Source organism: Crassostrea angulata, chromosome 6, assembly GCF_025612915.1.
Source record: "Crassostrea angulata isolate pt1a10 chromosome 6, ASM2561291v2, whole genome shotgun sequence".
Taxonomy (NCBI): domain Eukaryota; kingdom Metazoa; phylum Mollusca; class Bivalvia; order Ostreida; family Ostreidae; genus Magallana; species Magallana angulata.
In genome coordinates this window covers 960,844-1,032,164 of record NC_069116.1, presented here as the reverse complement: position 1 = coordinate 1,032,164, position 71,321 = coordinate 960,844, and the positions used below count along the sequence as shown (strand labels likewise).

The window sequence follows — 71,321 nt, the reverse complement described above, 5'->3', positions numbered from 1 at the left end:
TGAAAACATTTTGAAATGTGATCAGGTTAATGTTTGTTGGTAACTAAAAGTTATCTGTGGGTTGAGATATTGATTTTGTTTGTACTGTAATCGGAATAATTTTGATAATGTATTTAACAAATGCTTATATGTACGTTCTTGAGGATGTAGGATGTAAAAATATGGACAAGGCTTACCTACGAGAGCCAAGAACTTTGGTCCCCTACCAACAATGGTACTCCACACTATCGAAACCATGACATCATGACATTCAAATCAAATTTATCCATTCTTAAAAAAATATGATTTGTCAACGGCTTGACCGTGTAACAACTTTGTCGCAATGTCTTTGTTTCTTAAATTATTGATTAAACATAGCAAAGTTTGATTTTTAGGAACTGTAATTAGATTAACTGGAACACTGATATGAGATATATTCACTCTGGTCAAAATTTTAAGAAGACATCGAGGCAGAGCATTTTTTTCATTATATGGACCTTTCTGGAATAGTTGGTGTGAGTAATAAACCAAACATCATTTCATAACTAAAATAATTTAATTGTCTAATATTTCATCTTTGAAAATGACGTTGATCTTTTCAATAATCAAAAATTCACATTTCTCATTCAAACAGACCATTGCAGGCACTGCTGATATACCAAGGACAATTAAGATAAAATATGCGGGTCATTAGAGTGGAACATTAATAAAAAAAAAATTTAATATTATCTTATTATCTCCTTGGAAACACAATGAATATATTTTCACAATTTTTAACCCTTACGATCCTTGCGAATCATCGTTTAGGAGGGATATGACAAGTATAAATTCTATATATAATTATATTACTTATTTCAATTGGTTTCAAATAAACTCGGTGAAAAACGTGTAGAGCGCATAGTGTAATTTTCTGACAAACATCGTGATAAAGGTTTGAAGTCGGTAGACGATATCTGATTATGAATTGTTGCGAATGTGGGGAGAGATCGATGTTTTTGGATGAGAATGTCTGATTTCAATTCTTTGATGTCACTTGTTTGTAAGAATGCATAACCTTCATCCTCTAGAAGGTTTTTTTTCTTTGGAATGCAAGTGCTCTGATTTTGCTTCAGCAGCAATCGACTGTAATCCTCGTTGTCGTCATCATAATTATCAGAAATAACTGAGAGTAAATATTGACTCTTTGAGGAATAACCAGGCGATGATGCACCAACTTCTGCACAGATGTTACTATTCCCGAGGAGTTGTGAGTAACGAATTTCATCGTAACTGGAATCACGATCGGTAGCTGACGTTCTAGTTGTTGGCTGTGTCCGTCCTAACATAATGATAAAGTTAAAATAAAATAACGATGATACTCTGTATCTATTTACATGACTGTGGAAATAAAATAATTTTTATTCTTTCACAATCTTTGCAATGAAACGTAAGATGTCATCAAAAGAAGGGTTTTTTAATTATCTGTGAACAAATGACGTCACAGAAAAATAAGACATTCTAAACAAATGATCTTTTATACCTTCATATCTGTTAATGAAAATCTCCATGAATCTGAAATGAACGAAATTAAGGTTTACATTTTTTTTAGCTATTTACAATATATGAAATATTTAACATTAATAATAGTATAAGATTAATCAGTGATAAAAAAAAAACCCCTGAATTCAACCTCTTTCGAAAACAAATAAATGCTCCACCAATGAAAACTGTTGTAATCGAACCAATGGGTTTGACATTGAATTCTGTAGTCGTCTTTCTGAACTGTTATCGCTAGATACTGACGTTCCACTAATATTCCTCTTCTGATCAAAAGTTTCTGTAAAATTAAAATCTGAGAATTTTCACCATAAAAAAATTTATTTTCAAAAAAAAAAGTAATGGTGCATTTAACGTTTAAAGACATTGTTTAAATTTAATTGGACTTCATACTTTTGGTTATCACCAATAGGTAAATAAAATTTAAGGGTTTTAATATGTTTAAAGTAGCAGATTTTCTTATTTATTGTTTTGTAAACTTTATCAATTTTTTTTATCTAAAAGTAACCTATTATCAACAATCATTGTTACAAACTTGTTAGAAAATTTTTACCAATATAAACATTCTCGATTGTATTTTCTTGAACACTGTTTCCTGAAAAAGTGGGCTGCTTTCGAGCTTGAGTGGTTGCTAAAATCAGTTTTAAACATTTTTGAATTAATAAGAAGAAGATTTATAAAGTTTTATATGGCCAATATCCGCCAATTACTTTTAAGAATAATTTTTTCAGTTATCTCGTAAAGTTAATACTTTCAAAGAAAGGAAAACATAGATACATTTGCATGCATTATTACGAGAGAATATTTTCTTTTTTGTTTTACATTTTTAATGTATTTCTTTATCTCTTTTTATATCTTAGCGACATAACGTATATGATAGTGAAGAAAGGAGTATGAAGCAAATATTAATGTTGCAATACGAAATAAATCACAATATTTAAAGAAGAATCCAGTTTTTGTTAGTTGTGTATCTTGTATAATAAAAAGTAGCCTCTTGTAGCTACTTGGTTTTAAGGGGCAGCAAATAAATGATAAAACTTATGAATGTAGTCATAATACTGATATTGTTACTACATGTACATTGAGACTGAATGGTAGATATTTGTTTTCATATTAAATTTGATAATTTTTTTGTGTTGATTCATTTATTTAAGATTATTATTTAAATCTTTTTTTTTTCAAATTAAAGGTCTAAAGTTAAAATAAAATTTGAATGAATTAAAACGTCTTTCGAGTTGTATATTTTCATAGGATAAATCTTACTCTATTTAGTCAACTAAAACGTGGCTGAAAGGTTACTAATACGTGATTTAATGACACAGCTATATCATTCAGTTACCTTTCCAGACCCTCCAGTCACATTTCAATGCTCTAAATAGAGTAAAATTTATCCCGTATTTGTTGTATGTTAGTCACATATTTTAAATAATAGATATTAACCAGTGTACTCTTCCTGACTTGCAGTTCCTTCAAAGACAATTGTTGACAAAGTAGTCAGGGTGTGATTGTTGGTTCGGGTTGTTGCTAAAAAGGATATTTTTATAAGCTCAAATATTTTATAATGAACTTTGTTTATATTTAAAAACGTCTTTTGTTCTTTAATTTGTTTAACATGTTGACATCTGAAATAAAAATTACGTAAGTTTATATTTGATTGGTGTAAAACCTACATGTATCATTCTGTGGTAAGAGACACCCAGTCTGTTTATCACACAGGTGAGCTCCACACTCACATGACGTTAAACAGAGATAGCCATAGAATCCCGACTTACAGAGTGTTTCACAATTCCATCCAATGCTTCCGTTCCTACAAACTTCAAATATAAAGTAACTAGAATTTGACCCTTGCGTGGACGGGTTGACACTGCATATGATATCGGACATTTATGAAATAGATACATTAACACACCGTTTTGTTTACATTTACATAACAAAGCTTTAAGCATACAATAATGCTATTAATTTCACTACACTCTGCTTAGTTAGAATAATCAAACTGTGTCTCGGGACAGGCCATCGACGCATTTAAAATGCCTCCCATATACCCGTAATGTAGCAAAAAAATTGCAGAATCGCTCCGAAACGATTTTCAGAAAATTAATGACGCTGCATTGAAAATAACAGTAAAATTAAAACAAACCATTTGAGACTGTAAATATCTTTCATCAAAATTTAATTCATATCAATGAAGAATTCAACACTTTTTCACCAACGTTTTTTACTTGCTTTGAATTAAATTTACACACCATGTTGACATTCGTATTTCATATTAATACACTGAGTTAGCGTTATCTCCCGTATTTCCTTTGTAATGAAAATTTACATGTATTTGTAATATCGTTTCTGAGATTATCCATGCAAATGGGATATTGCTGAAACATAAACTAAAGAGCCTCCCGTGATTTAGGGTGAATGTAATGCGCATGCGTTGATTATTAATTTGCGAAGCTTGATTGAGAAAAAATAAAAACAAATTGGTAATCTTCAAGTACCAATGATGTTTAAAATGTATAAAACAAAAGACAGTACTCTTACGATTTCTCGGTATTAAAGCCCAAAAATTCGAGTCTATTATTTTAATATAGTAGTATAGATATCATAAACATGTATCTTCTTGCCATTTAACCGGAATTGGAATGTGCAACAAAAGCAATAATAACACCTTGAAAAATATTGTTACTAGCGGTTTTAATTTGTTTACCATGTTATAAATTTGTAATCATAATTTACTCTAGCTAGCATTAAAAAGTTCTGTTTAATACTCTAATTCGCATATGTCAACAATGTTTGCTCTATTTTGAAGCACTTTGATGAATAAAGATCCAATACACACATACACAATAGGATTTACAGATACAAGGAGAAAATACAATTTTTTTAGTGTGAAGTAAAACTAGCTACTCTTTATTTTAATAGATGGATAGATAGATAGATAGATAGATAGATAGATAGATAGATAGATAGATAGATAGATAGATAGATAGATAGATAGATAGATAGATAGATAGATAGATAGATAGATAGATAGATAGATAAATAGATAAGAAAAAATCTACGTACCGACACATTCTTTAGTGTTGTTATCAAACTGTTCATTGTAGCAGCATATGCTATTTTTCCTTAAAAAGACATTTTCAATTTAATTGCATTCTTCATTATTTTGTCATCGAATTGGTGTCTACGCTTCCGCTTTAACAGTGTAAAATAAACATACCTGTTACATTTTTTGGCAAAGACCTTTAAAAGAAATAGAAGTATGAAACACCTCGACAGCCTCATGACGCCCTGAAACCAAAAATCGTGAGAAATTGTTAATTTTTAGGAAGTAAATGCAGATATAACAGGTAGACAAGGAAGTTAGAAACAATAATAAACGGACGGAAATATCCTTATCAAATCAGAACAATGAATTACAACTACAATGATTTTAATCTGATCATCTGTACAATGTACAGTGTAACTTTAAATATTCAAACTATTGTTTTTATACGACTCTCTTAAGCATTTAGTTGAAAACATTAAGGAAAAACACCAACAAACTGACTACACTTTTTGTTTGTTTAATTTCGATTTACCCATTAGTCTATGCATAAGAACTAGACTCTTCTTATTTGTAGAGATCCTAGAATTTTCCGTTTAGGGTTAATAGCGAGAAATAACGCTTCAATTGTCTTCGTGTTTATTACACTAGACACATGGATGGCATTGTAGTACATATATTGTACAGCATATACATGTGTACTCTCAACATTGAAAAATGAACCTCAAATTCAACAATACCAGCTTCTGTTTTGAGTGCATCCTACTACCTAATCAGTGGTAAATACCACGCTAATATATTTATGATTTAATTAAAAATCTTGTTCTTGTTAAATACTGATAACTATACATTTCATCTATACTACTATATTAAAATAATAGACTCGAATTTTTGGGCTTTATTACCGAGAAATCGGAATAGTAATGTCTTTTGTTTTCCATACTTTAAACACAATTGGTACCTGAAGATAACCAGTTTGGGGTTTTATTCTCAGTCAAACTTCGCTTATTAATAATCAGCGAAAGTTCCTTTTAAAAAATCCGGAAATCATCTGGATTTTTTGGATTTTAAAATCTTGTGCATGTGCATTACATTCACGCTAAATCACGGGAGGTTCTTAGGTTATGCTTTGACAATATCACATTTGCATGTATAAACTCAGAAACGGTATTACAAATACATGTAAATTTTGATTGTAAAGTCACAAATTCTGTTCATATAAGGAAATGCGGGAGATTAATAGAATCATTCATTATTACGAGGGTGGGATAGTGAAATTCCACCGAGGGGACAAGATTCACGGTCTAGGACGAGGCTTTGCCGAGTCCTAGACCGTGAATCTTGGCCCCAAGGTGGAATTTCACTATCCCACACGAGTATATAATGAATGATTATTTTTCTCGCATTATATTACCTTAAAAAAATGATGTTTGACAACTTTCTGTTATGACGTTCATAAGATTACTTTCAGTTTATCCCCCCGCGTGCTTCAAACAGTGCAAGTCAAAATGAGAGCATACGATAGTTTTTAAATTAAAAATATTATAAATTGTAATTAATTAAGCAAACAATTACTTAATTGACAATCTCAATCCACAAGTTTGCCTTTCCCTACAGCAGACAACGTTTATTTACGTTTTAAAACGGCGTAGTAATACACAGTGTAAGACAGAAAAATCTCACACTGCTGTCTCACACCGGACAAACCGATCTCACACCGGTGATAATGCGAGAAAACTCTTTCTCATTGCATTTAATATGAAAAATCCCGAAAGTTCCGAATGTCAACATGGTGTGTAAATTCGAAGCGAGTAGAAAGTGTTTGTGAAAAGTGTTGAATTCTTCATTAATATGAATTAAATTTTTAGATGAAAGGTATTTACAGCATCAAATAGTTTGTTATGAGTAATGTAAACGTTATTTTTAATGCAGCTTCATTAATTTTCTCCAAAATCGTTTCGGAGCGATTCTGCAAGTTTGAACTGTGATGAAGGTCTGTTCCGAGACACAGATTATTGGGAGTTGATTTTAATCAACTCTCCTGTGCCGTTACTCTGGCAAACCGAAAGTGAAACAGTGTTTGGACTGTAATGATTATGCCTAATTATAATAAACGTTTTGATGAATTAGATTTGGGTGGGGAAATGGACTAACCTGACTACCCTTGGAGTGGACTACTCCAAGGTTATATAAACAGCTGTGCTGTAGAGTCTGGGAGAGTCGTCTGGAAACAGCAGAGAAGTAACTTGCGATAGAAGGAAAAAAAATGAAAGAAGAAAGATAGAAGAGTTAAGAGGTAGGGTTAAACAGAGACTAGTGGCAAGAAACCCAGGGAATTGAGGTGAGGTGCTTGGTGTAGTAAATCTCAAGAAGATTGAGACACCAAGTACCTCTCTCTCAATAGGAACCGGGTAAAGACACACAGTACAGAAAACCCACCTCACACATTATCCCCATTTATGATTGATACTGATTTAAACGTTACCTAATTAGAGAAAAATCATTGTACTAATCATTATATAATTATTAACTCAGGTAGAGTTAGAGGAAAATTTATTTCATATATTATCCCTGAGAACCCAGGACAAGACACGTTACAGGACCTAAGCACAAATCCTTGCCGCTGACAATACTTAGTTCTTAAAAATTCGATGTAACGTATGCTGAAGCATTGTTTTTGAAAGAAACTTATCTATAAACATTTTGAAAATAGTCAGATTTTATATAATACGAACGATTTAGATATTTTTGTAGTCTCATGTGTTACTACGCCAGAGTGTAATAAAGTCTCGTTCAACCAGACGCTTGGCTGTCTCCGTAAATCACCGACAAGCAGATAGGTTCTCTTGCTTGTCGGAGATTAACGGAGACAGCTAATTGTTTCGATTACTAATACATAATTTGAAATCTATCTTTAAATATTACACAACATGATTCATATTGGGTTTCTCGAAATTCTTGTCGGAAAAGTCTAAAAATTAATATACATGTAATAAAAAAGTGCGTAATTCAAAAACAGACTAGAAACTAATTGCCTTGCAAGTTGATTTTAAAATAAATGATAATCGATAAAGTCAACTCCCCACAGTACTTCAGTACTTTGATTCTAACTATTGTAGACGTAAAGCTTAGTTGTGTAAATGTAAACAATACGGTCTGTCGATGTATCTATTTCATAAATGTCCGATATCATATGCAATGTCAACCCGTGCATGCACGAGTCAAAGTCTAGTTTTATATAACTTATCGATGATTTAAATTTGATATGTTTCATTTTTTTTTGGCGTGAAGTTGAGTGATGCGTCACAGATTACATGCATTTTATTTAGTTTTGGTTTTAAATGAATCCATTTTAATATCAAGGGATAATGATTCAGTTTCAGTATGGTTTTGATGCTGTTAAAGTCAAGACAATTGTTATCGGAGTGGGACTCAATCACGGAATATCGCAGATTAAGATTGTGTTTCAACATACACCTCTATACCCAATCCTTTAATTTTTTTCTTATTTTTGAATATGAGTATATAGCCAAACAATGATACAAAAATTTCTGACACATTCTAAGTATTTCATTTACATATTTATAATAGAAGCCCATGTCATTTCCTTTTGGTTATGAAACACCTGTGTCACATTTTTACTACAATTGCAGGGAAATATTTACATGTATTGATTGACAATGATATATCTCAGATGATTGAAAGCTTAGTATTTTATTTACTTATGTCAAAAATTACTAGAAGGAAAGTTTACTCATATTGGATACATGTGAAGATTCAACGAAACATGACATTAAGTGATGGTATTATTCTGATTCGAACGTCTTAGTAAATCTAGGTCATGTTAAAAAAGATTGCTTATGAATTTTGCAACTGTCTACGCAAATAAGTCGATTGTAAAAAGCTCACAGAAGACAAAGCAGTTCTTCAAATGTGTTTTGTTTTATCGGGGACAAAAACTTTAAGAATTCAAACAAACAAGAAATATGCGTAGGTAAATTCAATGACAAATTTTCATTGCTCGTAAAGATTTGTCTTAATATTTCATTAATCGAACGCTTCAGCATGCGCTCTTCATCCGCTGTCTATGCAAATATTCCGTCTGGAGAAAAATACTGTTGTAAATTTAAACGTTATTACTTCATATTCAAATGGGGATTACTCTAGATACGCTACTGGCTCTACAAAATACTGAAAATGCCATTTTTGCTGATAATTTCTTATATCAGCTTATATTGTACTGTTATTGCTGACAACTGCTGATAACTACTGATAATTTTACTGTTGTAATCTGTTAGTTGCTACTTATTTGATATTTACTAATATTCACTGATGTTTTTGCTGAGAGTTCTGATAATTACTGATATTTAGTAAAAAAAAATGGCACTTTCAGTACTTTGTAGAGCCAGTAGTGTCGATGTCAAATAACTTAGAAAATGTTTTGTACAATAGACCGTTTGGGTCAATATTCAGTCAAAAAAAGACGTTACGTCGGCTTTGTTCATGTTACCGTCTAACTTTTTACGCTGCCTTCCAAATGCTTAAGACGGCTTTTTCGTGACGCGTCCTTACCAATGACATAACGTCAATCTAGAACAAAGCACAACATATGGTATTTTTACATAAAAATATACTATCACAAAATTATATAAGCTAATACTACAAATTGATAAATATTTACCTGTTTGAATTTTCTTTTGTTTTTTTTTCATTAATTTATGAGAAGGTTACTTTATTGTGCTGGTGGTGATGGATCCTGCCGGCAAATGTATACATGTACACCAACGTTTTATCAACAGATAGAAAGTATCATAAAATATAATGAAAACTCACTGCTGATTTTCTTTAATTAAACCAAAGCCTGGCGGCATCAACAATTTACTATCGAAAGCGTTGAATTGTTTTGACTATGTTTCCTTGTCGTGAACCTTTTTTACCAGGAAATTATATCTTAAAATTGATATATTCCACGATTAATTTTATTTCGTAGTATAACTCTAATTATGTTAAAAGCCACTAATTCGATAAGTAGATTTTAATTTAGCATTTTAATTGGATAATCAATATGTTACAAAGAGTTACAGAAATAAAAAAAATAATGAAATACAATTATCTATATAATAAAGGCTAAACAAAATCACATTCTCTTCGTTCAATTACCTTACTGTTTTTGGTGTTCTTATCACAGGTAATAGTGTTTATACATCAAAATCATGGTCTAACGACTAATCTCTTATAGATTTTGAATTTAACATCTTCTTATCCATTAACATGCTTTCAGACACGTCAGCGCATGTCAACATTATTCATCCAATATTAATTCTATAGTATTTGAAAAAATATATATATCCTATATGCATTTGAATTCAATATGAGTTCAACGATAGGTTATTATGATAAAAAAGTGAATACAGAGTGAATGTATGAAAACCAGGCATAAAAACATGATACGCTTAAGTAATTCGAAATTATAATAGCCCAAACAATAATGAAAACGAGTGAAAAATATGTTGAGGCTATTCGTATTAAATATTTCTAAACGTTTTCTTAACCGTCGACTAAGCTTGAAATCTTTGGTCATTTTCTTTGGATATATTTTTTTTATGATAAATAAAAGTCGTATTGTTTTTGATGCACCTAATTCAATGTGAAGTTTTTCAATTAAAGCTTTTTACAACATATTCATATTTGTTCCAGTTACAGAATTGATAATTATAAAAATTTCTCTCCTTCGATATGTTTTACTTTTTATGTTTTTTTACTGTTTAGTATCCTATTCGTTTGCGATACAGGAATGATTTTTTAACTTTCCTTCTGATTTCTCCCTCAACAAGGATGATCGGTAGATTTGCAAGATTCTCGTTCATCCATACTTATATCTGATTTTGACAAGCAATGAGCCAAACTGTACGGGCGGTTGTTTCTCCGACCGCCAATCATACCATTCTTTTTTACAGAATTTTGATTTACTTCTTCTGTAAAACGATCCAGTTCAGCATCTAACTTGATATCTGCTAATTGCATACTGTAATTGGGCAATACATGCTTCTGTTTACAACTTCTTCCCGTTTTGTGTCCTAATGTTGTGTTTTGAGGAAAACTCAGACTTTCATTTTCTATCTCATTCTTTTTTTGTTCTTCCTTTTTGAGTGACTGCTTGCTCCAAAGAGACACAAATTCCTCATTTCTTGAATCAGGATTTTTATCAGAAACCGTTTGTGAATAATTAATTTTTAATCTAATGTGATCGTATACATTTTGATCCATATGCGTTTGGTAGAGGTTATGTTTATCTGAATAATCGCACTCTCGCATCGGGCAAAAATTCGTGTTCCTACATGCTCCACGAGAACTGATTTCTTCTATACCCTGAGAATATCTTATTTCAGAGTACGGGTCTTCGTATTCTGTCACCTGTTCACACAAAGATGTTCTATTTACAGTAGAAAGTTCAGTGTCTTCTTGGATCACTTTTGTAACACCTTCTATAGAAATATAAACATTCAGTTAATTAACAAACATGAACCAAAAATATTAAGTATCGGCGCTTTGTAAAGTACTATTTACAATGAATGTTTTGAAAATATAACGAGTTTTATAAACACAAATCAAGCCAATGGTGTAATTTATTGTACCATATATTGAACAGTTCTACATGCAATGTTGACGCAAAAGACACATTATAAATAAAATTAGTTTTTTTATTTACGTATTCTTGTTTTTGAGTAAAAATAGAGATATTTTATTTCGTACCTTGATCTATACAGGGGCATATCAATTGTCTGATACATACACCAAGAAAACAACAGTTGAAATTCATATTCGCTCTTCTAAAGAAAAAAAACCTTGATTTTAACCGGTCAAGTTCAAATGTGTTACTTTGATTTTATTTCTCAAAATTGTTATTGTAATATTCCAGTTTCAACTTACCGCAAGTAGAATAGGAGAAAGCAACCAATGACAAAGAATGTGGGAAGTGTACCGAACAGAAAAATTCCAAACATTGTCATTTTTTTACTGTTGGCGCCATTGAAATTAATGCTTCCCCCTAGTTTATAGCAAATAACGGTCATTATATGATATTCAAAAAAAAAAAAGATGTGCGTTTCTTCAGAGCTGTTTTAAAAGTTTGGTTCAACAAGAATCTTTTTTGTTTTTACCAAATTCAGATTTGCTCAGAAAAAAATGTGTGATTTAACTTGATCAATTATTAAAATGTAATTAAACGAACAATAAAATGATTCAAATAAATGTTACAATAAATGTTATAAAAATTGAAAAATACAAACATAATTTAATTAAAAATAAAATGTCTTGCGTTTGAAATTTAGTAAATAATGTTGTCGATTTTGGGATTTATCTTTAAATTTGTATCTAACAAACAAAAGTGCCATATTTGATTAATTTGGTTTGATTTATTTTAAACAAAAACATCTCAAAAAACCTTGCAATACTTTTTCATGATGATATTTATACCTCTGTTTGTTGATATCTTTGTTGTGACGACTTTTGATACATTCTGTAAACTTGATTCTGGACGCTTCGTTGTATTTAACATGATAGTTGACTGAGAATCTAGATGTTAAAGAAATTAGCATATTCTATTTGATGATTATTAAAAACATTTTATAATCTGTTATTTAATGCATTTTGTAATGGAATATCGAAAATGAACTTTAAATAAATAGTCAATGAATAAATTGATAATTTAAAGTTGTGAAATAAATTCAATATCTGTAAATCAATAGTCTATCTTTAAGATAATCATTTATTTGAATGTTTTAATGTACAAAAAAGATTCAGATAAAATAAAATAAATCAAGCAATTTTCAGAAAATATTTTTATTTTGATATTTAATTTTATTCACATAAAAATAAAAATCACCAATAAACAGTTATGTAGGATTTGTGTGATGGTGTAGTAAAAACAACATTAAATATTGAAAATCAGTTAAAGAATCATTGCTTTGGTGAAAAAGCTGATATGAAATATATACATGTATTTGGAATTCTCAGTTATTTAAAGATCAATATTTTATAGTTTAGGCATTTTATGTTTTAAAAATGGTATGATAGAAGGTAATACTACATTAAAATCAAAAACATATACAATTTGTCGGGATGCAGCCAGTTACAGTGTGACATTCCGATGTATTACATTGGCAAGGAACTCGACACAATCTTCCAAAGTATCCAGGAGAACAGCTTAATTTACAATTCCAGCCATAACTTCCGATCGGACATTCTTTAAAATAAAACAGAAATATTGTTTTTAAAATCTGTCAAACCGTAGATTAAACGTTTTAACACGTTTTGTATTCAATAGAAGATCAAATACAATTTATACGATAAGAGCCATTATGCATACTTTTTCTGTAAAATTCGATTAAGTTACGTTATGTCAATTATTATTTTATTGTGATTGATTTTGAAATTTGACTGTTATATATTTTTTGGAAAACAAATGTAATATTATAAAATAACAGATTGCTTAACGATATTGAAACTTCGTTACCAGTCATAATCTTACGCGCCACTTATAGATATATATCAATTGTCACAAAACTTACCTGTACAACTGTTGGTGTCATTATTCAAGTATTCATTGTAGCAGCAAGGATTATGAGGTTGTCTTCATTTTTGCAAAACAATGAATTGATATATTTCTAAGCAGCTATTTAAAAGCAAAACAAAATTTCTGTACTTTACAAATGAAATTATTGATACCGAATTTATTCAATGTTAGCAGCAAAAAGTAAAATATAAAGTTGTTTTATAACAAATTCCTGGGCACCTGTTACAAACAAATCCTTCGGGCTGATTGTGGTTTGGTATTTCTTTAGTTTGATTGTAGTTGTCGTTTGTCATAGAGTATTCCAGTAGAGCTTTTGTACAACGCAGTATCCAACAAAACGTTAAATGTAAAAGAATGTTTTTCATCCTAAAAAAAACTTCATTTAACAATTATCATAGCAAATATAAGGATTTAAAACGGTTATAACACGGCTATTGTTTTTGAAAACAATATAAAGGAAAAATACCTTTATTACACAGCGTAGATCCACACAACTATTTTATAAGTCGATGAAATGGTACGTGATTACGTATATAATTGGTTGATACAAACAAGCCTAATTTCTAGGCGGAAGGATACCCACCCAAAATTATTTCCCTAATATGATGTCATAAACATAAGGATAATCACATGCTGGACAAAATAAAATGGGCACTGTACAAATCTATATATTTGTAAAATATATGGAATTTGATTGAACATTTGATTTAAAAAATTCATAATGTTAATAAAATGAAAAATACGCCCTTAAGCGCTTTATATGGTTAAAAAAACAGTCTTTATTTTCAGAAAATGTCTTTGTGGTTTATTGACATTCATTCCTCAGCAATTTTTGATAACTGAACATATGGAAAAATGAATTATTTTTAAAAAAGTCGAAACTGCCCTGTTTTAATTTGTAATTAGAGTATAATCTAGGAAGAAAGTATATAATTTCCTTCCATTTGAATTCTTTAATAATAATTTTGAAAAACAAGGCTTGTTCTTTTTAAAAAATGTTAATATGTATAAAGTCAAGCGGAATTTATACGTTTTTCATGCCCATCGTATTGTGACATATGCGGGTAAAACCATCTGTCAGTTTTTTAGCTGATGAAAAAAAGGCGTTAGAATCCGATTTGATTTTTTTTTTCAATTATCCTACATTTGTGCGAGCTAATGTTTCAAAATGTGTTGTTAGTTAATTTCATCACACATTGATACAATTCCTGTCTTTGACTCAGTTGTATCGAATAGGACACATATTCCAGTTGTGATGTAACCTAATAAAAGTTGTACCCAGATTTACACATTAGTATCTTGTATTAAATGTCTGCTGACAAAACATTTAACCTAGTAAATTGCATTATTCAAAAAGAAAAAAATGTTGCTTTTTACTCTATATTATGTACAAAACAATACATCAAGCTAAGTAATGAATAACCTTGTTAAAAGAATAACACAACGGTGACTTATTTTTAAATGCGGCATGATTAATCTAATATATGCAAAAAATGGGAAAGAATTCTATCTTAACCATAGACACAATAAATAAAAATTCCAAACTGTCAATGTGGCATTAAATTAATCAACATTAAAAACATTCTCCGCAATAACAAATTTGTATGATAGCGTTAATTATAATAGGATAATAACGTTCTGATACTTTGTTACATCCTTGATATTTATGTAATAAGGACGTTGTTATATATTTAAAAGCAATATACTTAACTTTCCCATATTATTAAATAAATTGAGTTTCAGTACTTGTTTAAAGTGATGATTTCAACATCGATAAAATCGAGGAAGTTGTTTTATAGCTTAAAATGAAGGGTTTTATTTATAAAGTATTTTAAATCTGATTTTTTCATGCAATTCAAATCAATTTCTGGAATGCAACTGTTTTCGTGTTATGTTAAAGGATTTAACAATTATTTTTAGAGACATTTCTAACAACAAATATTTTTTGGAGACATTTCCTCAAAAAAGCTTTAGTCGATTTCACTTGTCGTCACCGGAAAAAAACAAAAACGGGAATTTTTCAACTTTTTTGTTTTTTAAACATCTTTCTGTTATTTTTGATAAAGACGCTTTCTTTAATGAATGCATAATATGTAATCTTTTTTGAACCGATCCAAGGATTTCGAGATTTTGGTCTCCAAAGTCCTAATGTGAAAGTTTCCGTCGCGTAGTGTTGTTGACTTGTGCCCAAGAGACCGGGGTTGTGTCCCTGAGCCGAGTGCCGAAAGTTCTGTTTTTCTTAATTGTGTTTCAATTTAAAGTTTTATCTTTAAAATGATTGATTTTTCCAATTTCCGTTTAAATTTTATCAAAATCACAATACTACTGGGTTTTTTTTCAGTACAAACATATGGCGATATAAACCCTAAGAGAAGGTAAAATAGAATTTAAGTAGTGTTAAGCATGAAAGAAAGAAAAAATAATAATTAAGAAATGTTAACTCATCTCAATAATCCATAAAACTTAATACAAATTCAAACAAAGCATCAGGGACCTCTAAAAAGATAAAGGTAGGATCTGGTGCCTATCCCGATAGAAGATCTTTCAAACGGAAGACCTCTCGTTACTCGCAAGGAGATCGAGGGAATTTTGTTTTTAGATTTTGATATTGTTTATTTTGAGAGAGAAAAAAATGCTATAACAATAAATTGGAAATCAAGGCTGAATAATGTTTATATCGTTTTACTTTGACCTTGCATCTTAACATCATAAGCATCAAAAGCAAATGTATGTTATTATTTATCTCAATCAAAAACTGTTATTTTTTATAAAGCATTTTCAGGAGAATTTAAATTAACTTTTTTTTCATTATTTTCCAAAAAGCAAGATCTTGATCTAGCATAATATTTCTTGAATGAATGTGTGTAACATTGGAGTTGATGAATTATCCTTTCTTTGTTCTCTAGAACTTGTCTTAAACATTTTTGTATCTTTTTCTGTATCGTTTGTATCTTTTGTTCTAGTGTGAATTCTCCAAATATTGAATTGTTATAAGCATTTTGCTTGAAGTACCTGCGTTTCCATCATCACTTATTTGATAAAATTTATTTCCCGTTTTTTGCTTTCATATTTTGATATTCACATTTGTAAATATGCGTCCTTTTACGAACCTATGGAATAGCGAAAACGTTAACTTCTGCTAAAACTTTTGTTATGATGTCACTCTGATTATGCGCTTTCGTTTGATAGTTGCATTACTGTAAACATACTAACACGGCAATGTTAATAATTCTGAACTATTTGCCTTTTTCAAACGTAAACTACAGTAAAAAAATAAATGTCAAAAAGGTCACCGGGATATGACCTTGGTTAGTATTTGATAAAACCTTCTGACCTTCTGACAAATCCCTTGGGCTTCACGGGATTTGAATACCTGATCAGTCAAGTTTATAAAATGTTCTATAATTAATACATATATGCAAATTGAAAATGTCAGATTTTTTTTATTTCTCACAAAAGTATTAACAAATGTTCCGTAAAAAGACTTGTGGAAAAATTGAATTGAATCAGATTGATATTTGCTATTTACATTTGATTTCTCGTCAAAAATAAACATTGATATCCTTTAAAATCCGATATAGATCAAATTAAGAACATTGCTTATTATGCTACCTGTTTTGACCAAAAGTTATGTCCGTTTTATTTAAATAGTATGTGCATATAGAGCCAGAAAATGACCTAACCTAACCTTGCCAAATGTTTACATAATGAGTATGTGACTTGTGATATTTAGCTCAGAAAATGAAAATAAAACAAACAGTCTGACTGAATGATTTAGTAATTTATATCAAACAGTGTTTAGTAGTCCCCTACCGGTTTTCACCGAAGGGACTATAGCTTTCATCTGCGTCCGTCAGTCCGTCTGTCCGTCCGTCTGTCTGTCCCACTTCAGTTTTCCACACTTTTTTTCTTTGCGCGTTTGAGGAATAATGTGAAATTTGCTGAACAGCTTCAAAATGTCAAACTACAGATCAAGTTCACACTTTTGTAGCGTCTGGTTGACATATTTTCGAGAAAATTAATTTTTTATATTCCAATTTTTTTATGTTTGGGCTAAGTGTGTATCAAATAAACGAGGAAAGTATGTTGTCAGTAATAATATCGTGCATTTCTTGGTCCATTCCTTTTTTTGTTTCTAACAAACAAATAAGTTCTGTAAAATGGTGTCAAGCATTGTGTTGTAGATTTTATCGATAGGGTTTTATGTATTATTACAATCGGGTTCGTTATTGGGTTGGTCTGTTGAGACGGTAAGAAATGATATTCTGCATAACAGTGCATTGTTTTAACAAATTTCTACAAACCGGTAGGGGACGTGTATTGCTTATGCAATACTCTCAGAATGCTTGTTTAATTATTCAAGTGAATGAATTTGCAAGTTTTCAAAAAAAGAACTGTACTGGTTGAAACGCATTTTCATTGTAGTAAAGTTTTCATAAGAGGAAAGTTTAGTTTAGTTTAGGCCACTTGAGTCACGTAGTCGTAGGTTACCTTTTGCCTTTTTTTTTTGTCCTTCGTCGTGCGTTTTTGTCGCCTGTTAACATTTTTTTGTATTTCACTTCTACTTTATAACTAATTGGTCAATTGTTACCACATTGTAAATCTAAATTGCAAGAAATATGACATTTATTTACCATCTTAGAGCCGTTTTGTCAGAGCCAAATATGCAATATAAAACCATTCATTTCAAATGCCCCAAAAAACGGCTCCAGGCCTCATATTGGGGGATGAGGTACAATGGCAAAAATGGCATTTGTCGTCTGTTAACAATCTGGCGATTTTAAGTTATTCTTCTCACTTTGTCATATTTAATTTAAAATGTGTATTGATATAGGAAATTTATTTTGATTTTTGTATGAATGGAGCATGGTCTCTTTAACCAAACGTATATAATGTTTTGCCTCTTAAGCTAGAGTATAGATGATCCGAATTCGCTCTGATTCTTGCCCCTTCTTCTAAAGTATTGATATTTGCAAACATAAGACAATAAAAGCGGAATTAACAGTTACTGGAATTTTGGATAAAGGTTAAGACAAACGCCAAAATGAAGCTTTGAATACAAACCTGAGACTTCCTGACGGGCCCATCTCTTTGTTATGACACACAGATGACAGTAAAGGCAAGCTGGGTTCTTTTTATGAATATAATGACATTTTGCTTTTGTTTTTGCAAATTTAATGACTTAACAAATAGGTATTTGGAAAACATAAAAAGTTAACATCTATAACTATACTAGAATATAGAATATAGGTAACAATATTTTTAAATGTAAAGCAAATCATCTTGAATCATTTTTCATTTAATTTTTTTTTTAATGATTTGTAATATTACAGTACCGATCAGACCCCACCTAACAGAAAGTAAACCCAAACTAAACCCTGGTTTTACTTAAATGGTTTAATCTTCGTTTACTCTGGATAAACTAAAGCAGACCATGAGGAAAACCCAAGAAAACCCAGAATAAACCCCGATCAGAAGTAGACTTTCTGAAGCAGACGCTATTTGTGTATTTCGAATATACAAGAGGTGAGAATTACAAACAGTGGGATAATGAGATAAAAGACAGGTCTGCTTCACATCTCAATTTTAAACCCAAATGCAAACCGCGAGTAAACCTAAAGTAAACCCTGAGTGGACCCAAAGTAAAACCCAACTGGACACAGATTTTCCAAAATTAAACTTGTAGTAAACCCTAAATAAACCCAAAAGTAAACCCGGGGTTTAGTCTGGGTTTATCCTGGTGTTAGATTTGGTTTGATCGGTAATATATTTTAAATTGATCTCATAGAAAAAAAAACTGCGTCTAGTATGGATACATATCTATGATGTTGCACTTGAATATGCATTAAAAATAAAAAAACAAAAATAATATCAACTTCTCATAATTTTAACGATCTGTATTTAGCACAAACCTGCTTGACTTATTAAAACACAGTTAACATAAAACAAAATTGAAATAAACCTAATGACTTAAGTTTAAAAAAGATACAATCAAATTTCATTTAGCATTGTATAAATTATAATGTAATTTTCTTCAAAATACATCAGTATTTATGTAGTATGTTTAATATACTGAGGATAGTGTAATCTTCCACAAGCCTTTTGTTTTTCGATTTTTTTGTTTGTTTTATTTTTTCATTCGATAGTTAAATGTTACAAAAATGAAAAAAAAACTACATGTATGAACAATGTAATTCGTCGTAAGCTGAGTTCAAAGCATCATTATTGATCAGATCTTGATGACTGCTAGTCAATTGGCGAAGTGTACAATAGTTTTGGCGAATTGTGTCATTTCTTTCTACAAAAAAATAAAACGTATGCATTCAATAACCAATTTTCACATCGATATAACACCAAATTATTTCAAAAAACTAGTGAGATACATTTGTATGTTTGATTATTAATAAGATTTCACATTATAAGCTTAGTACCTGAAGAATTTTTCGTCGCCATGTTTATATCTCTGAAATAACAAAAATACATGTCTATATTTTTTTTAATAGATCTTATTTAATTTACAAACATTTTTCGACGGTAAACATGCAATAATTTAACAGAAAAGAAAAAGTTTGGTACCGCTTAATTGTCCATCGCAAGTATAAAACATTAGCTGGAATGACAACTGTAATTATAAAAACCACAAAACCAAAGGTGACCATAATTAAGAGGTGATATCTTGTAGAATCTTGCTCATTGATTGATCTTTCGTTATGTGATCTGTTTAAGGTGAAGACTATTCCGTTACTGTTACTGTTCGGGGCTATTGAAGAATCTGGTGAAGTTAAATATTATTTGTTTTGTTATTTATAAAATAAACTATCATTACATAAATAATATTTTCTCTGGTACAATTCGAAAGACATTGGAAACTTGATCTTTGAGGTTATCTCATTTATGCTTCTTCCGTATGCTGATACTTTCAAGAACATTTACATTAATATTTCATTTTGATTGATGATAAAAAACGTTATAAATTGTTAAAATATAGTGACTATTATGCATTGATTAAGCAATACTGTTTAATCGCGTGAAAAACTAACATTTTTGTTCCTGTCGTGGCTGACATCCAGTCTGAATATCACACAGGTGAGCTTCACACTCACATGGCGTTGAACAGAGATAACCATAAAATCCTGACATACAGGGTTCTTCACAATTCCATCCAATGCTTCCATTCATACACACTGCAATAGAAGAGCTAATATAGATTATCTAGCGACTTCTTGATACTTATCATTTTTTACCAAGTCATTTTTTTTTATAACTGGATTGTAAAGGTGTATTTACCTATAATAAACGGTTTGAAAACTTTGAGAAACCAGAATATAGTATGTGGTTAAAGAAAATTATAACGTATAAATGTAAAAATTGTGAAATAAACATGATACACTTTGATGACTGTATTTGTTTAGTGTAAGTTTGAAAAGTGAATGTCTTTATTAATTGAAGTGCTGCAACATAATGGGGAAAAATGAATATTTGATTGATTGGCAGAGGAACAAAACGACAGACCGAAGGACCAACGGACGGACACATCCACATCAACCACCTTCCTACTTACCTAACTACCTACCTACATGCATGCATACATACCGCTACATTTACCAGTATTTGCGTCAAAGTATTCATTGTAGCAACACTTAGATTTATTCCTAAAAAAGTAATGAAACATTTAATAAATGTAATATATTGATAGGCATGCATAAATGAAAGCTTTTTAAATTGTACAATGCGTCACTGATTATAAAGTTCATATTATACATTTCACTATAAAATATTTTTTATATATATATATCGATTTATTGTAGTTGGATTTTAAAACTTAAAAACCATTGCAAATAATTTTTGTTTATTTCATGAAGAGCATGGATAATTAGCAACTCACCTGTTACAATCCTTTGCAGGAACCATCAATATAATTTGAATAATGATTAATGCCGACCCCATTAACGACATGTTCTATGCAACAGTATTTGTCCTTTTTTAGCAATAACACAAAAATTTCATTAAAAAGCTCTTGATAATTTGTTGAATTACAGGAAGTTAGTGTAACTCTGTTTTATGAATTTATAGGACAAAACATGGATTTAAGTGTCCTTTATAACTATCAATAAATTTTTTCCGTCTATAACATTGCAAAAGTAACGTCAATACCAAGTACCATGAAAGAAATAATTAATTATTCAGATTTATTTTGATTACGGATTTCCTTTTTAGTTATCTATGGGCAATCTATGAATCTAGTTATCTATGAAGTTCTTCGTAAATACTACTTATATACAGCAATTATCCTGTAATAATACTTTCTTTCAAAAAAGGTATAAAAGTTATGCAACAACGTAGCACCTAACGATGTGTAGCTTCTGATTTGTGAACTCATAAACTCAATGTACTCGCTTATCGCGACTTTAAATGAATATGAATTTCTAAGCAATAATAAGTAAAAGTGTTTACAAACGAACACACAAATGAACAAACAGATTTGTGAGCAACTTGGAAAGTATAAAACTGCCTAAAATATGTTTTATCAACTATCTTAAAAGAGCAATGAGGAAATAAATGTCTTGTTTTTTATTCATATGAAGGTTGATTATTGTTACGTTGCAAACACGTTGCAACTCCAAAACAATTCGATGTAATAAAAGCAAACTATTTGACACACATTTGGTGGACACGAACAACCAAGAAAGGGAGTAACTGTGAACTATAAAACGTATTAGTCTTGAAACATTTGTTTTTACTTTCCAGTATTTCTATACTATGATTTTTTCCATACTATGATTTTTTGGGAGGTGTCCAAGTAGCGTAGTCGACAATGCACTCGCATTTCGCCGCTGCAACCCGAGTTCGATCCCCATGATCGACAGTGGTTGCATGTGATAGGGTATGGCGGTCGCCCGTTTGGACACGTCGGTTTTCTCCACTGGCAGGTACTCCGGCTTCTTTCCACACCCCCTCGCGCAAATATCCGTGCCAACGAGAGATATCAATATAAGTTTTAAAACTTACTTATCAATCGTTGAAAATAAATAAAGTTCAGGGCTCATGTTTTTTTTTATACTATGATTTTTAAAAGACAAACGCAAACTATAATTAACAAATATACAGAATGATTTTGATTTCCTCTGGATTTCAAGTATTACCATTTCCGTGATATTGAAAATGTTGTGAATCTTTTTCAATGTTTCAACACGGAAGATAAACTGTGTTCTATTGAGGAAACTTTTACTATGTATATTGCGAAGTTTAAACCGGCGCAATTAAAAAAAATTGTAATTCACAAAATCATCATAAAGTTGAAACAATCGAAGACTTGATTGTTTTCAAACCACATATACTTCCTCAAAGGCAGCACAATATGTTGTTTATAAGTGTTGATTCAAACGTATGTAAGCACTTTATTTCTGAAAGGACAAAAAAAGTAACAAAAACAAAAAAATGAACAATTCCTAAAAGTATTGATTTAAAATAATTCATCTATTGTAGTGAACGTTAATACATTTTAGCAAATACTGCAAACATACCAAACTCAAATTGAAACTTGTGCAAAATAACTCGAACGATACAAAATGCAAACAATAACAAAATTATACTAATCATATAATGATAAAGTTTAATAAAATAAGTAAGTGTAATAGTACACTTTATATGTCAGGGTCATTTGTTATCTTTTTTCAAATAATATTATTGGGTTTTTTTAAATAGAACGTTGCAATAAAAATTAATCATCGTCTGCATTATGGTTTTGTTTCCGTCGATTACATATTTTGCAACATCCTGATTTGAACAAAAATAATTTGAATAAAACAATTTCAAAGAGGAATATTGCTCTCTGACAAACATCGTTTTACATCCTGTGAACTTATAGCTAGAGATATAGAATTTTGGATAGTTGATATCGAAGGCAAAGATCGATGTCTTCGAATAACAAGGCCCGGTTTCAGTTCGTTGATACCTAATCGCAGGAAAGCATATCCGTCATCCTCAAAAGTGATGTTTTTCTTTGCAATGCAAGCACTCTGTCTCTTCCTAAGCAGCAGGCGACTGTAATCGTCATCGTCTTCATGATAACTATCACAAATAATTGACAGTAAATGTCTACTTTTAACTGGATTACTAGTCATTCTCTTCCTACTCGATAAAGAGTAAGATTCTTCAATTATATCACTGTTACGAATCATTTGAGAAAGTCTAATGTCATCGTAACCCGAACAGCGAACAATATTTGGAGAACTGTTAGTCCGAGAACCTTGATGTACCCCTGTAGGTCTTCCTAAAAGACAAATTGATAGACTGCACAATTGAATTCACGAGGGTGAGTTAATGCAACATACAAAATATGCACCAAAAACTTGATGAAAAAATGGGTCATTTAGATAAATGTTTTTTATTACTATTTATCTCTGTCAGAATGCGTTTTTCGCTTAGATATTGTTTACATATTTTTGACTTGTACATTAATGAACTTATTTTCGTATACGCAACCTGGTGAAGTCACAATTCACTGAGAATACTTTACCTGGATTCAGACCCATTAATCTTCTTATACATCTAAAAGAAACGAAAAGTGGGGTTTTCATTTTTTTTTAAAATGCATTCGACTTTCAGTAAATATGCTATCATCAAATTATAAATTATTGTAAATAGAAATGTTTTGTACCCCTTTCTAAAATAGAATGCTGTTCCACCAACGATGGATGTTGTTAAGGAACCAATCAGAAGAAAGCTCACAAGAATCCATGGTTGTTTTTCGTTTGACTGAATAGGCTTTTTTCTCACTGCGCTTTCACTTCTTTCATGTATATCTCCTTTGTCTGTTGATTCTGTGAAAACGTTCTTTGTAAAGGCTGTGGATATCGTATTCAAAGTCTTGACAGGTGCTTTAACATAAGAACATCATTTATAATAATTATGGGCTTTTTTAACGTAAATGTGTCAAAATATAGAAAAATATATAGGCCTAAAGCGGTTTTTCAATCTTCATTCTCTTTCGCAATAAAAGAAGCGATACATGACGTTGCTAGAGCTAATGCTTCACTCACATGTCTCATTATGTGACGACGACTGACACCCGGTCTGTTTATCACACTGTTGAGCCTCACACTCACATGCCGTTGTACAAAGATAACCATAGAATCCTGAGACACAGGGTGTTTCACAATTCCATCCAATGCTTCCATTTTTACACACTGAAAAAGGTAACGAGAACACTTGTCTAGTACGATCTTGAACGATATTTGTAATATATTTTGTATTTTTTTTACATGCGTTTTCTTTTTTATAAAAATCAAAGAAAATTATTTTTGAAAGATATGATGGCTTTTTTAAAATAAAGAGATGTTTTAATAAGAATAAAAACCTTATTATCAATTAAAAAAAACAATATGTATACATATGTGAGAAAAATCTTTTTTCACTTTCTCCAGTGAAGATTTTTATACATGCAGTGTTCAAAATACTTGCTATCTAGCAAATAACATTTCTATTGAAATGACTGACAGAATATAAAATGAGAGATACTAGTTAATTTTGTAACATCAATTTGAACTTTAAAGAGTCTCAAAAGTGGTACTCGTGGGTTTACAATATCATTTTATTTCTCCATAAATCGTATCTTCTCAACCAGAGTATACTGTTTACAGTTTACGGTTTGTATAAACAATATGTCAAACTACTTTTTTAATTTTTGTTATAAAAATGTAAAAAGCATGTTTCGTTTTGGTTTATCCTATTCAAAATAAAAAAGATTATAACAACCAAAAAAGATAATCGGTCCATCAAATTTCGTATTTGAAAACGGGTGAATGTAGAAATTAGCTGGGAATTATATGATAAAGAAAAAAAATTACCATTTTGAATAGAATGATGCACAAATTATATATATATATATATATATATATAAATATATATATATATATATATATATATATATATATATATATATATATATATATATATATATATATATATATATATGTCATTGAGCTTGGTTAACATAGCAAAACAAACATACGCATCGTATTATTGGTGGGTTATTTTTCAATCATATTATCTGAGTTAACGAAATGATGAAATCATAGCCATGAACATCTATCTCAAGTGTTCATTTTAAGTCTGCACACCACATACAGTAGAAATCATAACATATGAGTTTGTATACATCTTATACGTATTCGTAGTTTTATTTGTCATCAAGAAACCCTTTATCATTTTAACATTTTAACATTTTTAATCCTAGTTTGGTAATGTTGCTTTTCAATAATAAAAATGCGAAACGCACAGTAATGCAGTGACGGACATATTGTATATATGTGTAGAGAGTTAAACATGCAGCAACTGTGTTTACATGTTGAATATGTTTTAAAAAAACCAGTTGCGGTTCAAAGTTCAAAGCAAAATGTTTTGAAATAGCCGACTTTTCATATTTTGTCACCTTTAAACACTACAAGATAAAGGATAGATATAAATCAACATTATTAATTATCAAAGTTCCTTCATGAGAGAGAACATTGATTACTGAATAATATTCTACGTTATAATGTCGTATATAAATAAAATAATATTGCTGATAAAGACTTATGGGTAGTTTGATATGCATGATGATTAATCAAACTTCCGAGGTACGCATATACACCAAATGACTGAATTTTCATTTTATTTTAAAATAGAGTAAAAATTTAATTTATTATTTTCGTATGATACACTGCATAGAAAGAAAAGCAATCCTACAACAGAACAATTTTAATGTCCGACGGTATTAAATTCTGTCCTCTACTAGTCCCTTAATCCTTATGTTTAAAGTAATATAAGAAGTCAAATTTAACATTATAAAAAACATAAATTAAGCATTTATTTAGTCATCTGAACGCTGAAATACATAAATTATAACGACGATTATCAAACATTGCTAAAAATGGGGTTTTTTTTACATTCAACGTGATTTTAAGAAATTATCGAATAATTGGAGGTAGTTACATCAAAAGTATGATCACAATTAAACTTCTTCAGAGAACAATGTTTAAGATATTTAACCTAATTGACACAAATATATCAAATGATTTCCATACACCATTTCGATGTTAAAAATTTACAAAAGATATATGAGAAATTCATCAATTTTATGAATACGATAAAAAATTAGATATGTTTTCTAATGCGTATTTATTTGTTAATAAATATTCCATAAGTTGCGTCTTCTGAAAACACTACACAGAGTTATTTGTCACGGGTTCGATGTTCGATGCTAAAACATATAGGTATCCTAAAACAAGAGAACATGTACATTGGTCAGTTGATTCACCATAGCTGCTGCCATTGAGTGAACTTTAGACCTGCGGAAACGATGTTTCTCTTGTCGCACTAGGTCAGGTTAACGATGACGAGCAAGGCAATGATATATTTTTACTAGATATGTGATAACAGCAATTTCTACATAAAAGCTGAAATGCAGACCAATAGGGATATAAGTGCAGAGACAGGACAAAAAAGATTAAAAATACAGAGAACATGTAACAAAATCATTCATACCTGTACATTCTTCAGATTTTTCGTTAAAATATTCATTGTAGCAGCATGTTGTATTAACCCTTAAAGAATATAATTTTTGTATGAACTTTTTGCTGAACATTAAACATGGACAAAGTATTCATTTGTTTACATTAGAAAAATGCATAATTAAATGTAAATGAATAATGAAAATCACTAACCTGTTACAGGGGGTTGTAAAAGCAACAACAAAATAGATGTTAATAATCTCAAATAAAAGCCACGTGCGAGACATGGTGTCTTGACAGTAGATTCTTTCTTTGGAATAAATATTAGCAATTCCGAAATTTTGGAGAAAAAAACATTGATTTGTCGAGCTTTAGAGTTAATGTTAAAAAAGAAAGTATATCCAATTAAGTTGTCATCATTCGTACGATTGACTGCAACATGACATGAAGAGGAAGTTTGTTTATCTTTCCTGTTATTTTTTTCTTAATTAAGGATCGCACGTTGAACATACATGTTCATATACTCGACGAAATACGGAACTCTTTGGCTGAAGCTCGGTATACTATTTTGGTTTCAAGTTTTCGTTAGAAATGTCATTTTCCAAGACAGGTCCTGTACTCTACGCCATCACCGAAAGAAATGTTTTAAAAACAACAGAATAAAATCTTTAAAAAATCTATATACAATGAAGCGCATTGTATGTAATAGAATCTAACTCTCTCGTGTAAGGAAAAAATAGGCATCGACACACAAAATAATACATTATAGAGAATAATGACAAAATAAATGAATGTCATTAGTTATAAGTTTATCTCTCTCTCTCTCTCTCTCTCTCTCTCTCTCTCTCTCTCTCTCGTTGCCTCTGTGTTTTTGTGCTTATGTTAAATTCATCTAACTAAGTATTTTGTGTATATTCAGAACACAATTAGCTGATGTATTATTCAAGCATGTAATCTACAATCAAACATGATTATATTGTATATTTTTAAGAGATGCTTATCAATATCTGGTTATTAGTATGGTTAGTGGTATATCTAATAGTATATTGGAAATTAGTTTGAAAATATTTTTTTTACTCTCTAGTATTTTTACACTATTATTTTTATATGACAAACGCAAAAAGTAAAGTAGTAAAAGTAATACTAAATGGTTTCATTTTACTATATTTAAAAATTATTATTTTTCTGTGATATTGAAAATATTGTGAATCTTGTTAATTGTTTCAACACGGAAGATATCTTGTGTTCAATTGAGGAAACTTTTACAAAAGTGTAAAGTTTAAACCGGCGCAAAAAAAACTCTTTGCAATTCACAAAATCATCAAGATAGTGTAACGATCTATAACTTGATTTTTTTAACAACATTCTTTGTCGAAAAGGCAGTAAACTGTTGTTAATAAGAACTTGATTAGTGTTGAGTAACATGAGTAAACAGTCTATTTTCTAAAGAACATATAATGTTACCAATACAAAAAATCAACAACTCCTTAATGTATTGATTTGGAATAAGTAGTTTTTTTAATTTAAAAGTGAACTTAAACAATTTGTACAACGAATTGTAAATATACCAAACTTAATGAAACTCGCGTAAAATAACTCAAATTATGCAAAATGCAAACAATTTCAAAATCAAATAACAGTATTTCGAATTAAGTCAAAGGCATTTGGGTTTTTCCAACGATTTTTAATGTTCTATTCTATAAAAAAAATGTTGCAATACAACTACAAAAATATCAGTGTTTTAGGATTTTATTTCCGTCGCTACTGATATATTTTGCAACATCCTGTAGCTTTGAACAAACAAATTCATTTGAATATATTAACATTTGTAAACATACTTCCTTGATTGAATTTAGAGAATAGCGAACACGTTAACTCTGTGTGAACGTTTCCGTGACGTTACAATGCTAAACGCAGGCGCTTATCGCTTGTCGCTTGGATGATTGTAAACACAAAATCTCGGTAATTTCGATAGTTTTGAACGATCTGACTCTCTCAAACGTAAATATAAATATCAATAAATAACAATGTTAAAAAGTTCACCCGGATATGAAGTTGGTAGGTACGTGATCAAATCTATATGTGTCCTTATATGAACCTAAAGAATAGCGAAAACGTTAATTCTGTCTGAACGTTTCCGTGACGTCACAATGATAAACAAAGGCGCTTATCGCTTGTCACTTGGATTATTCTAATTCGGTAATTCTAATAGTTCTGAACGATCTGTCTCTCAAACGTAATTAAAAGGAATAAACAGCAGATTTTAAAAGTTCACCCGGATAGTGAACTTTTTAATTGCTGTTTATTTCTTAGGAAACATTTTCAAAGAGCAATATTACTCTCTGACAAACACCGTTTTCGTTGTACACACTAGGAACGTCGAGAGATAGAATTGTTGATAGTTGGTATCGAAGGCAGAGATCGGTGTCTTCGGGTGATAGGGTCCGGTTTCATTTCGTTGATACTCTCTGTTTGTGAGAAAGCATAGATTTCATCCTCCACAATGGTTTTTTTGCTTGCAATGCAAGCACTCTGTTTCTTCCTTAGCAGCAGGCAACAAAACTCTTTCTCAACATGCTGATAATCATCATAAATAACTGTCAGCAAATATCTACTTTCATTGAATTGCTAGTCATTCTATTCCTACTCGATGTAGAGTAAGATTCTTCACTAAAATTACTGTTACGAAATATTTGAGAAAGACTAATGCATTGTAATCCGGGGAGCGATCAATATTTGAAGAATTATTCGTGCAACAACCTTGATAAACCCCTATATGTCGTCATAAAAGACGAACCGATAGACTGCACAGTTGAAATAACGACAATGGTAAGTTAACTGAATAGGCGGCAACGTACAAAATATGCATCGAAAGCTTGACTTTAAAAAAATGAGTCATTTTGAAAATGAATGTTTCACAATTTATCCTCAGTCAAAATTAATTTAACGCATGAATCTTGTTAACAAGTGTTTTTGACTTATATATTAAGTAACTTTTGTTCAAATAGGCAACCTGGTGACGTCACATGGAAGTATGAATGAATCTTCAAGTTATAAGAAATCGGTTTGACGCATGTGTATGCAATTCAAATTCACCAAATAAAATCGATTTTTGGCAACACAGAGACTAAAGTGAATATATAAAATCACTGCAAAAATCCTAAACAAATATATATTTTAAACTATGGAATAGACAAACATAAACCAGTCTCTGTATTTCCCTGCAGTTATGTAAAATTCTTGAATAAAATTTTACCGATTGAATTTCCAAAATTTGTGAACTTACGTTATCATAATATGACGTCACTTAATTTTTTGCACTCATGTGGACAGTGAAGTAAATCAGTATAGATTAAACATGTCATTTAGTGGTTATCTTGCATGATATTTCAATATGCAGCCTTAACAGCGCAAAATGGATTGGCTTTCAGAAAATGTATTGTTATCTTAATTTACAAACAGCACCTATTTTTTAGCAATGTTAATATTATTTGATAAGGACGATGATTTTATAAACTCGGTGGTATAAAAAACAAAATGATGAGATAGCTTGCAATGCTTTTAACTATATTCTTTCTTACTTACTTCTTTACTTAGAGTACTTTACCTGGATACAGATGCATTAATCTTCTAAAAGACTGAAATAAACGAAGCTGTTATCATTTTTAGTAAATTCATACGACTTTTAGTGAATATGCTATCAATAAATTAAAGTAAATAGAAATGTTTTGTACCGCTTTCTTAAAACAAATGTTGAACAAACGACGAATGTTATAAAGGAATTAATCAAAAGAAAGCACACCAGAATTTCTGTTTGTTTTTCATTTGACTGAATAAGCTTTTGTCTCACCGTGATTTCACATCTTTCATGCATATCTCCTTTGTCTGTTGATTCTGTGGAAACGCTCATTGAAAGGGCTGATGAAATCGTATACAAAGTTTTAAGCGGTACTTTGACATACAAATTACTTTCTTATAATTATTTTTTATAAAAATTTATTAACAATAATCTCTAACATTGTGTCAACGGATAGAAATAAAATATAAAAGACTCCCATTTAATTTGAATTTGAATTTTTTCGCATAAATGAACAAATACATGGCATTATAAAAGCTAATGGTACTCTTACTTGTCTCAATCTGTGGTGATTTACAGCCACTTTGTTTATCACACAGGTGAGCTTCACACTCACATGGCGTTAAACAGAGATAACCATAGAGTCCTGACTTACAAGGTGTTTCACAATTCCATCCAAAGCTTCCATTCATACACACTGAATAAAGGTTAACGAGAAAACTTATCTAGATTTGAGCAATATTTAAAATATATTTCGCATAGATTTTTTTAAATGCGTTTTTTTTTAAATATAAAAATGGAAAAAATTAATAGAATGATCCAAAAATTATAAATAAATTATGATGATGATATATTATTAAGCTTGGTTAGCATAGCTTAACAACCATATACATCCCATTGTTAGCGGGTTATTTTTCATTCATATCATATGAGTTAACGAAATGATCAAACCATAGCTATAAACATTACCACAAGTGTACATTTTATTTCTGCACACCACATACAATAAGAATAAGAACATGCGATTTTGTATTCATCTTATCTGTACTCGTCGTTTTTTTGTTTATAAAACCCTTTATCATATACACATTTTAACATTTTTAATGCTAGTTTTGTAATATTCCTTCGCATTAACAAAATGTGAAACACAAAGTAATACATTGTCGGACATATTGTTTATACATGTAGAGAGTTAAACATTCAGCCACTGTGTTCACATGTTGTATGTGTCGTGAAAAACAGCTGTGGTTCAACCTTCAACGATAAATGTTTTGGAATAGTCGATTGATCAATATGGGTGTGGGTAGTTTAAAATTGCATAGCGATTAATCATACTTCCGAAGTAGGAAGAATTTTTTGAAATATACCCAAATGACTGCACCACTCTTGAATCTTCTTTCCAAAATCAATATAGAGTAAAAATTGAATGAAAATCGTTTTTTTTGTTTGATACCCTGTACAGTATAAAAAAGCAAGTCTCTGATTCCTTAATGATACATTTGGCTGGTCGAGGCTATTGATTGAAATATGTGTATTATTTTTCGCCTAATCTTGATCATTCAACTACTGTTAGAAACCAAACTTTACAGTATAAGAAAATAGTCATCTGAACGCTGAATTCCTTGGTTAATGACGATGACTGACAAACATATCCCTGCTATTCATTTATATTAATCAAACAACATTTAGCATATTGATTTAAATAACTGTGATAAAATCATTAACTGATTTCTGCTTATAAAAGCAGTTTTATTTTTTTATTTTTTGAGTTCTTTTAAAAGATCAGCAGAATAAATTAAAGGCGGTAACATCAAAATATGATAACAACTAGAGCAGAGCTCGTGGCAAAGCCCCGAGTAGGTCTTCCGTTGTTGCTGCTAGTTGAAAATATATGTTATATGGTGTCAAACGATTATAATGACTAAACTTTCAGTTCTGCTTTTGTTATAAAAACGTGTTGTGATTGAAAGCCTGTATATAAAACGTGTTTTGAAACAAAGAAAGGAAGAAAATATTTTAGGAAAACTATTTGTCGAGCAGAGTTTATGTAATCGTTTCAAACATTCTTTAAAAAGTGAGATGTTTAATGGCGAGTTAAATTTTCAAGGGTAGCAAGCATTGTTATAAACAGTATGTACTCATGATTCATGTCAGGAATTGTATTTCTTTTTTAAACTGAACCCGCCTACAAAACACGTAAACCTTTCTCAAAGATAACTTCTATATTAAAATATTTCTAAATTTTTGAAGACTCTGTGCAAGTTTAGAATTGCGTGCTGACAAAATTTACAGACCCTAAAACGTACTACTACACCAAAAAAGCGTGCGGCCTACGTGCGAGAAACGTTTCGTGTAAACCTTTTAGAGTTTCATGTAAACCGTTTAGCGTTTCGGGCAAAGCGTGTAAATCGTTTCGAGTAAAGCGTGCGAGAACCGTGTGAAACGTTCATCAGATTTCATTCGGAACTCTCTGACAAGTTAATTGTTTCAAAATGGCGCCCGTGTTTTACATTACTTTAACAAAATTGAGCGAATTTTTAACAAACAAAAGAAAGGTATATATATTAAAAGACGACTAGTAACAGATAATTACATGTATATTTAACGTTTTCATGCGATGTTTCAGTACTGAAACAATATTAAAAGTCGCTATACATAAGAAATATTAAATACAGTTAGCGAAATATGATTTCTATTGGAACAAACCTAAATCAACTTTAACTTGCACGATCATGTTTTAATAAGCATGTATTTTTATTATTTATTTACATCGATAACTCTTACTGAGACCATTCGGCTGTGAACAAGCAGCACACACAACCTCGGACATCGGGTGAGACCTGCACCTGGCTAAACCTGTCAATCAAACTCTGTGTATTTGTTTTCATTGGATGGTCAGGCGTCTCTCTTTTGTCAAAAGCCAATGGAAAATTAATGACTTCAAGGTGATCGAAATACGTATTTGATGAAGCACACAATTTAAATGATAGAAAATTTATTAATTATTTGAACAAAATTAAATGTAAACATAGAAAGGTAATAAAAAAATTAATTATTATGGGAATCTATACGCATTGTACTCAATTCAAATAGATAATATTATGATTTTGTTATTTTATGTAGTAAAATCACCCTTCGAACTGTTACTCAATTACATAACAATTGATGACCTGGGGCTATAAATGTTCTGAGCTGTGTGCGCTGAAGCGACACAAGATTCTCGGTCGCATGCGGCAATTGAATTAACACAGACTGGCCGAATAAACAAAGGGGTGGGAAAGTGAAACAAAATGTTACACATAAGAAACCACCAAAAATGATTTTCGACAGATCTTGCTATCTTTTCTCCAATTAAAAAAAAATCCAGCGCGAGCACCTGTCAGCGGGGCGGGAGGAGGGGGGGGGGGGGCAGCAATGAGTTCGCTTCCACAATGAAACTACAGTAGTGATTAATATGTGACCGATAGAATCTAATCTAAAGTTGTTTAAACTCATGTGAATATTTTTTAAAATAATCATCCAATGCCTCAATTCAGGGCATTCCTTTATCGTGCTAGCACCTACCGCAAACATGTAACATGGAACTTTGATTATAATTTGATTTGATTTTTAAACTACCTTATACGCTATCGTATAAATCAATGCTTAATCAACTGTACAAGTAAAATAAATTTATCTTTTCATCTTAAACCAATATAATAGTTGAAAACATAATAAAATATAGTTGTGTCCGTGCAAAATATGAAACATAAACGCGTCATAAGGTACATGTAGAAGAACACGAACCGACCGCGGATCACTTATCCACTCGCGCCGGATCTCCTCAGCCATGTGCGAGGGATGATCATCATTTAGATGTTTAATATTTGAGGGGGGGGGGGGGGGTGTTGATTTAAAACATTAATTGTACAGTTTTTAAAGTAGTTTACATAAACAAACCAACCATTAGTTTATGTCTAACGATTTTTCTGATTTGGAGTAATATCGTTCATTAATATTCATTTACACTCAAATATTTAATTAAATATATACAAGTAGGACAAACTTTTATAACAAAAAATTTAAACAGTTCTTGTATATACGGCTATATTAACTCAAACACGTTCATATGCATGTAAGTGTAAGTCGCGGTGTGCGAATCTTGTGTATTAAATAACCGCTTACCGCTAGGTAATGCAGCCGTCGCTGATCTCCTCGGCCGTGGGCAAAGAATATATTTCGTAAAGGTACAACGCACAGAAACGCACAGCTCACAACCAAGGAAGATTTGAAAAGTTTGCAATATAATGACCTTACTCTATCAAATAGAAGTTATATATTTTAAACTTAAACCCCACAATTGATCTATGTCTATTATTGCTTTAGAGAATGACATTGCTTTTATTTATTAAATGAACTATTTCTTACTTGACATCCAATCGTTTAATCCACAAAAGATTTTGTGTAATCAAAACTAAAACAATTCTTGAGTTCGCGGCTAAATAAACTCATATATGAGAGACGCAACTCTCGTGTATTAGATAACCGCTGACCGCTAGCTAGTCCAGCCGCGAGCATGGTGACCGATTTTCTCGGCCGCGGGCGAGGGAGAGCTTACGTAATGGTACACACACACACAGCTCTGATTCAAGGTAGATTTTAAATGCATGGAGTTAATAAATAAACTGTAATGCATAGAGTTTTTTTAATTCCATATTTTGTGGTTAAAAAGAAAAGAAAAAGAATGTTTTGTTTTCCAATTGCCGTTTTTAATGATTGTGCACTATAAGAACTTATCAACAATGACTTAAACTCCAAAAAAAAAGCATGTACTCCAACAAAAAAAAAAATTCTTATAAATTAATGCCTCCTGTATAAACCAGCATACTTTCTGCGGCAACTTTATGCCAGTTGTACGCACAAAGACTTTCGTTAACTTGTCAAATGAAAACAGGTACATGTCAACATGTAAAGCTTTTTACACTCATACTACACAAATCACTTACAAAATAATATTGTTACGACCTTTATGAGATCCCAACAAACAACTTTTTCAGCGACATCCATATCAAAATCCAAACCGTTTTTGAGTTATTAAGCAAAAACTTTTAGGGGCTATTGGCCCTTAATTTAAGGGGCCAGCCCTTTTTTATTGGTGTCAAATGAAAGCCCTTGATATTCTGCACAACTTTTATTCTGCATGTCTTAACAAAATATTTTTCGTTAAAAAGATATAAAGGAAAATATGTCTAAATTTTTGCACTTTTTTGAATCCTGTTTTTTGACCCCCTACCTTTTCCTAAATAAGGAACGTAATCCAAAAACAAAAACCGATGTATACAACTTCAATGTCTTTGTTATTCAAATTCGTTAGATTCCCATTCCCTGCTATCATAGTCTCGGAGCCTTTGTCTGGAAACCAAAGGCCCTAAAACATTTTAAAAGGGGAATAACTCGTTAACGGAAAAGGAATTCTAACTTTTATGAATTGATGAAGATAGTGATTTGTAAAGTAAATTAGCCCTGAAAATGTGAGCAAAATCCATTCAGAAATGAGCACGATATGAAGCCTCAAAGTTCGCGTCTAGGAAGAAAAAAAAAAAAAAGAACTAGAGCAAAGCTCGTTGCAAAGCAACGAGTGGGTCTTCCGTTAATGTTGGAAGTAAAGCTGAAAGTTCCTGTAAGAAGCAGAGCTCTTAAACCAATAACAAGAGTAACTAAAATAAAAAGATGAAAAATCGAATATTCCTGGTACGACTTAACAAAATACGAATGATTTTAAGTACGACTTAACAAAAACCTTTCCGATTTCAAGAACGACTTAACAAAAAAAATCCGAATGTGTTACAGTACGACTTAACAATTATTTATGGTACGAGTTAATTTTACTTTGAACATTACGCTATTTTTTAAACCAAGGACGCGGAATCAAAATTTCCGGAAAAATCAATTTTTAAACCCCGATATCTCTGAAATGCATCATCCGATTTTAAAACGGTTTTCAGTGTTAGATTCAACTTGATAAGGTCTACAAAACACATATTCATTTTTGATTTGATCAGAAAATTCATTTTTTCGAAAAATTTGATTTACTTCCGGTTTCGACCGGAAGTGACGGATTTTGATTTCCAGCCTTATTATAAAGGCAAAACGATAAATATGTAAGCACGAAAAATTTCAACTTTCTATCTTGAAGCGTTTTTGAAAAAAGCTGCGGACAAAATGACTTTTTGAAAATTTTAAAAATGACGTAACGTAAAAACGGAAGTGACGTTACCTTAGAAACTTTAACATCTTTGAGGCATTATAATTGCACATAATCTCTGAAAGTTTCATAAAAATCGGTAATAAACTTTTTGAGTTATGAAGCCGAAAAGAAGTCAGAAAAAAAAGAAAAAGTATAATAACTAGAGCAAAGCTCGTTGCAAAGCAACGAGTGGGTCTTCCGTTATTGTCGAAAGTAAAGCTGGAAGTTCCTGTAAAAAGCAGATCTTTTAAACCAATAACAAGAGTAGCTAAAATTAAAAAATGAAAAAAAATCGAATTATTCCTGGTACGACTTAACAAAAAACGAATGATTTTAAGTACGACTTAACAAAAACCTTTCCGATTTCAAGTACGACTTAACAAAAAAAATCCGAATGTGTTCAAGAACGACTTAACAATTATTTTTGGTACGACTTAATTTCACTTTGAACATTACGCTATTTTTTAAACCAAGGACGCGGAATCAAAATTTCCGGAAAAATCAATTATTGAACCCCGATATCTCTGTAATGCATCGTCCGATTTTAAAACAGCATTCAGTGTTAGATTCAGCTTAATAAGTTTTACAAAACACGTTTTCATTTATGATTTGATCAGAAAATTCATTTTTTCGAAAAATTTGTTTCACTTTCGGTTTCGACTGGAAGTGACAGATTTTTATTTTGAGCCTTATTACAGAGGTAAATCGACGAAATCATAAGCATTGAAAATTTCAAGCCTCTATCTTAAAGCGTTTTTGAGAAACGCCGCGGACAAAATGACTTTTTGAAAATTTTAAAAATGACGTTACGTCAAAACCGAAGTGAGGTTGTCAAGAAAACTTTAACATCTTTGAGATATAATAGTTACACATTATCTCTGAAAGTTTCATAAAAATCGGTCAAAAACTTTTTGAGTAATGAAGCCGAAAAGGAGTCAGAAAAAAAAAGAAAAAGTATAATAACTAGAGCAAAGCTCGTTGCTAAGCAACGAGTGGGTCTTCCGATAATGGCGGAAGTAAAGCTGGAAGTTCCCGTAAGAAGCAGAGCTCTTGAACCAATAACAAGAGTAACTTAAATAAAAAGATGAAAAAATCGAATTATTCCTGGTACGACTTAACAAAATCCGAATGATTTTAAGTACGACTTAACAAAACCCTTCTTGATTTCAAGAGCGACTTAACAAAAAAAATCCGAATGTGTTCAAGTACGACTTAACAATTATTTTTGGTACGAGTTAACTTTACTTTGAACATTACACTATTTATTAAACCAAGGACGCGGAAACAAAATTTCCGGAAAAATCAATTTTTAAACCCCGATATCTCTTTAATGCATTGTCCGATTTTAAAATGGATTTCAGTGTTAGATTCAGCTTGATAAGCTCTATAAAACACATATTCATTTTTGATTTGATCAGAAAATTCATTTTTTCGAAAAATTTGTTTCACTTCCGGTTTCGACCGTAAGTGACGGATTTTTATTTCCAGCCTTATTGCACATGTAAATTGCCAAATTCATAACCACAGAAAATTTCAAGACTCTATCTTAAAGCGTTTTTGAGAAACGTCGCGGACAAAATTACTTTTTTTAAAGTTTAAAAATGACGTAACGTCAAAACGGGAGTGACGTTGTTATGGAAACTTGAACATCTTTGAGGCATTATAATTGCACATAATCCCTGAAAGTTTCCATTAAATAAGTTGAAAACTTTTTGAGTTATGAAGCCGAAAAGGAGTCAGAAAAAAAAGAAAAAGAAAAAAAAATAACTAGAGCAAAGCTCGTTGCAAAGCAACGAGTGGGTCTTCCGTTAATGTCGGAAGTAAAGCTAGAAGTTCCTGTAAGAAGCAGAGCTCTAAAACCGATAACAAGAGTAACTAAAATAAAAAGATGAAAAAATCGAATTATTCCTGGTACGACTTAACAAAATACGAATGATTTTAAGTACGACTTAACAAAAACCTTTCCGATTTCAAGAACGACTTAACAAAAAAAATCCGAATGTGTTACTGTACAACTTAACAATTATTTTTGGTATGAGTTAATTTTACTTTGTACATTACGCTATTTTTTAAACCAAGGACGCGGAATCAAAATTTCCGGAAAAATCAATTTTTAAACCCCGATATCTCTGTAATGCATCGTCCGATTTTAATACGGCTTTCAGGTTTAGATTCAGATTAATAAGCTCTACAAAACACATATTCATTTTTAATTTGATCAGAAAATTCATTTTTTCGAAAATTTTGTTCCATTTCCGGTTTCGACCGAAAGTGACAGATTTTTATTTCCGGCCTTATTACAGAGGTAAATCGACCAAATCATAACCATTGAAAATTTCAAGCCTCTATCTTAAAGCGTTTTTGAGAAAAGTCCGGGACAAAATGACTTTTTGAAATTTTTAAAAATGACGTTACGTCAAAACGGAGGTGACGTTCTCTTTAAAACTTAAACATTTTTGAGGGACGCCAACTCGCAAAAATCTCTGAAAATTTCATGAAAATCGGTTTAAAACCTTTTGAGTTATGAAGCAAAAAAGGAGTCAGAAGAAAAGAAAAAGAATAATAATAATAATAATAAAAAGAAACAATAGAATAACAAGAGGGTCTTCCGTTGGAAACGGAAGACCCTAATAAAAAGAAACCGAAGAATAACAAGAGGGTCTTCCGTTAGAAACGGAAGACCCTAATAATAAAAAGAAACCGAAGAATAACAAGAGGGTCTTCCGTTGAAAACGGAAGACCCTAAAAATAAGAATAATCTTAACCCGCACAATAATAGAAAGGTCTTCCGTTGGAAACGGAAGACCTTAATAACACTTCTCTGGAGAACAGCGTTTACGTATATAGCGTTATTGAGACAAATGCTATTTCATACACAATATACATTAACATATAAGAAATGCATTTATTTTATAAATATGAAAAAAAAATTATCTGTTTTCTAATGCGTATTTATTTGTTTATAAATATTCCATAGGTTGTGTCTTCTGAAAAAACTAAACAGAGTTATTTTTCACGGGTAAGATGCTCGATGCTAAAATATATAGCTATCCTAAAACAAGAAAAAATTGGTCAGTTGATTTACCATAATTATAATATAACTGCTGTTTGAGTGAACTCTAGACCTGCGGAAACGATGTTTTTCTTGTTGCACTAGGCCAGGTTAACGATGACGAGCAAGGCATTGATATATTTTTACTAGATATGCGATAATAGCAAGTTCTACATACAAGCTGAAATGCAGACTAATAGGGATATATATGCAGAAATAGAAAAAGAGATTAAGAATACAGAGAAAATGTAACAAAATCATTCATACCTGTACATTCTTTAGATTTTTCGTTAAAATATTCATTGTAGCAGCATGTTGTATAACCCCTTAAAGAATATAATTTTTGTATGAACCTTATTGCTGGAAAGTAAACAGTGACAAAGTATTCATATGTTGAAATTAGAAAAATGCATAATTACATGTAAATGTAAATGAATAATGAAAATCGCTTACCTGTAACAGGGGGTTGTAAAAACAACAGCAAAATAGATGTAAATAATCTCAAATAAAAGCCACATGCGAGACATGGTGTCTTAACGGTAGATTCTTTCTTTGGAATAAATATTAGTAGTTCGGAGTTTTGGGAGAAACAAACAACGATGATATGTCGAGCTTCAGAGTTAAGTAGAAAGTATATTCATTTAAGTTGCCACAACTCGTACGATTTACAAAAACATGACACGAAGAGGAACATTATGTATCTTTCCTTATTATTTTTTTATAATAAAGGTCGCACGTTTAACTTAAATGCTCACTTACTCTATGAAGTTCTATACGAATACGGAACTTTTTAGCTGAAGCTTGGTATACTATTTCGGTTTCAGATTTTCCTTTAGGATTGTAAACAACCATTACAGGCCTTATCCTTTACGTCATCACCGATAAAAAAACAAGAAACCAAAGTTTACACTGAAAAATGTATTTTGAAAAAAGCTATCAATTTTTTTTTTATAAGGAAATAATAGGCATCGTTCCATGGAATAAATCATCTGGAAAAATGACAAAATTAAAAAAAGCATTAGCTACTAGTTTCCAAAAATACACTCTCTCTCCCTCTCTCTCTCATTTCTCTCTCTCTCTCTCTCTCTCTCTCTCTCTCTCTCTCTCTCTCTCTCTCTCGTTTCCACTGTGTTTTGTGCTACATTTATCTAACTAAGTATTATGCGTATATCTAATACTTTTAAATTAGCTCATGTATTTTTCAAGCACGTTATCTCAATCAAGCAGAATTATATTTTATATTTTTTAAGAGACGTGTTTTAATTTTGGTTACATTTCCTCCACCACTGATGAAATAATGAACTTTTATTTTTATGTCTTCCTGCTATGAAATGTGGTTACAACATATAGAGGATTATGCAGAGTCAGACGGAAAGAGAAAAAATAAAGAGAAAGTATAGCTAGATCATTCATACCTGTCTTCTTTTAAATTTTCGTTAACATATTCATTGTATCAGCATGTTATATGAATTTATGAATATTGTCCATGTGTGTTATCATTTATTTCTGTACATTTTTTTAATCAATTCATGGATAAAAATTGAAATCGCACAAAAAGAAATAAAAACGCAACAACAAAATACGGTAAACAAACTTTTTTTTGCGTGCGAGAAATTTTCGCAAGGTTTTCGAGAACCTCCTTGTCGGGAATATTTATTGCCGTGGACCAGCATTTGCCTTTTATTGTTTTACAAAAACAAAGGTGGACAAGGATTTGTCGGGAAAATTAGTTGCGAAATAAAGTCGTCGCGAAAAAAGTTGGTGTACAGTAAAAGTTAAATATCGTCCGTGGTAACCACAAACAAGACGTGGTATATCCACCAGTTGGTGCGATTTTGCTTAATATGTATAAGTCATTACGAGTTGTCAAGAAAAAGAAACTATGTTAAAATGTCGTGATTGGGAATTTAGAAAACAAAATATTTCTACTTAAGTTGTCACTATTCGTATTAAAGCAGGACATAAAAAGGGAAGTTTAGATAGTCTTTCCTCATTATTTGTATCAAATCAAGGAAGCACATTTAACATTTACACAGTACATTTGTTACACGGAAATATGCGGCTCATGCACAACAAACAACAAATTATTTTGATTCTCATGTTTTCTCTTAAAATAGTCAGTACGTAATATTCTTTTTTAACTGCAAAACACAAATAAGCATCGGAATGTTCTTATAGACACTTGGCTGAACTACCAGTCTAGAGTTCGGCAGGAGGTTTTCATTGTCGTATTGAAAAGTGTATTAGAGATTACAAAATTTTTGAATTTATCAGAATTTGTTTTACGGAGGGGGAAGATTCATATTTCGTATAATGTTGATATTATTTAGTTTACAACAAACATTTGGTATTAAATGATTATTTCAGATTTGATCTCGGCATTTGTTATAGCCGGAGTGGCTCTGGTTGATGTAATATATGAGGGGTAATACCAAGGCCATGATAAAAGCATCAATATTTACAATCTTTTCAAGCATATCTTTTACAACATATCCCATAGCATAGCATAGCATTTGAATCTTTAAGCATAGCATTGGAATGTCAAACTATAACAAACAATCTCATAGATTCTCATTCGTCCTATCATACCATGGCCTACCATAGCATAGCATGGTAAATGATTTTAACTCGGTTTTAAATGCTTTTACTTAAAAGAATCCGTGTTCACAATGCAGATTAGTGCTTAACTTTGGTTTCTTTTTATTTTACTTCGAAATGTGTGGAACTGTTCTGTTTATGGAGTTGTGTTTGCTTAAACATCATAGTATACCATAACATAGCATACCGTATTGTTAAACCCTTTATTTAAATTTATCGTAGCATGACTTAGAAATCTTTTAGAACTGCATTAAATTTTTTTAGCATATCATTTAAATCACATACAATAGTATAGCATAAGATTTTCAATAGGTGTGCATGAAATCATTTAAAGCGCACACTTCTCTAATAACCCTTCACTAAAGATTTTATTTGAAGATAATTTAATACAGTAGCTATAGTTTACTAAACTCTTTTGTCTTTAAAGCAAAGTTGAATTACACAGTTTGAATACATAGACAAATAGATATGCCTTCACATATTTATAGTTAAATTATGTCTAGTTTTTATCTAATATATAGTCTAATGATCAAGCAAGTTGTGGTTGTTATACTGGCTCTACAAGAAGCACATATACTGCATTTTTCTTGTATTCATCATTGTGATTCATTTAAGAGTGATATATATTTTGGTTTTTATTTACCATTTGTATATTATTGTAGAAAGAAAAAAAACAATTCTTATTGATTAGATGCATTTTTATTGAACAACTTTTATCTTTGAAACATTTTTAGAAACTGTTTTTAACATGGCCTTAAAAGGTTTTGATGTAAAGAATGGTACATAACGAAAATAATTCAAAATGTTGCACAACGTTTTTCAATAGAAAAAATGTGACATACAAATGATTTGTCAAACCTTGATTATTTACAATATCTTCAAACAGCATTTTCCACAATAAACGTACAATTCTTTAAACAAGTAATAAGTTAATCAAACTAGTTAGAAAACAGGCACTCCAGAATCTCGCATGTATTACTGTGGAATCATTAGAATTCGTGGTGGCTCAATTTTCGTTGAATTTGTGGGTAGCCCTTCCCCACGAATTTACATCCTCGACGAAAACAAATTTTGAAAGAGATTGTTATCTTATTGAAACTGAAAGCCGACGCATCCACGAAATTACATCCCCATGAATAAGCAAAAAACTCACAATCCACGAAAATATGACCCCACGAATTTGAATGATTCCACAGTATGAATATGATTTGATCGGATTGATTAAATATCTTTTTTTAGATGATGTTCTGTCAGGCGTAACTACAACATTATACGTAACGATAGTACGTAACATTGTAACAGCTATAGTTTCAAATAATTTTTTTCTTCTTTAAGTATAAAAGGTTTCTGGAATACTCAGCATCAAAAATGCCTATTTCCTAGACGATCAGATATGTTGCATTTAATTTGGCTTACACCGTACTTGTCGCGGCCATTTCTAAGCTATTGGTGGTCATATATCCCGATCGTCTCCCATTCGCTGTTCGGGGGTCAAATCTCCTTAGAGACGAGTATCCACGATCCAGAGTTGTCCGCATCTGATTGTAAGCCATGGAACTCCTATATGGAAACAGCTTTATCCCTATCATAAATGAAGATCGCATATTCTTTGAAGAAGCCTTTTTTCTAGACTCTAGGCTATTTTGTATCAGGTGTTTTTATTTGAAAAGATACATACCTTTTGGGAGTTTATCTTTTCTTGAACCTTTCAAAACGTACCACCTGAGTGAGTTAAAATTGTAATTATTTTTTTCTATTTAATAGATTTTCAATACAATGAAAAATATTTTCGCCCATAAGAATTAAACATTCTTAACTATTTAAGAATCTGAATGAACCAGGACACTTTGCGGAATAACTTACGCTATCAGTATGATGATGATTACTAGTCCAAGAACCAACAGAAACAAAGCAACTACCACCAATGTTAGAAGCGGCCATATACTACGGATGGGGAGGTCCAGCTCCTGTCTACCTAAAATATTCAAACTCAGGTAAAAGTAAAATTTTATTTGATCTTCCAATAAATATCAATAACTTTGCCAAACAACAAATACTAGAACATAAAAATATGATTATTAAGGTTTTATATTTTTTTATTTTATTATTTTAGTTTGTCTGAGAAAACATTTAACACTGTGCCAGATCATTGTACCAGTGGGAAGGTGGCAACTGTGCATTCGTTTTAACAAAAATCTAAAGTTGTCAATAATCAGTTAGATAGAGGGCATAACACTTTTAATTAGTGTATCACGCCTGACTGGTGGATCATTTACCTAAGTTAAAACAATGATTCCTTCCAAAGAAGTTATTTTTCTATAGAATACTTATAATCAAGTTCTGTAGAGCTCTTAAATGATAAAGGTATTTCTGAAAGGGTAAGAAATTAAGCAGGGATTTTAATACCATATAAGTGGGTTTTTTTTTTAATGTAGATCTTTATTGAAAAAAACTTTATTTCCAGTAGATTCTTACCAAGTATTACTACAGGAGAACTGTCTTCATATAAAATATCAAAGTACTGAAGAACCGTCGGGAGTTTATTTAATCAATTATTATCAATTTAAAAATCAAAGAAATGTTTTTTTGCTTGGCAAATAGTTTCTAATCTGTATTTGAATTACGCATTTTTTAAAGCATGAATTCTCGAACTTTTCCGACAAGAATTTAGGTAAAACTTTACATGAATCATGTTGTGTAGTATTTAAAGATAAAATTAATTCCATCAAACTGTGTATCAGTAATCGAAATTGAACTCTAGTATCGTTCAACCAGACGCTCGGCTGTCTCCGTTAATCTCCGACTACAAAGAGAGACTTTCTGCTTGTGCTTTGTGATGATTTGTGCTTAGGTCCAAACACTGTTTCTCTTTTGCTTTGCCTGAGTAACTGCATAGGAGAGTTTATTAAAATCAACTCCCAAAAAAAAAATTAGTCACCTTACAAAAACATATCAATAACAGAGAGGTTATTAAGGTTTGAAACAATGGTTTATCGCATGACATATACGATTTTTCGGACAGTGCAATTTGAGTGCAAAAATACCACTATGGCACTGGCATTATTGCTTGGCACAGTGTTGTTTTTTCTTTGTCAAAGGAAAAGTATATATACAGCAAAGAATATACCAGTGGCGTAAAATGGAGACGTTCTTATCAATTGGAGCTTTCCCTGCACAGTGGTTTGTCTAAGATTTGTAACTGTGCACAAAAAAAGTGTTACATTTTAAGAACTTCATCTCTTTCATAAATAAAAAAGCGAAATGAAAACTTTTACGAAAAATGACAATAACAAACCGCCAACCGCCTAAAAACATTTTTTTCATGAAAAAAAATGAAAAGAAAAATATATCAATTGATTTTATTTTTATCGTGATATTCACTGCCATTTTGGAATTTTATAATATTTTATGGTTGTTACACTGGCTATAGTAAATAGTATTATTTTGTAACCATTAGCTAGATATATTCACTAGCTTTCAAAAAAAGCATTACCTTTTGTAGAAATCCGTTCTTTGATGTATCTGTATAATAGATACCTTAATTAACACATTCAAAGCAAGCAGAAAAAATCGACGAAATGATACTTTGATTGTAAACTTAGCCATACCTGGTTTGATATGAAACACGAGACTGTGTTGATTTTGTAACAAAAATCGAAACCTGACGAGGTGTACTGGTGTCAGAGCTGAATCTTGGTGTAACTATTCTATAAGAAATATCAATACTTTTATATCAACACGTTTGTCCAAAGCTGACATGAATTCATTAATACGCATTATTTCCCTATTATTTTCGGATACCGCCATATTAGTTTTCTATCAATATGCTCATCGCCACTACACCCTATATATGGTCAATAGCACTATTCATGCTTTACCGCATTCAGGTATGCCATACACCCGAACACGTTACATTGGACGAAGAAGGCGTTTTGAACAAAAATAGTATGTCAACCACTACATGGACAAGGAATATCTAAATGAACGACGAAACAAGACGTAACCTCGCATATGAACAAACCGCACATTGTGGCAGATCGAGCAATGTCAGTGATCGTATGGATTTTTCAAACGAGGCATTCTTGTAGAAACCAATGGATACGATGTTACGTTGTTACTTTGTTGAAATTACTATCGTTTATCTACTGTGTTGGATGAAGTGCCGCCGGGGTATTCAAAAAGATGCAGACGTTAAGCTCTCTGTATGAACGACACACGTGTTTGATGTGCATGCAAAGGCAGCACTATCTGTAAATATTATTGCGAATACCTTGGAAAATCTTTAAAGGAATAAATATCTTTTTTTTAAATTTTGGTTTCCTTTATTACAAGTATTTTATTACAATGTGTATTTTATGCGTTTAGAAGTCCTTGCAACGTGAATGCCTCGATCGAAAAGCAACCACCGTATCTTTCTCAACGGGTATATATACCCCAGTGGCAGTGTTGAAACGATCGAAACTAATAAGGCGACCAAATGCTTTTATGAATTCATGTTAGCTTTAATATCGTCTGTTTTTTGTCTATCCTTTTATTTATCATGATTATGAAGTTGCACATACTTGTTTGTGTTATCCTATTTTCTCTTTTCCTGTAATTAATATAAGTTAATTTATTTGTAGAGTCTTACTTACGATACATGGTAATGATAAAAAAATAAGCAGGAATAGAATATATTTATAACTATTGTACCTTGTAGTATTGATTAATTCCAAAGTGTTGGATCTTCGATTTTCTGTGTAACGTAAACTGAAGAACTGCTGTTCACGAATACCGATTGTTCGTTGTGGGTCTTTTAAACCTTCAAATAGTAATTTAATCAATTTTCTTGTACACTAATCATTACTGATAAATAGTTCAATAAAAATTTCAAGGCGTTCACCATAATGTTTTGTAGATGTGTCCATCACTGCTTTCACGGTTGAACCTGTTCTTGGACAGCCAATCACTGGGTCACAGTCTTTTGCCAAGCAAAAACATGGTTGTCGACACAGATCTCCGTAGTAACCAGCGACACATTTTTCTTGACAGTTCCATCCTATACTTCCGGAGTCGCACACTAATAATTAAATCATGTCGTCATTTTGATTATTGAATTATTTCTTATTGTAAAAATAAACAATAGCAAAGAAAAATACCTTTGCATAAATTGGTGACTGGATCTTGGAATTCATTGTAGCAACAAGGCAGGTCTGGAACTCTGTTTTCGGATAAAACAAAAGGAAAACACACTAAAGAAACAAAGTTGAAATCGAAAATACATTCTTGGAGAGAAAAAAAATTGAAACAGCAATACGTATTCTCTTACCTTCTGCAGCCAGAATTAGAAGAAATGACTGATACAAACGAAATATAGAGCGTCCATAAAAGTATATTTTGTTGTAAGCTGGGCTTCATGTTCATATGCAGTTGTTGCTTTTCAGGAGCTAATTTAGATTTGTATGATTAAAACATCCTTATTTTGAATATAAAACCAATGTGCACAAATGCAGCACTAAATGAAATGAAATTTAAATGATTTATTTGCGTAAATCATCAAATGTACAACTTAGCCTGAATGCCCCATTGAAAAGCAAAAGCTTTATATTCATATACAGTTGATTTTTGACGATATAAACAAACAGACTATGTTTGAAATGGTTTGTTTCAGAGCTTCAGATCAAAGTTTCTAGTTTACATCTTTGAGCATCTTAAATAATAAGGTATTCGAAGACTGTATAATTTTTTCTGTTGAAACACTACATTTATCAATAAAATATGCAATATTCTTGAGTTCAGAAATTGTGCCTTTATGATCTTGATAGGGTTCCATCCTAAAATGAGGCTGACGCGTCATCGTTTCCAAGTATTATTAAGCGTGCATACTCCAAAGGGAAAATTATGACTTACTTATCTATTTTCGGTGGAAATGCTTTTCTTAAAGAATAATTCATTGACAGGGCATCGAAAGAAACATTTGAGTATTATTTTATGAAACTAATTTTTGAGTAAATATACCGCAATATGGAATTTTTGCAAAGCAACCAACTAATATATATAACGCCTGGATTAATGAAACACTCGCTAAGAATCTTCTTGTTTAAAGGCGTCAATGGATGGTTGGCCTTACTGGACACGTGTGACTGTTTCACGAAAATAAAACAGTCTATTGTTATGCCTATACGTATATTATCATGCGATTGTGATACAGTGTTATGAAATAACGTCCTGATTCGGTAGGCCGATAGATGGTGACATCACTACTGTCGTATATTTATAGTTCAGGTTCATTATTTAATGATTTCATTGTCATACAGTTATTTCACAACTTCACAAACATTTATTTCATTACTTTAAGTTATTATATCCAATATTATTGTTTTGATATACTTTTAGACATTTTATAAACCAAATATTGAAGTATTACAGTACATAAAATATGATATTTAAATATGGGCTAACATGTACATCAACTTACAAATTATGATGAATCTACTCGTGGACAACTAGTCATTGAATGAAACATATATAGATTTTAGATAGAAAATGTCAAATTCTGAATTTGATACTATTTTTTTTTTACATTCCATTAATACAAATATAACAATTTGTTATTTTTTTAGTTTTGTAATTAATTAAAGAATTGATTGATTTGTTTTTTCATTTTTGATTTATAGTGTATTTTCAATTATACTATGGCAGAAAAAAAATATTTACCTAGCTACCTACCTACCCAACTTCCAAATTTAGGGTCGGGTATGGGGAAACATATATATTTTTACTGATGTACTAACCTATAAAATGTTAAGATTGCAAAATGTGCAGATGATAATTAAGTACTTTGTTCAAATAAGTATGACGTTATCACAGTGTCCAATTCTTTCTTCAAAACTGAGGTATTGATTGAAATATAGGATACATATACAAGAATCTTCTTGTTTAAAGGTGTCAATATAAGATTGGCCTTACTGGACATGTGTGACTGTTTCACGAAAATAAAACAGTCTATTGTTATGCCTATTCGTATATTTTCATGCGATTATAATACGGTGTTATGAAATAACGTCCTGATTTGGTAGGCCGATAGATGGTGACATCACTACTGTCGTATATTTATAGTTCAGGTTCTTTATTTAATTACATGTATTTCATTGTCACACATTCTAAATACAGTTACAGCTTGGACGCAACGAATAATTACAATCTAATAATTCAAACGATATTATAAAGGAAAGACATTATGTCACACCTTGACTATAAATCGATATCACCTGTTCTTGCAAAGTAACTTTAAACATATCACATATAACATCGAATACAAAAACAAATTTCAGTTCATCTTCGTGCATTTCTCTATTGGTATAACATGTCAATATTACAGTTCTTAACGTTCTACTTTCTTTTCATGTTTTTCAAAGAAAATTGTATTAAACATTATTATTGATAGTAACCTAACAACAAAACTTTATGATAAACGCGATGACTTCAGTTTTTCTTTAGTCAATTTTCCTAACTTATGAAGCAATATACCTTCATCACCTGCATAAAGTGTTTTTGTCTCTCAGTTTATTCGATGCGCAAGGGCAAGGGCATGTGTATGAACAGGTTCTTAGGCGAGGCTAGCTACTGACAAACAAGTTGATAAAACAGGACTATCAACAGTCTCGTTTGAAGTCATCTTTTCGTAAGTTCTTTGGTCGATACAACGACCTTGTCAGCAAATACAATCTCCCACTGGGTTGCATGGCATGCTGACTGACGTTTTTCATTCTAATTGTTACACCATAATTAATCACTTAATTGTCTACGAACTTTTCCGGGTTTTTTTCGATTACGACATAGAGCATACGGCTGGTTTGACCGGTCAGCAGAGGATGCTCAATCCTCCACGGCACCTGATCCTACCTCTATCTATATGGAGGTCCGTGTTGCTCTGCTTTGAATTTTGACTGATTATTTTTGCATCTGTATCCCTGATGACGTTTATTTAAAAGAGAGCATAGCCTTTATTCTCAAAAATAACTTTTAATTCAAATGCATTTAATCTGACATTTCCTCAACATTTGGCGATTGTGGTCTCGAACTTTTTTACTACAATGTAGCATTATGAAACCCCACAAAATGTAAAAGAGTCTTACAAAGCTGAAGAAACGTTAGGCTATTTTACAATTTTCCATCGCTGTTCGTCTTTAACGCTGATATTGATAGTCAATAGTTAACGACATGCAAACTTAAAAGATAGTAAAACATACTATTTAGCAACCACAGATAAAACCTTGAACTGTTTTTAGAGAGTATAAATGTTACGCAATTTACACAGCTGCAAGAGCATAACCTCCTAGTGGTGTTTGAACTAAATTTTTCTAATACCACAGCCCAAAGTTCAACTTAACGTCCCTAATTGACAATACATAAATAAACACATGACTTTTGTAGATGTATATAATTGAATGAAATCAAATGGATAATTTACACCAAATTCTACCAACTCATCGCGACTTATGACTTCTTTATATTTGTATGGCTTCAGTTGACGAAGAGACTACACGTATTTTGTTTTGGTACCCACATTGAAACTTTTAATTTCGTATAAAAATTAAATCTCATTATCATATTTAATATATGTCATCGCTAAGACACAATCGTTACATAGTTTTTTTTTTACCTAATTTAGTTTATAATTGTCATTTAATTCTGATCTCGCCCCATAAAAAATTTACAGACCACGTATAAACCATATTAAATCAATTACAAACAACATAACAAATACATCCTACTGACTGCCTTGCCGCGTATGCCAAATGTTCATACGCCCTTAATAATCTTTAATCAACATATTTCCTCACTTGTAATTCAAAATCCTGCACATTTCAACCAATGCTTTCATTTGTAATGTTTATTTTGCAAGCGTTCTCTGATGTTGTATTTATAATATGCTACCTGTAGAAAAATATATTTTTGTATAACTTGTACATGCATATTTTAAGTTCTTACTTATAGTACTCTTGCAAATCCATTACAAGTTAATTGTTGACACATTAGCAAACACACGGGGTTTACTGAATCATGACATATTATTTGGTGTCATCGCGTGATTTGACTTATGATGTGAATTATTATTTGGATGATTCCCATGAAATGTATGCTGTACATGAAAAATAAGGAAGATTTAAAAAATTCAACCAGGCAGAAAAAATCAAGAGATTAATTTATATCGTGAATCTTATCTGTGCGAGGACACATTTTCATGCAATATTAATGCATTATTTACAGCTTGATTTTGAGCTTAAAAGTGCATGTTTCGTTTGATTTTTAAATAAAAACAACCTTTTTATTCATTACGAAATTTTAATACTTAGGTTATAAAGGAGGTACTGAAAGTTTTGATGTTTTGTTGTGCAAATGTTAGGTCAGTTTTTTGTTTACTTTTCGAATAATAATTAAATTAAATACAATATAGAATGACTTGAATATACACACTAGATAATGTATATGTGAGTTCATAACAAGCTGGATAATGTATATTTTTTTAAAACAAAACATTTACAAATGTATCAAACTATTGTAAACAAAACAAATAAAGAGCGTTACATAAAAAACAAATCACTGTAGCCCAGCGCCTTTCAAAAAAGTGGAGAACATACAATCAAACTGTCATTTCTGGACATATTATTTTAAAATAAAGAATTTTTAATAACGTTATAAAAATTAAAAAATAACAAAACACTTTTTATGCTATTAACAGTAGACAGTCTTTTATTCGGGCAGAGGTGGTGCAAAGTATTTACTTTGTTAAGGTGTGTACATGAATGGAAAAACAAAATTATCATTACTGACATTTATAAGGTAATAAAGGTACGTTAATAGGGTAATTATATTAATATATACATTAAAAGAATGTAGAGCACTAGTTAAAATTTCTGACAGACAGGTATGTATTTAATTGTGTTCCTAAATTTCACTTTTTTGACCATTACAATCATTGGGTATTAGGAACAAAAAATAACAAAGTATTTTATGTTTTAAAATCAATCAAACTGTTGTGAAAAACTCTGTGATGAACAATATGAACTTACAATGGCTGTTTTATTGTTTATGACATCAATTTAAAAGGTTTTAAGTAAATAAACAAATATTTTGAAAGGAAACAAACTTATCGCTCTCTTGTTTGTATTTTTTATAAGCAGCTAACTGCAGGGATTTATCCATTTGAGTTGTTTTGAAAAACACATAAGAAAAACATTTAGAGCTAGCGCTCCACAACCTCCAACAAATACGGTGATGATCAAGTATTTACTTATTCGATTACACTTTTTGTGACATGAACAGTTGAGAATTTTAAACAGCAGACGATAGTGGCAACGATTTATTTATTAACCGATGTTGGGTTTTTTTCTTACCATAGCTTGGCAAGTGTTAAAAGTGTTGATTATCTGTACATAGCTCACACTTTTATAAACAATTGGCAACTATTTCAAATGAAAAACAACATCAAAAATTTTGTTTTCTAGCATGTCCATTGTACTGTTCACATTAAGAGATTCTTCCAGAAATAAGACATCAAAACACAAATAACTGACTAAAACTTAGTTCGTCGACAACTTCTCATGTGTTGCTCGAGACAAAACGCGTATAAGATGCAATAGGGGTATCATTGAATTTGACATTCAATCAATCACGTTTTCGCAACATACATTTCTCCAGGGTTTTTTTTTGGGGGGGTGGGGGTGGGGGGCTTATTGATTTATTTTTAAAGTATATATTTGTGTATGTTTTTTCAGTCATTTTCAAAAACACACATATATTATTGATAAGCAGTATCAAAAAAGACATTGCTTTGTTTTTAACCGTGTTAACATTTCAATTTTTGTTTTAGAAATATTCAAAGAAAATTGTGTTTAACTTTTTATCCCACGGAGTCATTTTCGTTTATGGTTGATATTCTGGACAGGGACTGACGTCCTTGAATGGACGATTCTGCAGTTGCTTTTTCGTAATTCTTTTGTAAGAAAGCATAGCCTTCACCCTCTGATATAGCTGTTTTCACTAAAATGCACGTATTCGTATTCTTCCTCAATAACAGGCGACTGTAATCTTCAACTTTGTTATCAGCATTATGGAACCCCGTTAAATGTGGACGTTTAGCTTCAACAAGATTTCCTACCATTTTATTGCCACACAGTGGTGAGTCACCACAATTGAATCTACTACTACGAATACATTGCGAGTAACGAATGTCATCGTAATCTGAAGATAAATCATTCTCGTTGTCAACAATTTCTACCGGAACGCAATCCTGTGGTTGAACAATTGTAAGTTCTTGAGATTTTGTTGCCTCTTTAGCTAAATGTAATAAAACCAAGTATGTGCATAAATTGTAATTTTATTTCCCTATACATAAATAATGCTTACTTCTGAAGTAAGAAAAATCACCCGAAAAAATGTTTAGATACAACCATGGTATTGATATATAAGTAAAATGGTAGTATGAAAATAGTAAAACGAAATAGCCTATTGAAATATAAACTGATTACTTAGGCAGAGATTCGCCGAACGTTTTAAATATCTAAACAAACCAGAAAATATGCATTACAGTACCGATCAGACCCAACGTAACACAAAGTAAACCCCAACTAAACCCTGTGTTTACTTTCTGGGTTTACTCTGGGTTTACTAGAGTGGATCCAGAGTATACCCAGAGTAAACCCAGAGTAAACCCAGAGTGGACACAGAGAGTAAACCCCGATCAGAAGTATACCCTGAAAGCAGACACTACATGTGTATTCAGAATATGCAAGGGGCAGGAATCACAGGCAGTAGGATGGTAAGATACATGTAAAAGACGGGTCTGCTTCACACTTCAGTGCTTATAGTTGACTCCAAACCCAAAGTAAACCCCGAGTGGACACAATTTTTCAAAAAGTAAACCCAAAGTAAACCCAGAAAGTAAACCCGGGGTTTAGTTGGGTTTACTCTGGTGTTAGGTTGGGTCTGATCGGTACTGTAGTTTGCAATATTATAACAAAAAGAATGTATTTACAATCTAATTCTTTCATCAATATATGAAAGGTAATAAGTCATTTGAAGGTGTAAAATTATCGTTATTACCCCTTTTTGTCCGACGGAAGTTCAAAACTATTGCACAAATAACGCTAACTACAATTAACACCATGATACTGAGGCTAGCTGCTATCCAGTCGTGATTTTTCGAGGCATTATCTCTGACGTCGATTGCTGAAATGTTGAATAAATATTTGTAGCTTGATTTATTTGCTTGTAGAAAACATATCAATGAATTCTGATAGTACTTCTGAGTTCTGATAGTACTGAAAAGCGCTTACCCAGCTTCTGTATGTATACAACAGATATATGAATTGTATAAAACATTTCAGCTTCTGTATTCGTACTTTGTTTCCTCATTACTGCGTGACGTCCCCTGCACTGATGTTTGTAAGCCCCGTACATTAAATTCACGATAGCTCGTACGATTCACAATAGCCAGTGCAGTTATATATATAAACTCCTGAAACTAGTCCCCTAACCAGTTTAAATGATGTATACTTCTGCTCATAGGGGGCGGTTATTCGATACACCGGAAGTAGAAGTCCAACGACAATAAAGAACTGAGCTATGCTTAGCGCTTTAAAATGACAATAACAAACCGATTTGAATGAATCTGGTATCTGGTAATTGTAACTTTGTTAACTTACTCAATGATAATATTTAGTCATATATGTCGCATTTGTCAACCGCAAATCGTAAACTTACACATTAACACGAATTTGACTTAAAATATAATTATATAATTTTCACTATACTGTTCATCAAGCGTACGTGTTATTTTTTTAAGAAATAAAGAATGTACTTTTAATATTGATTTTTTAAAATGTTTTTTAAAAGCAACTTACATGTCTTATTTTGTCGTTGCTGACACCCAGTCTCTTTGTCACACAGGTGAGCTTCACACTCACATGGCGAGCGACAGAGATAACCATAGTATCCTTGTCTACAGGATATTTTACAATTCAATCCCATACTTCCATGCCTGCAAACTGAAAAAATACAGTGTAATATATTGGAGTAATTACCGTCATGAATATAAAACGTGTTGTGGTGTAAGAGTTACTAATGTAAAAGCAAAGTCAATGGCATAACATATATGTATAAGTAAAAGTAGCTGTTATGTCGGCTTTTCATCCATGTATCTGAAACAAGAGGCGACTGAGCGATAATAATCTTTCTGTGGTAACAATCTCAATCGGACCTGAACAGTCAACCACATTGCAAAGAGTGTTTTGAAGAAAACTATCATTTCAAAGGTATTCATTAACATCTTAATTCTTTATAGTCAAGTATTACTCTAGAGATTGATCACATTGTACTGCGACTTGATAGGCTGTGTGTCGTTTTGTTTTTTTGTTGTTTTTTTTTTTGGGGGGGGGGTGTTTGGTTTTTTGATTTTTTGTTGATCTTTTTTTTTTTTTTTTTTTTGTTTTTTTATACATGGTCATCTCTACTAGGTAACATACAGCTGATATGTGGGAGAGTAAACTTTAGTTTTTTATTTATTAAAACAAGTCGGATCACATTAAGAAACAAATATCTTTCTTCAACGTCCCTAATATTGTGGTTCAGTACATTAAGTTCATACAAAATCTATATCCTTTGTAAAACTATTATCAATCACTGTATCAGTAACAATTACTGAAGAACGTAATTATTCAAATTCTGTGACTGTACAATAAACATCAAGACCAAACTTGATGTACGACTATTTGATAATTTAATATTATATTCAAGATTATTATTAAATGTACAGATTATTGCATTTACATTATACACCTGATTTTTTTAATCGTGTTGCAATGAACTGTTTTTAAGATTTGCCTAATTGATCAAAATAAAATAATAAGACGCCAGATTTTACCACAAATCTAATATGTAAACTTTTTTTTCAACAAAAACAAACCCATTAAAAACCGAGTTAAAATAATGTTGCATGCTGTGCTATGGAATGATATGACGTATGCGATTCTATGAGGGTGTATGCTATGGTATGAGATTCCAATGCTATGCTATGAGATTTTAATGCTATGCTATGATATTTCAATGCTATACCATGGTGTATGTTGTAATAGCGAGCGCAGCGAGCTCCATAGACAACGTGTACGAACGGAGAAAATTCGAGTTGAAATCTGCACATTGTTCAAAGAAATTTTTATGAGGCCACGTGAAAAAGTTCTGCATATCCCAATAACCCTTTGCGGTGCATAGCAACATGGTGGAACAAGAAGCGTTTCTAAGGGAAAAAATTTAACTCTTAAACGTATACATCTATTTCATTTATTACAAAAAAGTCCTTTAAAAACACTAAAGTAAACAAGACATATGCTAACGTAAAAAAAAAAATTGTACCTATCTGAACTTTTGCTGACATATGACGTCATTTCCTTTCCCGAATTTTTCCGACAAATTACGAGAACTGTCGAGCGCAAAAGAAAGTAAAGTATGACGTCACAGTGACTTTCCGCAATAAATTTAGAGGTGGATCAAGCATATGTACTGGGTGTAACATGTAGTAAGTACTCAGTATCAGTATTAATGGTAACTCTTCGGCTAATTAGTTTTGTTTTGATCATATTTTTTTGTTAAGTAAATACACATGCAAGTTCCATACTTAATTTACTGTCATATTGATCCAATTGTAACATGCATGCGTGAGGTAGGTGAAAAAATATTTATTTTAAAAATGTCTACAACGCATATATAGCATACAAAAATTAACTTATAAACGAACTGATGATACAGAGGAAAATAACAACAGGGACAAAATGGGAAATAACTCACTCAGACAAGCAGTTTATTGTTTACTGATTTTAATGATCATTATTAAAAAGTAAAGGAATGATAAAACATGATTGTCTCTTTATAAAAAAAATTCAAACGGCTTTGATTCAACATATTTTAATAAGTTTGTTTTATATTTAACGAGGCCGAGTACAGAACGAGTACGCACGCTTTCGCGCATCATTTCATTTGTATTGTGACGTCATCTTTTTGCTTTGTTGACGCCATGGCGTGATAGTTTCAACTGCAGATATTCAGCGAAATTTGTTGAAAACAGCTCGTTTGATGTGTAAAATTGATATTATATTGTGGAATAAACATAAATGTCTCGAAGTATAAGCAATATTTTGGTTCGGGTCGAAAACGTGAAGAGGGTTCAGCAAGCCTAACCCTGTCACGTTTTCATAACCCGCCTAAATATCGCTTGATTCATTTATTTCAAGACATTAAAATGTATTTTATATTAATTACCCTTAATATGTGATGTTATATATTTATTCATTACTTAAATATGTCGTAATGTTTTAATAACACAATAAAAATCACCATTTCCGTCTTTGTCAAATAAAAAATAGCCATTATCTGACAAACTTGGAAATTGGGCGTACAAAAAATCACTTTGATAAAACCCGTGGAACAAACCAGGAGGTAAAAGGGTTTTTTATTTGACAATTTGATGCCTTTTAGCAATAACTTTAATATGTAGAACAAAAAAAGAAATCCCTAGGGCAGAAGTTTAAAAAATAAATATGCATTTGGTACATTTCAAGCAAAATCCCATAGGGTCCTATGTTAAAAATTAACAAACTTTGAGATGACCCTTAAACAAAAGGTGTGGTAAATGTCTTTTTTTTTTATCTTAAAATTATAATTATATTAATAGAAATTCTAGTAAAAAATTTCATTCAAAAATCTAGGGCAGAAAAAATTAGACCCGGCCTCGTTGATTTATGCTCAGTGGTAGTTTAAGTGTATTAGCCTAAAATAGAAAAATTGGAATAAATGTTTGATAACTTCGGGTTCCTTGTAGTGATAAAAGTTTTCGAGACAAAGCCAACGTTTTTTGGTTGGGGCAAGTCAACAGGTTAACCATTTTAACGTTGCATTTAACAATGATGAGAGATATTTGGTTCCTTCTGCGCTCGCCCAAACGGTCATACCGTAAAACATATAAGATATGCTTGAACCAACTGTAGATAGATAGATAGATAGATAGATAGATAGATAGATAGATAGATAGATAGATAGATAGATAGATAGATAGATAGATAGATAGATAGATAGATAGATAGATAGATAGATAGATAGATAGATAGATAGATAGATAGATAGATGGATGGATGGATGGATGGATGGATGGATGGATGGATGGATGGATGGATGGATGGATGGATGGATGGATGGATAGATAGATAGATAGATAGATAGATAGATAGATAGATAGATAGATAGATAGATAGATAGATAGATAGATAGATAGATAGATAGACGATCAAAAACATACTTAAACATTTCCCAGTGCTAGTGTCGAAATATTCATTGTAGCAGCAGGTTGTATTTATCCTTGAATCAAATAAAATATATTGTTTTTAGAAAATTAAAAAAGGGTCCCACATTTATACATTTGATGTAATAGCAAAGGTTAATTTACTTTCAACAAAGTGAATTATAACACTAACTAATACAACTTTCTATCATCAAAATGCTTAATCTTTTTTTTCTGCATAATAAATTGAGCTATAATATTTTTATATTAAAGTTTCTTTATATTCAACTGAAACTGACCTGTTACAATCTTGTGCAAACAGTGTGAAAAATATTTTAGTGATCAAAATGGCCATCCCCCAAAGAGAACTGCTGCTTGTGTCAAACATTGTCATTTGAGAAAAAGAATCCTCAATATAGCAATTTGAAACAAGACAAAAATAAAATTAACGAGTCATCCTCTGGAAAGCAAAAAAAGAAGATAAGGAAGTTCCAGAAATCCAAAATGAAACCCAACAATAACGTTTACCAGGAAGAAGATATATGAGGAAATGAATGTTTGCTAAGTTCTAGAGTAAGTTCAAAATCATTCCTAGACAGACAGGAACTCGAAAATTCACATCTGTTAAATATACATTTATTGATATAATATTAAAAGTTGGTTTCACCAATCTATATTCATATTCTAAGCAGTTATTACTGTATGGCAAGTGCACATCGCAAATGTGCTTGATTTGGATCACTAACTATATTTTTGGGGGTACTTTTGTGTATATTCAAAAACTAAGAACTTCAAAGAGGATTAGAGAGGCTAATGAAAAGTCAGTTTTAAGTTTGTATGAAACATCTTGTTACTCAGATTTCCTAAGAGGCATAACCAAACTACAATTACCAGCAATATTAAAAAAGTAAACTATTCTTTGTTTCGTTTAAGCTACAGTTGTTGCAATATTTTGTTGCGACTGCTGCTGCAACATTTTTTTCCTTGTAAAAGAAATCAATGAATACATTTTTAGGTTTTTTTTAAAATAATATTATGATGTTTTTTAACTTTCACATAAGTTATACTGGAATTAATAATCAATATATATTTATTAATATTTGTGAATAAATATTATCAAGCAGTATAATGAATAGCACGATTTGATCTCATTGACTATCATTGTTAGTTTTAATTCGTGTTTTACCTATGATGAGTCAGATCGATACTGTTCTGTTATGTTTGATTATGACACATTTCAGTTAGCTTGAAAGTTTAGTAAATAAATCTATGCAAACTATTTTTAGACGGGGTAACGTGACCCCGTCTATAAGTTTACTCTCAGCCGAAGTCTCAAACCGGAAGGCACGCGTTGAACACATGAATTGAGTCTACGCGTAAGAAAATAGTGCATAAACTTTTCATGCATTTCAGAAAAACTATATATCATAAAATCGTTTTAAGTCCTCTACGTGTATGTATAAACCAAATTCTGTAAAGAAATAATCAAATAGCTTTATTGATCAAAATATTCTTGTTCGGCTCAATAGTTGTAGTGATTTGTGGAATGAGTTACGTAACTGAATGCACAACACCGTCGACGAATCAGTTAGTGGACGAACTCATTATGCAATGAAAGAGGATGAAGGTTGAATCGAAAGTAAAGTTCCGAAAGGCAATGTGACATATTTGAAAAGTTGTGAATTTTATTTTAACAATCTATCACCTGAAAAATGCCGAACTCCGTGCGCGAGCCGAGGTTAAAATCTGAACAGGTTATAAACACATGTCTTACATATTAAATTCATTGAATTTGCCTTCTTGTTCATTGACTATAAAGTTAAACTTTTAATTTTGAACAATGCATTGTTAGCAAAATCTATATAGATTATACATTTTGGGTGACCAATAGATCAAAAAATATATACAATGTTATTGATTAAAGAACCAAGTTTAAATGTTAATGTTCATGTCGTCTGTCTTAGTTGGAATATATAATCATGGATTTTTTTTAATGTTATAAGACATAAGTTTACACTTGTTTTTATGCTTTATAACTGACAAAACCAGTCATATTCATTAATTAAAAGAATTTTTTCATCAATATCTTAATGTCATCAGAAACTAAGCTGATCTTTCTCCCATCAGTAAATATCTCGCAGTAGTATTAGACCTATGAATTCAGAGATAATGCATTTTTATCGTAGTTTTAAAATTTGATTTACAGATCCTTTATTGTAGCCCTTCGAAAAAATTGAAATTAAATCGCTTTCGAAATTAATTTCATTTTTTTTCAAGACACGCATGAAAATGTGAGCCTAATAGACGAGAATGTATTGAAAGGACACATGCAGATTTCTGAAATGACAATGTTCTACAACATTTGTTAATTTTGCTGTAAATAACTTTAATTTTGCATACATTAGAAATTTTAAAATCAAATAATTCGGAATCAATAGCTAAAATTAACAATTCAGAATTATCATACAATAATTTTTGCTTTAGCAATTGTCAGTAAAACATATCGCCATGTGAATATTTTTCCTAGACATGAAACCAACTCTCTTTCAGTAGCACTAAGTAACTAGTCTGGACATTTTCATTTTTTTCCCTAACCAGTCCTTTAACTGACTTATCTCTGCACATTTATTAATTAATGTCTTTATTATTCTGTTGCTTTATTTTTAACGACATATATAACAGTCAATCAGGAAAGGTCTACCCAAAAACATGACGCGATTCATTACTTTTGGTCTCCATTTTCTAGTTTTATCGATTTGAAAAGCAGTTGACTGAATTCGGAGTATGATTTTTAATGAAAGGAACAGTTGTATCGTCATTCTTGTAGATAATGCACGAGTGTACACAAAAAAGTAGTGAGTGGGGAACAGATTTATGTTTACCCATAAATTTAATATGAATCGTGCCGCAAGAAAATCGTAACAGATAAGTCGGTCTAAATAATCAAAATGGCTACTGTGACGAACTTTCTTATTGTTATAGTAATAATCTTATTATAAAAAGAAATATTTCTAACGTCAGGTGCCTGTGTTTGTTATCGGTATGCAAATGTTTACTTTGCTCGGAAATTAGCCGTTGGAAAGTTTTCGGAGTTTTCATGAACCTTGTAACAGATTCGTCCGACTTGTAGATTTTCCCTTGGATCACAAAATTAAATAAATCTAATAATTTAAATTATCTATCTAAATAAAGTTGTTTTGATTTCCCCGGTTAGTTGTTGTTTTTTTTAAATTAAGCCTCGGGGTCTTATTTTACATAAAGTACCGTTGTGTCAATTTTCTACAATTATGAAGAAAAGTCCCGGCCGGGATTTAGTAAAATTTAGACAAAGTATTAGGCAATTGGAAAAAGCCGAATTTTAACATACTAGGTTGAAACAACTACATATAATTCAGACTCAAAATTTCTGGAAATTATTTTCGAGGAAAATGTGGAGAATTATAAATTCAAACTTTCAAGACCCCCGTCTTTCAGTAGTCTCAGTACTTTGATTTTATCTTACTTATTGCAAAATTCCTGCTAAGCAAAGCAATGTATCACTCTTTATTATTAAAAAATTAACAAATTTCAACATATTGAATTTACAGATATGACATTTTCCAAAAAATATTTTTTTTGATTAAGAGCATTCTCTTTCATTCCAAAAGAAATATAGTTCTTTTTAATACACGTGATGACTTCAACTTTTCTAAAGTCAACTTTCCTAACTTATATAGCAATAAACCTCCATCTACTGCATATCTAGTTTTGTCTCTAAGCTAATTCGATACACAAGGGCATGCTTTACGTATGAACAGTTTCGAAGGCGAGGCAAGCTGACAAACAAGTATATAAAAAACGAATAAGCGAAGTGTCGATTGAAGTCATCTTTTGTAAGTTCTATGGTCTATACAACGATCGTCTCAGCAAATACAATCTTCCACTAGGTTGCATGCTGATCAACGTTCTTCTTACTTATTGTTAGACCATAATCACTCACATAATTGTCTACGGATTTTTCCGTTTTCCCGATTACGACAAAGAGCACATGGCGGGTGTGACCGGTCAGCAGAGGATGCTCAATTCTCCATGGCACCTGATCGTACCTCTAATTTTTTAGAGGGTCTGTATTTGCTTTGCTCTTATTTGAGGGGTTTTTTTACTTTTGATTTTGAACACTGTTCGTTATCAACATGTTATTTTTCACGTGCCACATTCTATGTTAAATAGAATCAGTATTTAACTATAAACATTTTCATTGCTTATTGATAAAACTTTCAAAAACTTAATTGTGTGTGAAAAAAAATGACACAGTTTTGTTACATAATCTTTCAAAGCATTGTCCTCGTGGTTTTCTTTTAACTGTTTCCATTATGCATCGATGGGCCAATAACTAAACAAGACGAAATCCCGAGTTTTTTATCACAATAACCTACATGTATAGTACGTGTGGTCTTAAAAGAAAAATCTGTGTAAATATACTGTAAGCACCGACCATAGACTGCCCTGAATTTAAAATTAAAACACAAACACTTGATTTTGAAATGGAGGAAGGGGTTGGAGAACATCATATTCTTTAAAAATGATGATTGTATTGCCCTGCATTTTGTTTATATCATTTAGAACCTGTAGCCTTCATATTTTAGTAACATTTAAAAATGTATCAAACTTTGTGCAATTAAGCAATTTTAGTGTTTCTGTTGTTTTTAAAACTAAATTAATGTGTTCTCACGCTTAAATTCGGTTTGCTGACCATTAGTCTATTAGTAGTGTCTGCTGTTTACGTTAAAGTAGAATTTTGCTGCGCTTTGTTTACTTAAGTTGGTTAAAGCCTGTATTTTGATATTTATTATTTTTGATTATGGAACCTTGTCGTTTCCTGTTCGAATCTGGCCACTTTATCAGTAATTTAGGCATACAAATTCATTCCTGTAAAAGTCTCTGAACTGTCCAGACGTTATTTAACCTAGAGAAACTGTGACCAATCACGATGTAAGTTTTGATAGTATTGTTTTAAAACTATATGTTGAGAGAAATTAATAAAGAACCTTTTTAATGTTCATTTATGCGTGCTGAACTATGTTTTTGATTTGTTGACAAACTGATTTTTATTACTTTGTACATGTACGTATTCATTTATTTGTATTTTTACATTTGTTTGTTGTAGCTTTTTACCACTCTCACACAAACTTCATTTCACCACTCAAGTGACATTGTGCGCATATCAGGAGCGCTTTCCCTTGTTTACTTAGATGTCGTGGATAATAAAATGAAACTGGTTAACTAACTGTAATCTGTGTTGTTAAGTTCTGAAGCAAATACACACGGAAGGCAGTACAATGATGAAACAAGATACCTATTATTTTTAGAAACAACCTCTATCAAACTTTATACTGTCAATGGAATATAAACTTGATTGGTTGGCATCAGAATTTGGAAAGCCCTAATGTGACAAAACAACGTCATGGACCTGATGAACTTTTCTAAATTGCTACTTATTTCTTCTATAATTATTCTGAAGTAATGAAAGCCGAAGGGCACTACCACATTAAGTGATCACAAAATGACAACCGTGGGGTATAAAACCTGTTACCTTTCAGTTACTAGCTTAGTACCCATGACTACTCATCATGTATATTTAATCTTTTGAATTATTACAGAGCACAGAGTATCAGACAACGACTTGTCGAAGGCCAAGGGGGGGGGGGGGGAGGGGGATGCTATGCAATTTAGTGTGAGTACATTTTACAAATAGATAAATGACACTCAAATACTCGACATTTAAGTTGAACGTAAAAATTATTAACCTTACAAGTTTATGTTTTAAAACACGCATAAAGCTACAAATATATCTTAGTCCTTTACCATTTGCTTACAGACACCGCCTTTTTTCACCTTTTGAGTGACGTCACATGTAGCGATTTTGTTCTAAGACAGTTTGTATTTCAAGCATCCGATTTGCTGTTGGTAATATTATTGCTGTTAAGTTTGAACCAGGGTTATTGTGCCTGCACTAAATGATATTGTTTTGCTGGCTATGGTTATTATAATGTTGACAAATACACGCAAAACTATGATTTCTATAATGATATCATTGGTGACATTTTTATCATTTTGAACCAGGACACAAAATTGGTTTGATGCTAAAAAAAAAGATGTTGGTGGTAACAAAAAAATAATGTAAAAAATTGTAATATAGTTGATTCATTTTTGTATGAAATGGTGTTTATATTTGTGTTCTTCTTCATTTTTGTTATGAATGGGTTACCGTAATGAAGTGTGTCGGGTGAGTGTGCTATTTGAAGAGCGAGTATTTGAAGTGACCGGTTTGGGTGTAGTGGTCAGTACAGGGTCCGGTCACGACATCAGCCGGGTGCCACGTTTTTGTACTTCCTGATTTAAGATATGGTGAATTTCTCCAGTTAGTTATGATACTGGTGAGGAACGGGTAGCTATTGAATTCTGGATTTGTTGGGCGGGCATATGTTTTCCTAGCCGGTAAGGTTGTTTTGTTGTTATTTTGTACAGTTTGCTGGTAATTTAGTTCTAAGTGTGACTGGTCGTATGTTTGTTTGTTTATCGGGACTTTATTAGTCACAGTGTGTTCTTTTCAGTGCATAAGGGTGTTTGGTGCAAATTCCTGTACTACAGACTGTGGGCGCTAGACAGGAATTTTCATATGGAAGGCCATGTGGGTAACAAACGAATGTCGGGGACGCATGCTGCGTTGAGTGGGCGTAATCATCTGTCAAGAAGTAGTCGTAAACTGGTGGCGAGAGACCTGTAATTCCGCGGCTTACAGTCAGGATAGTGATACTAGAGGGACAGGCCATTTGACGAGGGCAGGAGCGTCTGGGGTGTGTGGTGTCCTTGAAGTGAACGAATTCCTTTTTAGAGAGAGGTTTTAAGTGTGTAAAAGCGACTGTTATTACAGGCTAATTTTCATATATACTGAGCTAAAATTTGAAGTAATTGTAATACCACGTTTTTTGAATTATTGAATTTTAACATTTTTTGAGTATTTTTTCAACAAGAGTTTTATTGGTTGAAATTGTTCTAAAACAACATTTTGTAGTTTACTACCACTTTTAATCCGATGCAGTGTGATTTAGTTTTGAATGCAATTGATAGTATCAGATATTTGTTTATTTGTTTGATTGAATTATTTCTTTTGAATGAGAGTTGCGTGAAAGGGGAGTGAGAATACGGATCTGTTTTGTTTATTGTTTTTTATTTTCAAATTAAACCTTTTTACAAAGTCTTATTTTTCATTCAGCCGACAAAATCCAAAAGAACTCATTACAAAAATTTAAATTAATCTTTGAATTAAAAAAGATAATAATTGAACAATTTTGGGGAAGTTGCGTTGGTTATTTATACAGGAAAACATTAATAATGTGGGGGTACCCTACGGCTTTCCATATTGAGAATACGCTTAAAATGTGAAAAGCTTTATGATTTTATGAAATAAAGTATTTTATAAGATATGTACAACAAATATCTGTATTTTCAAATCTAAAATAACTATGTCAATGCTGCGATATCTTCTTGCAATTTCTTTCTTTCTTTTAACTGAAAAGCCAAACAAGAACAAATTTTTGTGAGAGATGCATAAATTCAATTGTTAATATTAGTTTTGTTATATTGTTATAATTTTACATAAAACCTTAGGCGGAAATGATGTAATATCGAGTAAATTATCAAAATAAAACATTTTACTAACCAAATGAAATAATAAAAAAAAAAGGAATGCAACAAAAAGTTTAAATACAATGATGCTTTTATGATTCTTTTTAACATTGAAGAATTTCTAAAAATAGAAGTTTCCCTAAAAACATGATTAACAGCAGATTATAATACGCTCTAGCAACAATTCCTTTTTACTTAGTAATTTCTAATCGATATCAAGTTTTTCCTTCTTCTTAAATAATTTCGAATTGATATCAAGTATGTTTGACGGCGTCAACATAACGTTTAATAAAGGGCGAATTGTTGTTTATTGTTCAAATTTAAAATGTATACCCAATTTGACACCTATTCTTGTAAATATTTCTGTTAAATGCCGACAAGACAGCGCAACTTTCTAAGTTAGACCAGACAACCAAATAATTGATGACCTTAAACAACACTCTTTTTCCATTTCTGTCTTTAATTTGTATTTATTTAAAAATCAAATACAAACCAAAAAATGGCCTAATGTATTCTACTAAACTTAGAACAATTCATTAAACACAATTATTTTCTTTTAATATCATAATGTTCACACAAAACAGACTTTTTTTAAATCCTTAATAGTATTAAATACGGCTCCAAAGATGGTCATTTTTTTTCTCAATCTGACGGAATTACAGATTTTATTACTCTAATCAATGTCTATAGGAATGATTTATTTATAGCATTTGTTGTGACCGGGAGTGAAAAAGATCACTATATATATATATATATATATATATATATATATATATATATATATATATATATATATATATATATATATATATATATGTATATATATATTTGTGTGTGTTTTTTGCGTCATATATCTATATACATACCTGGCCAAAAGAAGTTTGTCATAACTCTTTCTCTTGTTTTCTTGTTTCCAAGATGTCCAGCCAGTGGCGTGTCGTGAGCTATTGACGTAATACTAGTGCGCAATTTCTTTGGAGCAACAATCTTGAATACCTTTTCGCCAGAGTCTGAGTTAAAAACTGTATACAGTAAATCATTTTTATGATGAAATAACTAAAGACTTTCCTTCATGTGGACCATTTTAGGCCATCTCTAACACTGATTTCAAGCTGTCGTCAGTTTTCTGATGTTCGATCAATTTCTCTCTATTACACCACATACCTTAATGTTCTGTGTCCACTTCTTTCAAATCATCCAGCTTTGGTTTCTTCGCATCCTCCTGTTTCCTTGTTTCTGATCTAGTCTGAACAACTCCACATTCTTCTTCATCCACTGTTTCTGCAGTCTCAATCATGGAAAAAGGTTCTGCCTCTTTCGGTACTACAATGCTTACATTGTTGCCAATAATTACATCAGCAAAAGGTGAGTCAAGACATAGCGCGTGCACCTTACCTGAAATGTATGGCGTTTTCACACTTACTATCGCCTCACTGCAAGTTCTCCTTGTACCATCGGCCAAAGTAATTACTTTTGTTCTCCCCGTTATTTCATCATCTGAAAACCAACTTACTATTAACAAACACAGTGAAACATCCAGTGTCCCTCAAAACTGAGACAATTTTTTCACCAACTTCCCCACTTACCAAATCTAGCCCCGATCACGACATGTTTCAAGACTAGACTCATCAGTAGCTGATACGCCAGACAACTTAACAACCATATTATTCTCATTAACACCATCACCCTCATCAGATTTTATCATATTTTCATCAAGACACAAACCAAACCACTCTTTCGACTTTTGATTCCCTGGTTTTTGATTCAAAGGAGGTTTCGACTGATATGTACTACGCAAAGGACAATTTGGCGCAAGATGTCCTGCCCGGTTACACTTGTAACATGTTTTACTTTGCTCTGATGGCGAGACATGCTTACCCCTTTGGGACTGACCTGAACCAAACTTATTTGGTCTAGGACCCGGCTTTTCCCCTGCGTTACCTCGTCCACCACCTGCATTACTGCCTTTATATGCAACCTGAAATGACTCCGACAAAGTTATAACATCTGATAGACTGTGGAGTATGCTCACGAACCCACAATTGCAAATCATTTGAAAAACTTCCTATCACCTGTTCTCTCAAAATCAAATCAAACAACAATTCATAGTCTGGCCCAATATCCTCCCTATCACACCAATGGTTAAAGAACCTTTCTGTACGAACAACAAAATCTTTAAATGACTCATCACTGAACTGTCTACACTTCCTAAACTTATCCCGATAAGCCTCTGAAGTCAATTCATACCTTTTCAGAATAGCAGTTTTAATAGCATCATAATTATCACTCTCCTCATCTGACAATCTAGAATAGGCCTCAAGGGCTTTACCCGATAGCATGGGGACTAAACGAACCGCCCATTGAGATTTATCCCACTTTTGTAAGCCTGCTATTTTCTCAAATGATTTTAGAAAAACATCAAGGTCTTGACCTTCTTCAAATTTGGGCAACTTAACACTAGGAATTTGAACACCCTAAGGGGAGGGACCAGTTTCTAACTCTCTTTCAACTTAATCTCTTTCTCAACCTCCCACTTATCTCTGTCTCTCTTAGCTTGACGCTCCTCTCTTTCATGAGCTAACCTTACTATCTCAAGTTCTCGCTCAGCTTCTTTCTCTGCCCTCACTGCCTCTCTTTTAGCCCTAGCAGACTCTCCCTCAGCTCTCATTGCCTCCTGCTCCTATCCATTCTTAAAAAAAAAAGAATGATTTGTCAACGGCTTGACCGTGTAACAACTTTGTCGCAATGTCTTTGTTTCTTAAATTATTGATTAAACATAGCAAAGTTTGATTTTTAGGAACTGTAATTAGATTAACTGGAACACTGATATGAGATATATTCACTCTGGTCAAAATTAAAGAAGACATCGAGGCAGAGCATTTTTTTCAGTATATGGACCTTACTGTAATAGTTGGTGTGAGTAATAAACCAAACATCATTTCATAACTAAAATAATTTAATTGTCTAATATTTCATCTTTGAAAATGACGTTGATCTTTTCAATAATCAAAAATTCACATTTCTCATTCAAACAGACGATTGTAGGCACTGCTGATATACCAAGGACAATCAAGATAAAATATGCGGGTCATTAGAGTGGAACATTAATAGACAGTTTTTTATATTATCTTATTATCTCCTTGGAAACACAATGATGTAATTTTTTACCCTTACGATCCTTACGAATCATCGTTTAGGAGGGATACGACAAGTATAAATTCTATATTAAATCACATGTTTCAGTTGGTTTCAAATGAACTCGGTGAAAAACATGTAGAGCGCATAATGTTATTTTCTGACAAACATCGTGATAAAGGTTTGAAGTCGGTAGACGATATCTGATTATGAATTGTTGCGAATGTGGGGAGAGATCGATGTTTTTGGATGAGAATGTCCGATTTCAATTCTTTGATGTCACTTGTTCGTAAGAATGCATAACCTTTATCCTCTAGAAGGTTTTTTCTCTTTGGAATGCAAGTGGTCTGATTTTGCTTCAGCAGCAATCGACTGTAAACCTCGTTGTCGTCATCATAATTATCATAAATAACTGAAAGTAAATATTGACTCTTTGAGGAATAACCGGGCGATGATGCACCAACTTCTGCACAGATGTTACTATTCATGATGAGTTGTGAGTAACGAATTTCATCGTATCCGGAATCACGATCGGTAGCTGACGTTCTTGTTATTGGCTGTGTCCGTCCTAACATAATGATAAAGTTAAAATAAAATAACGATGATACTCTGTATTTATTTACATGACAGTGGAAATAAAATAATTTATATTGTTTCACAATCTTTGCAATGAAATGAAAGATGTCATCAAAAAAAGGAAATCGATAGAGTTTTTTGATTATCTGGGAACAAATGACGTCACAGAAAAATAAGATATTCTAAACAAATGGTATTTTATACCTTCATATCTGTTAATGAATATCTCCATGAATCTGAAATGAACAAAAATGGGGTTTTCATATTTTTTTAGCTATTTAAAACATATGAAATATTCAACATTGATATTAGTATAAGATTGATCAGTGATGAAAAAATCCGATTTCAACCTTTTTCGAAAACAAATAAATGCTCCGCAAATGAAAACTGTTGTAATCGAACCAACGAAAAACAAGATTGGTTTTGGCATTGAATCTTGTAGTCGTCTTTCTAAACTGTTATCGCTCGGTCCTGACATTCCACTCATATTCCTTTTCTGATCAGAAGTTTCTGTAAAATTAAAATGTGAGAATTTTCCAGATCATCAAAAATTGTATTTCCAATAAAAAAAATTAAAAGTAAAATAAACGTCTTAAGAAATTATCAAAAAGTCAATAGGACTGAATACTTTTAATTGTGTTATTGATTTAGAGTATACATAAAATTAAGGGTATCAACATGTTTTAAGCTGCGGACTTGTTCTTTATTGTTTTGTAAATTTTATTAAATTGTGCTTTCTTTGATTTAAAAGTAACCTACTGTCACAATAATTGTTACAAACTTGTTAAAATTTGTTTACCAATATAAACCTCCTCGTTTGTATTTTCTAGAACATTGTTTCCTGAGAAAGTGGTCTGCTTTCGAGCTTGAGTGATTGCTAAAATCAGTTTTAAACGTTTTTAATAAATAAGAATAAGATTAAGTAAGTACCAGATGGCCAATATCCGCCAATTACTTTTTAAGAAAAAGTGTTCTTTAGTTATCTCGTAAAGCTAGTATTTTCAAAGAAAGAAAAGCATAGATAAGTTTGCATGCATTATCACGAGATTTCTTCTGTTTTTTGGTAAAATTTGTTTTATGATTTCTAATGTACTTTTAATACTTTTCATTTTTAGCGATAAACTATAAAGAAGTAAAGAAAGGAGTCTAAAGCAAATGTTGCTATAAAAAAATCACAATATTCAAATAAGAATCCATTTTTTTTTAATGTTAGCTGTGTATCATGTGCTATCAAAAATAGCTCCATATAGCAAGTGGGGTTTAAAAGGTGACAAATAAGGGATAAAACTTATGAAATTGGTCATGATAAGAAAATTGTTACTACCGGAAAACTGAAAGGTAAATATTTGTTTCTATTTTAAATTTTATAGTAATTACTTATTGTTCATTCAGACGAAATATAAGGTCTGAAGTTGGATTAAAATTCAGATAGATCAAACATCTTTAAAATGTTTTGTTTTCATAGGAATAATCTGTGACATTTAACCGACTGAAAAGCTGCTGAAAAGTTACTGAAAGGTGACTTAATGGCTCAGTCATTCAGTCGACTTTCAT

At 31.5% G+C, this 71,321-nt stretch overlaps 8 protein-coding genes and 1 long non-coding RNA gene across 10 annotated transcripts; all 9 read right to left on the bottom strand.

Annotated features, from left to right (window-relative positions):
* Positions 1-338: 338 nt before the first annotated feature.
* Positions 339-1,725, bottom strand: LOC128190593 (uncharacterized; the record flags this gene model as incomplete). Its single annotated transcript, XM_052862702.1, has 3 exons — positions 339-1,297; positions 1,499-1,530; positions 1,649-1,725. Coding segments are annotated over 3 exons (573 nt in total), but the record flags the coding sequence as incomplete, so codon positions are not given.
* Positions 1,726-1,727: 2 nt separating this feature from the next.
* LOC128189739 (uncharacterized) lies at positions 1,728-3,320 on the bottom strand. Its single transcript, XR_008244271.1, has 4 exons — positions 3,186-3,320; positions 2,956-3,039; positions 2,069-2,146; positions 1,728-1,795 (listed from the first exon to the last, which is right to left on the bottom strand). It is a non-coding gene; the product is annotated as an uncharacterized LOC128189739 (long non-coding RNA).
* Positions 3,321-9,986: 6,666 nt separating this feature from the next.
* LOC128189734 (uncharacterized) lies at positions 9,987-13,712 on the bottom strand. Its single transcript, XM_052861473.1, has 8 exons — positions 13,597-13,712; positions 13,350-13,496; positions 13,126-13,187; positions 12,666-12,800; positions 12,032-12,130; positions 11,486-11,603; positions 11,309-11,385; positions 9,987-11,040 (listed from the first exon to the last, which is right to left on the bottom strand). The coding sequence occupies exons 2-8, from the start codon at positions 13,493-13,495 to the stop codon at positions 10,382-10,384; spliced, it is 1,296 nt and encodes a 431-aa protein (XP_052717433.1). The 5' UTR covers position 13,496; positions 13,597-13,712; the 3' UTR covers positions 9,987-10,381.
* A 4,768-nt stretch (positions 13,713-18,480) lies between these two features.
* On the bottom strand, positions 18,481-21,282 carry LOC128189729 (uncharacterized). The gene is made up of 6 exons (XM_052861466.1): positions 21,016-21,282; positions 20,724-20,782; positions 20,171-20,314; positions 19,707-19,902; positions 19,562-19,593; positions 18,481-19,428 (listed from the first exon to the last, which is right to left on the bottom strand). Exons 1-6 carry the CDS (start codon positions 21,084-21,086, stop codon positions 19,304-19,306), a joined length of 627 nt encoding a protein of 208 aa, XP_052717426.1. The 5' UTR covers positions 21,087-21,282; the 3' UTR covers positions 18,481-19,303.
* A 1,118-nt stretch (positions 21,283-22,400) lies between these two features.
* On the bottom strand, positions 22,401-27,390 carry LOC128189728 (uncharacterized). The gene is made up of 6 exons (XM_052861465.1): positions 26,837-27,390; positions 26,658-26,716; positions 24,173-24,319; positions 23,791-24,010; positions 23,650-23,681; positions 22,401-23,403 (listed from the first exon to the last, which is right to left on the bottom strand). Exons 1-6 carry the CDS (start codon positions 26,908-26,910, stop codon positions 22,943-22,945), a joined length of 993 nt encoding a protein of 330 aa, XP_052717425.1. The 5' UTR covers positions 26,911-27,390; the 3' UTR covers positions 22,401-22,942.
* A 2,559-nt stretch (positions 27,391-29,949) lies between these two features.
* Positions 29,950-40,005, bottom strand: LOC128189727 (uncharacterized). 2 transcript variants are annotated; one of them, XM_052861463.1, is made up of 5 exons: positions 39,932-40,005; positions 39,746-39,804; positions 30,754-30,897; positions 30,426-30,574; positions 29,950-30,253 (listed from the first exon to the last, which is right to left on the bottom strand). In XM_052861463.1, exons 1-5 carry the CDS (start codon positions 40,003-40,005, stop codon positions 30,227-30,229), a joined length of 453 nt encoding a protein of 150 aa, XP_052717423.1. In that variant the 3' UTR covers positions 29,950-30,226. The 2 variants fall into 2 exon arrangements, 1 of the variants encoding a protein (XP_052717423.1); XR_008244268.1 differs by lacking the exons at positions 29,950-30,253; positions 39,746-39,804; positions 39,932-40,005 and having other exon boundaries at positions 30,465-30,541; positions 30,754-30,889.
* A 2,772-nt stretch (positions 40,006-42,777) lies between these two features.
* Positions 42,778-47,479, bottom strand: LOC128189726 (uncharacterized). Its single transcript, XM_052861462.1, has 11 exons — positions 47,385-47,479; positions 47,215-47,276; positions 46,953-47,135; positions 46,769-46,877; positions 46,639-46,667; positions 45,685-45,778; positions 45,570-45,598; positions 45,204-45,275; positions 43,940-44,051; positions 43,755-43,798; positions 42,778-43,658 (listed from the first exon to the last, which is right to left on the bottom strand). Exons 1-11 carry the CDS (start codon positions 47,477-47,479, stop codon positions 43,489-43,491), a joined length of 999 nt encoding a protein of 332 aa, XP_052717422.1. The 3' UTR covers positions 42,778-43,488.
* Positions 47,480-52,897: 5,418 nt separating this feature from the next.
* LOC128189720 (uncharacterized) lies at positions 52,898-58,776 on the bottom strand. The gene is made up of 6 exons (XM_052861455.1): positions 58,688-58,776; positions 58,407-58,465; positions 54,964-55,107; positions 54,173-54,289; positions 53,590-53,631; positions 52,898-53,398 (listed from the first exon to the last, which is right to left on the bottom strand). The coding sequence occupies exons 1-6, from the start codon at positions 58,774-58,776 to the stop codon at positions 52,962-52,964; spliced, it is 888 nt and encodes a 295-aa protein (XP_052717415.1). The 3' UTR covers positions 52,898-52,961.
* A 10,359-nt stretch (positions 58,777-69,135) lies between these two features.
* LOC128189722 (uncharacterized) lies at positions 69,136-70,223 on the bottom strand. Its single transcript, XM_052861458.1, has 3 exons — positions 70,118-70,223; positions 69,972-70,003; positions 69,136-69,759 (listed from the first exon to the last, which is right to left on the bottom strand). The coding sequence occupies exons 1-3, from the start codon at positions 70,195-70,197 to the stop codon at positions 69,296-69,298; spliced, it is 576 nt and encodes a 191-aa protein (XP_052717418.1). The 5' UTR covers positions 70,198-70,223; the 3' UTR covers positions 69,136-69,295.
* Between the last annotated feature and the right edge of the window lie 1,098 nt (positions 70,224-71,321).

Bases quoted from the DNA above. Each gene is read 5' to 3' on its own strand.
- LOC128189729 (XM_052861466.1), bottom strand. From the start codon at position 21,086: ATGTCGTTAATGGGGTCGGCATTAATCATTATTCAAATTATATTGATG. The intron at 20,315-20,723 runs GTATGTATGCAT...CTTCTATTGCAG, and splicing joins AAATACTGGTAAATGTAGCG to TGTGTATGAATGGAAGCATT. The intron at 19,594-19,706 runs GTACCAAACTTT...TTGTTATTTCAG, and splicing joins TTGCGATGGACAATTAAGCG to AGATATAAACATGGCGACGA.
- LOC128189728 (XM_052861465.1), bottom strand. From the start codon at position 26,910: ATGTCTCGCACGTGGCTTTTATTTGAGATTATTAACATCTATTTTGTT. The intron at 26,717-26,836 runs GTTAGTGATTTT...ATATTCTTTAAG, and splicing joins TTTACAACCCCCTGTAACAG to GGTTAATACAACATGCTGCT. The intron at 23,404-23,649 runs GTAAAGTATTCT...TTTGTCTTTTAG, and splicing joins ATTAATGGGTCTGAATCCAG to GAAGACCTACAGGGGTACAT.
- LOC128189722 (XM_052861458.1), bottom strand. From the start codon at position 70,197: ATGCCAAAACCAATCTTGTTTTTCGTTGGTTCGATTACAACAGTTTTC. The intron at 70,004-70,117 runs GTTGAAATCGGA...TGTTCATTTCAG, and splicing joins TTTATTTGTTTTCGAAAAAG to ATTCATGGAGATATTCATTA. The intron at 69,760-69,971 runs GTATAAAATACC...TCATTATGTTAG, and splicing joins ATTCATTAACAGATATGAAG to GACGGACACAGCCAATAACA.
- LOC128189727 (XM_052861463.1), bottom strand. From the start codon at position 40,005: ATGTCTCGCATGTGGCTTTTATTTGAGATTATTTACATCTATTTTGCT. The intron at 30,898-39,745 runs GTATGAATGATT...ACCTTTATTCAG, and splicing joins AAAATCTAAAGAATGTACAG to TGTGTATGAATGGAAGCTTT. The intron at 30,254-30,425 runs GTGTGCTTTCTT...TCAGTCTTTTAG, and splicing joins AAAAACAAACAGAAATTCTG to AAGATTAATGCATCTGTATC.
- LOC128189720 (XM_052861455.1), bottom strand. From the start codon at position 58,776: ATGTTTGACACAAGCAGCAGTTCTCTTTGGGGGATGGCCATTTTGATC. The intron at 55,108-58,406 runs GTATGTTTTTGA...GTATTTTTTCAG, and splicing joins TAGCACTGGGAAATGTTTAA to TTTGCAGGCATGGAAGTATG. The intron at 54,290-54,963 runs GTAAGTTGCTTT...TCAACATTTCAG, and splicing joins GCAACGACAAAATAAGACAT to CAATCGACGTCAGAGATAAT.
- LOC128189734 (XM_052861473.1), bottom strand. From the start codon at position 13,495: ATGAAAAACATTCTTTTACATTTAACGTTTTGTTGGATACTGCGTTGT. The intron at 13,188-13,349 runs GTGCCCAGGAAT...GCAAAAATGAAG, and splicing joins GAAGGATTTGTTTGTAACAG to ACAACCTCATAATCCTTGCT. The intron at 11,041-11,308 runs GTACGAAATAAA...ATATTTCTATAG, and splicing joins ATGCCCCTGTATAGATCAAG to AAGGTGTTACAAAAGTGATC.
- LOC128189726 (XM_052861462.1), bottom strand. From the start codon at position 47,479: ATGAACATGAAGCCCAGCTTACAACAAAATATACTTTTATGGACGCTC. The intron at 45,599-45,684 runs GTATGGCTAAGT...TCTATTATACAG, and splicing joins CGTGTTTCATATCAAACCAG to ATACATCAAAGAACGGATTT. The intron at 43,799-43,939 runs GTAAGTTATTCC...TAACTCACTCAG, and splicing joins ATCATCATCATACTGATAGC to GTGGTACGTTTTGAAAGGTT.